The 67,478-nt window shown below is 45.3% G+C and overlaps 2 protein-coding genes and 1 non-coding gene across 6 annotated transcripts in view; 1 reads left to right on the forward strand and 2 right to left on the reverse strand.

Moving 5' to 3' along the window:
- The window catches only part of SERHL2 (serine hydrolase like 2), a 105,894-nt gene extending 95,134 nt beyond the window's left edge, over positions 1–10,760 (reverse strand). Inside the window, exons 1-3 of one of the 3 annotated variants that reach the window (XM_083156609.1) lie at positions 10,631–10,746; positions 9,473–9,612; positions 3,165–3,199 (exon numbers count right to left, since the gene is read on the reverse strand). In XM_083156609.1, coding sequence (XP_083012735.1) covers positions 3,165–3,183 — 19 coding nt within the window. In that variant the 5' untranslated portion in view covers positions 3,184–3,199; positions 9,473–9,612; positions 10,631–10,746. Of the gene's footprint in view, positions 1–3,164; positions 3,200–9,472; positions 9,613–10,630 lie in introns of all 3 variants that reach the window. The other 2 variants (XM_083156612.1, XM_083156608.1) reach the window with 2 other exon arrangements.
- A 12,432-nt stretch (positions 10,761–23,192) lies between these two features.
- On the reverse strand, positions 23,193–59,333 carry POLDIP3 (DNA polymerase delta interacting protein 3). 2 transcript variants are annotated; one of them, XM_083156614.1, is made up of 9 exons: positions 59,152–59,333; positions 44,872–45,253; positions 43,456–43,542; positions 39,956–40,075; positions 38,348–38,545; positions 36,876–36,953; positions 32,487–32,616; positions 29,747–29,813; positions 23,193–24,233 (listed from the first exon to the last, which is right to left on the reverse strand). In XM_083156614.1, the coding sequence occupies exons 1-9, from the start codon at positions 59,220–59,222 to the stop codon at positions 24,047–24,049; spliced, it is 1,320 nt and encodes a 439-aa protein (XP_083012740.1). In that variant the 5' UTR covers positions 59,223–59,333; the 3' UTR covers positions 23,193–24,046. The 2 variants fall into 2 exon arrangements, with proteins under 2 accessions (XP_083012740.1, XP_083012741.1); XM_083156615.1 differs by lacking the exons at positions 23,193–24,233; positions 29,747–29,813 and adding an exon at positions 30,487–30,527 and having other exon boundaries at positions 59,152–59,332.
- Positions 59,334–59,576: 243 nt separating this feature from the next.
- On the forward strand, positions 59,577–59,726 carry LOC146029987 (U12 minor spliceosomal RNA). The gene has a single exon (XR_014455506.1). It is a non-coding gene; the product is annotated as a U12 minor spliceosomal RNA (small nuclear RNA).
- The last annotated feature ends 7,752 nt before the right edge of the window (positions 59,727–67,478 follow it).

Genomic DNA, 67,478 nt, shown 5'->3' on the forward strand with positions numbered 1-67,478 from the left:
TTAAACTGATTTTTTTTCTTCTTAAAACACAGAAAAAGCAGTATGAATCCATTGCTGGGTATGCGGTCAATTGTAATAAGGTCGACAGTCAATAGGCTGACCAATATTGATCAACAGGCAAAAGGTTGACACATGAAAATGGTCAACATGGCGAAATGGTCAATACACGCATTAGGTCGACATGAAAAAGGTCAACATGAAAACAGTTGACATAAGTTTTTTTTTTTAACAAAAAAGGTGGTTTTTCATGCTTAACTATCCACGTGGACATAGAGAGAGAATTTAGTACTGTGCCCAAAGTATGGTGAGCGAAGCAAGCCATGCGAGGGGACGCAGCATACTTATACGTTATATGTCGACAGACACAAAAAAAAAAAACTCACGTCAACCTTTTCTCATGTTGACCTATTGCGTGCATTGACCTTTTGACATTGTCAACCTAATGCATGTCGACCTTTTTCATGTGTCAACATTTTGCCTGTCGACCAATAGTGGTTGCTCTATTGACTGTTGAACCTATGACCCATACTCCATTGCTGAATGCAACTTTTTTTTTTTAACTAATAAACTCTCAGATTGATTAAAACATTCTATCTACATATCTACTATTTATTTATGATATGGCTCTAATGAGGTGATAATATACTTATTATATTTTCACCAATTTTCATCACTTTTTGAATTACCTGTATGTAGATGTTATCGGAAGCTCATTAGAAAAATACCCCTTTTACACCGTCGCAAAAACCTGGGTTTTTCCCTTGTGGACCCGGGTCAGCGGCAGTGTAAACTTTACATGGGACTTCTACCCAGGTCCTGACCAGGGTAGAACATGGGCAGGACCTGGGTAGAGGGCAGTGTAAATGGGTACGCCGGGTCATCCGACCCGGCTCTCATTTAAAAATGGGGGAAGCCCAACCTCCAGACTGCAGGTTGGGTGGGGGGCACACACAGCCTCTGCTGCTGCAGCATCCATTCACCTCACAAACGGGGCAGCCCAGCAGTTTACCTTGGTGCTGGGCTTGCCCCCAGCGTGGAGGTCCAGGGCCCGGTGCAGCGATCCCGGAGCTTGGAGATGCGATGGGGGATGCAATGCTGCCTGATGTATCAGTATTGCATCGGGTCCCGGGGTTACCACCTTTCTGAGATGGCGGTAGCCTATTGTAGCCTATGGGGCAGTGCGGTCAGTGCTAATCGCCCATGCACAGACCCCCCCCGGCTGAGCGCATCGCAGGGACAGGCTCCTTTCAGACCCCCCCTGCATGTGCAAAGAAGTACATTCCAGCGATAGGATCACATATTACAATGCGATCCTGGGCTGCAATAATCCACCCAGATCGCATTGTATACGAGATCCTACCTAAATGGGCCCCTTAATCAGGGAAGTCCATCTCTCCTACTTTTTGAATACTTAAAAGCCCACTCAGATTGCTATGAGTTAGCCTCGACATCATCATCTGCAGGTGTCATTTTCTGAAAAGAATGATTGGACTGTAATGTGCCTGTAGTATAAGATTTAACTGTGATTGCAACAGTGTATTGATTTCCTATTAAGCATGCATTGGGTTGAACACTAAAGGTCGACAGGGCTTAGGTCGACAAATGAAATAGGTCGACATGGCTAAGGTTGACAGGGTTCACAATGGCCATTAGGTTGACAATGGCAAGGTCAACAGTTATAAACTCATATTGCTCATTTTAGCCCTTCTGAACAATGTCTCTCTTTATATAGCTCAGTGTGTATGTCCTGTCCGATGCGAATACCAATGAGTTGTTAATGACACCCTCTGTCACCTGTGCATGTACAGACCAGGCAGCGGATCGTTAACGAGGACCATGCCTCAGAATGCAGCATGACCCCTGCTCCCCCCCCCCCCCTGCCATCGCTCATCACCATAGCCAAGTGTGTTCGCATTTGTCAATGCCATGACCCTGTCGGGTCCCCGCTGCTGCCGATATCGCCCATTGTGTATGGGGCTTAAGCATGGATAAATTGTATCTGAAGCTTTACAAATAAGCCTGCCTTTTCTTACTATGTGCCCCCTATGTAGTCTATCATTTAACCAGTGATGTCTGTGTATTGCTAAACTTATGAAAAAGTTTTGATTATTCGGTACTCTTTACCTAGAAGGGCGCCCACGATTTTGATCGTGGGCATCGTTAGTAAAAAAAAAAACGCGTCGGTCGCATCGCATGCCACCAAAAAAATCGCATGCGATGCGACCGACGCGATGCCCGCGATTTTCCATAGGGAACAATGTTAAATGTCCCAATTGACCCGATTTTCCGTAGGAAACAATGTTAAATGGCCCACAGAGGCCAAATAGGCACCCTGAAGTGTGAAATGGCCCCCACAATTGTTAACGCCACCCCACGATCAACGTTAACCCGAAGCGTGGCGAGCGGCGGCGGTACGCGTCATACGACCTTTTCATACCCCCACTATCCACGTTGGCGTGGAGTTGAGAATAGAAAGTGTGGCGAGCGCAGCGAGCCACCGAGCCCGAAGCGCGGCGAGCGGACGCGGACAGCTGTGAAGCCCGCGAGGGGACGTGTATACCTGTGAAGGTGTCCGCGTCCGCTCGCCACGCTTCGGGTTCGGTGGCTCGCTGCGCTCGCCACACTTTCTATTCTCAACTCCACGCCGACATGGATAGTGGGGGTATGAAAAGGTCGTAGGACGAGTACCGCTGCGCTCGCCACACTTCGGGTTAACGTTGATCGTGGGGTGGCGTTAACAATTGTGGGGGCCATTTCACACTTCAGGGTGCCTATTTGGCCTCTGTGGGCCATTTAACATTGTTTCCTATGGAAAATCGGGTCAATTGAGACATTGAACAGGAAAATCGGGTCAATTGGGACATTTAACAATGTTCCCTATGGGAAATCGCGGGCATCGCGTCGGTCGCATCGCATGCGATTTTTTTACTGCATGCGATGCCCGCGATGGGCGCCCTTCTAGGTAAAGAGTACCGATTATTCAAATACTAAAGCATAATACTAGACAATAAAATGTAACAGTGGACAATAATTTCAACAAAGACAAGCGAATACACTTACTAAAGACATTTCTATTCTATTCTTATCATGAGCAATGTTGTAGAAATATAAATGCTATTAATTTCACATGATCACACAAAGCAAGATCAATGAGAGAGAATTACCTTTTAGCAGAGCTGACATGTCTTTGCCGTCCAAGCTGTGAGATGAAACAGCAGAAAGGAAGTAGAAGGAGTTAATAGTTAATCACGTTGAACTTGTCTGATCCTGGATCTGGACTATAACCTACACATTCAATGTGTCAAAATCTTTCACAATGCAATTTGCATATTTTCATAGTATATGTACTGTTAATTAAATATTCTTTACAATGACAGTTCATTAAGGATCAAATATATGCATTAATGTATTCAAATGAGCTTTACATCCACGCTCCAAACAAATAATATGCTAACTTTGTATGTAATAAACTTCAGTCTTATCTGCTAAATCCCCTGCAATAGTTTAATGGTATTTGATCTCTCCTCTTTTTTGTTGTTTTCAGAGAGCGAGAGAGGGGATAAATGGACATTAAAGGTGGCTACACTATGGCCCTTATTCTGGTTAACTCACTCTTGTGCGAATTTGCAAGGTGGACCTATGTTTTGCACATTTCTGCACATGTGCATACGCTGGAAGCGTGCAAACTCAGTGCTAAATCTGTGTACGCTCCCTGCCTTTTGAGTGGGGGGTGGAGAGGGGTGTGGGGTGCCGGGCAGGCCCATTAGAATATGTGAACTCCCAGCGTTTCATGGGTGTTCCCATGAAAATGCTGGGCGTAAACATGCTAATGTGTTCGTGACGCACATACGGGGGTGGACAGCTGACATATCCGGATGTCAGCTGTCCGCTCAATTCCCTGGATTTCTACACACATGTGTACGAGTGGTCTAGAATACGCACGCATATGCTTGCACCTTCAACATCATTCGATGGTCGGCGATCATCAAAAGATGGGGGAGGTTCCCAATGGCATGCGAATGGATGTTTATGTAAAACATCCATTCACATGCCGGGCGAACGGACCTGGCGTGCGAAGGTGGGGCAGGCATACCGCAATACGGAGGGCGGGTGCTGGATGACTTGCGAAATTGCGCCAGAGCGAGTCAACCAGAATAAGGGCCTGCGTGGATAAATTGCCAGCCAATAAATTTATTTTCCATTGACATACTGTAGGAAGGATTGGTACTCTTTACTTAGTTGGGCGCCCACGATCTCCATCGCGGGCGTCGTGGGTAAAGAAATCGCGGTGATCGCGGGCATCGCGGCCAGTACATTAACGGCCGCGACGCGATGCCCGCGATCATCGCGATTTCCCATAGGGTTCAATGTTAAATTTAGTGCTGCCCGCGATTTTACATTCAATGCTTCAATGGCCGCGATTTGGCCATAGGAATCAATGTTAAATGGGCTACAGAGCCCAAATAGGCACAATTAAAACTTAAATGTCCCCCCAAATTTGTTACGCCACCCCACGATCCACGCCAACCCGAAGCGTGGCGAGCGCAGCGAGCCCGCGAGGGGCGGCGGTACGCGTCCTCCGACCTTTTCATACCCCCACTATCCACGTCGGCGTGGAGTTGAGAATAGAATAGTGTGGCGAGCGCAGCGAGCCACCGAGCCCGAAGCGTGGCGAGCGCAGCGAGCCCCGCGAGGGGCCGCGGGTACCTTCACAGGTAAACGTGGCCCTACGCGGGCTTCACAGGTATCCACGTCCGCTCGCCACGCTTCGGGCTCGGTGGCTCGCCACACTATTCTATTCTCAACTCCACGCCGACGTGGATAGTGGGGGTATGAAAAGGTCGGAGGACGCGTCACGCCGCCGCTCGCCACGCTTCGGGTTGGCGTGGATCGTGGGGTGGCGTTACAAATTTGGGGGGACATTTAAGTGTTAATTGTGCCTATTTGGGCTCTGTAGCCCATTTAACATTGATTCCTATGGCCAAATCGCGGCCATTGAAGCATTGAATGTAAAATCGCGGGCAGCACTAAATTTAACATTGAACCCTATGGGAAATCGCGGTGATCGCGGGCATCGCGTCGCGGCCGTTAATGTACTGCCCGCGATGCCCGCGATCACCGCGATGGGCGCCCAACTAAGTAAAGAGTACCGAAGGATTTATCCAGTCAAAAGTATTGTTGCAAAGCCCACCCAACACAATACAAGAAAAGGTAAACAAGAAAATTACATCTGCAATCATTTCCCTTAAACTGCTCCTTCTAAACAAACATAACAGAAGCATTCCACTGCACATTGTCTTAACCCCTTCCCGACATTTGACGTACATTTACGTCATGGTCGGGAAGTACTTCCCGACACATGGCATAAATGTACGTCATGGATTTAAACTGTCACCGCGTCTATAGACGCGGTGACAGTTTGGAGATGTCTGCTGTCCCTGACAGCAGACATCCCCCCTCGCCGCCCGGGGGGGGGCAGGGATGCCCCCCCCGGTCGGCGATCGCTGTGATTGGCTGTTCAAATGTGAACAGCCAATCACAGCTATTTCTGTGTTACCGGCGGCTATGCCGCTCGGTAACACAGAAAACGGTGGTGATCGGTGCAGCACCGATCACCACCGATCCGCGGACACCCCCTCCCTCCCACCCGGCAGCACTATGTGCTTACCCGGCACCCGGCAGCCGCTCTCCTCCCTCTGTTATTTGTTATGCGCCGCAGCGCTGCCTCCCCCCTCCCTCCCCCCCGCCAGCAGCAGCAGCAGCACTAGGGACATTTCTAGTGGAAATCAAAAAAATAAAATGAAATGATATTATATATATATATATATATATATATATATATATATATATATATGTGTGTATGTGTGTATATACACACACACACACATATATATATATATATATATATGTGTGTGTGTATGTGTGTATATACACACACACATATATATATATATATATATATATATATATGTGTGTATATACACATATATATATATGTGTGTATATACATATATATATATATATATATATATATATATATACACAGATAGATATTCCCGACCGAAGACGTATATATACGTCATGGTCGGGAGGTACTTCCCGACCGAAGACGTATATATACGTCATGGTTTTAAACTGTCACCGCGTCCATAGACGCGGTGACAGTTTGGAGATGTCTGCTGTCCCTGAGCCCTGGTCGGCGATCGCTGCGATTGGCTGTTCAAATGTGAACAGCCAATTGCAGCGTTTTCTGTGTTACCGGCGGCTAAGCCGCTCGGTAACACAGTGATCGGTGGTGATCGGTGCTGTTAAGTACAGCACCGATCACCACCGATCGCCAGCCCCCCCCCCTCCCACCCGGCAGTCCCCCCTCCCACCCACCCGGCTGCCGCAGCGCCAGCACCCCTCCCACCCCCCCCACCAGCCGCAGCGCCAGACCCCCTCCAAAATCTGGTGAGCAAAATGGGGTCACATGTGGGGGGGTTCCACTGTATTGGTGCTTCCGGGGTCTTGCTAATGCGACATAGCACCCACCATTCATTCCACCACCAAATATCACTCCTTCCCTTCTGAGTCCTGCCATGCACCCAACTGGTATTTTTTGGTCACATGTGAGGCATTGCCATACTCGGGAGAAATTGGGGCACAGATTTTGGCGTGCTTTGTCTCCTTCATTCCTTGTGAAAATGAAAAACTTTGAGCCAGAACTGCATTTTTGTGTAAAAAAGTAAATTTTTTTACACAAAAATGCAGATCTGGCTCAAAATTTTTCATTTTCACAAGGAATGAAGGAGACAAAGCACCCCAAAATCTGTGCCCCAATTTCTCCCGAGTATGGCAATGCCTCACATGTGACCAAAAAATACCAGTTGGGTGCATGGCAGGACTCAGAAGGGAAGGAGTGATATTTGGATTTTGCAGCACAGATTCTGATTGAATGACCCCTGAAGCACCCATACAGTGGAACCCCCCCACAAGTGACCCCATTTTGCAAACTACACCCTTCAGGGAATTCATCTAGGGGTATAGTGTACATTTCAAACCCCCAGGGGTTTCACCAATTTTGATACAACTGAGCTGTGAAAATGAAAAATTATTTTTTTTCATTTGCACAGCCCAGTTGTATCAAAATTGGTGAAACCCCTGGGGGTTTGAAATGTACACTATACCCCTAGATGAATTCCCTGAAGGGTGTAGTTTGCAAAATGGGGTCACTTGTGGGGGAGGTTCCTAACTTTTAGCATCTTATGGTGCCTAGAAACCTACATGGTGCCTAAAAAATAATCTCATAAAAAGGAGGCTCCAAAATCAAGTAGGTGCTCCTTCTATTATGAAGCCTGTGGTTTGGTCACCGTGCACACTAGGGCCACATATAGGACATTTATGAAAACCAAAGAATTGGGGGAATCAATTTTTAGTCACATTTCTCTAGTAAAATGTACTGTGTTCCTTAGAAAAATGTATTAAAATTGAAAATCTGCAAAAAAAATGAAATTTTGAAATTTCACCTACACTTTGTTTTAATTCCTGTGAAACACCTAAAGGGTTAACAAACTTCCAAAATGCTGTTTTGAATACTGTGAGGGGTGCAGTTTTTGAAATGGCATCATTTATGGGGGTGTCTCACATACAAGTCCCTCAAAGTCACATCAGAACTGAACTGGTCCCTAAAAAAATCAGTGTTTGAAATTTTCTTGAAAATTTGAGAATTTGCTATTCATATTTTACGCCTCCTAGTGTCCAAAAAAATGAAAAGGAAGTTGAAATAATGATGGCAACATAAAGTATACATATGGTCTATGTTAGTTATTAACTATTTTGAGTGGTAAGATTATTTGTCTCAAAAGCAGAAAATTTAACATTTTGCAAATTGCTAAATTTTCCATTTTTTTCCGACATTTTGGTATTTTTCACAAAAAAACACAGACTGTATCGACCCAAATTTACCACTAATTTGAAGTACAATGTGTCACGAAAAAACATTCTCAAAATCACTGGGATAAGTAAAAGCAAAAAAAAGTTATCCCCACTTAAGTGATACATGTCAGATTTGAAAAAAAGGGCTCTGTCAGGAACGCAAAAACTGGCTCTGTCAGGAAGGGGTTAAGTCATGATGAATAAATTATTCTAAATTGTTCAACCATTTTATAGCTAATTGAGTAAATATCTATTTATCAAATATATCATGTTTTGTAAAGCCCCATACACACCAGACTTTTTTTTTTAAATGATATCACTCAGAAGAGATCTTCTGAGCGATATCTTTTTTTTTTTTTAAAGTCAAGTGTGTACACTCAATATTGTTAACGATGCACGCGATCACGCTATCGCTATGCCCCTACATACAGAGCGATGTAGGGGCATTTTCTAAGCAATCTAGTGAAATTACTTACAAAATAAATCGTTACGTGTGTATGCCCCATAACTGTTCACACATATTTTCCTCAGAATTTGCTATCTTGCCCATTTCTAAAAACAGTTTCTAAATTTTGATGAAGTAGCAATTGATAATAATTACATATGTTGGCACTGAAAAGGTCTAATTACATGTCCTTTGTTCACCGACATCGGCAGTAAATTCCACCCATTGTCAGATGCCCCATACACACTAGGCAACCCCGGCCCCCCACCGATAAGAGTTAATAATAGATAAATAAATAAATCATTAAGTGTATACACTGAACAATCTTGGTACACAATATCGCTCAGTGGCGTCACCGGGAAGCATTGAACAGTACCCTGGAACACCAGACAGGACAGGTTATATTCATAAATATCTGTCATTCTGTAGTTTGTAGTGTCTGGGTATGTAATAAAAAATGGAATGGTCTGGACCATACGAAGAGGCTGTCATCTCCCCTTCCCCATGTCTCTCACACACACACAACCCCGCCGGGACAACCCAACAGGCACCCCCAGACCAGACACTACAAGCTCCGGAATACAGAGTTTGATGATGTGGTGCAGCTTCCCGGGACTGCATCCGGTTTTTACATAGTCCTGAACATGCAGGTAATTTGGCTATCAACGCGCATTGTTAACAATGTTGAGTGTACACATTCAGATTCATCTGAAAGCCCTTTATTTATATTTTACTATGGGCTGGATGTACTAAAGGAAAAATGCAGTCAAACTCCCATTTTGGGGGGTTTTATCGCATTTTCAATGTACTAAGACCCGGCCGCCGCTTTTTCGTCTATGAGCTTATCGGAGGCCACCGCAACCTGCCGCCTCCACTGCAGATGCCGAGTTGGGATCATTTGGTCTACAGCATGTTGGTCGACATGGGTCTAGGTCAACATGGGTCTAGGTTGACACAAGCATTAGGTCGACAGTCACTCTCCCTGTCAACCCAATGCTTTTCGACCAACATGCTGTAGACCAAATGACCGTATCCCCAGATGCCAACCCCCCTCCCCCTGGAATACCTTCCTCCCGGAAGCCTGGACCCGAAATTTAAACTCCTCCTCACCCTAGCAACGCAGCCGGTGGTCCTTCTGGCTGCAGGGGGAGGAAGAGGCACCAGGAACAGCCTGCTTCTGCTTCCCGGCGTGTATTTTACTACATCCCGCCCTAGTGCAGTGGTTCACAAACTTTTTTCAATCACGGCACCTAAGCGAATAAAAATAATTTTCACAGCATCCCTAGGCAAATAGTTTGGCATGGATAAATTCTGAAGTAAACATAAAATGACATAAGTTGTGTTTATATGTTCTCCTTAGATTCAATTATGAGGCAATGTACAGGATATGCTTCTGTTTGTCCAGTTTGATTGGCTGCCAAAAGCACTGGTTTTGTCTGTTATATTGACCATAAATAATCTGTATTGGTCCTGAACCACCAACGCAGGTTGGGTGTGGATCATTAGGTCACCAGCATGTTGGTCGACAGTCATTAGGTGACGGTCGACATGGGTTAGGACAGGTCAACAGTCAAAAGGTCAACATGGGGTTTTTCACTTTATTGTCCCGAAACGTCGACATGGACACCGAAACTTAGCACCACGTCCGGCACACTATTTTATTCTCCCACCACGCCTTAGTGGATGGTAGGGCATGAGATACCGCCTGTTGGCACATATCGGCTCCCAAAAATTTTGAAAAACCCCATGTCGACCTTTTGACTGTCGACCAACATGCTGGTGAATCATTGACCATATCCCCCCAGGGCACCCCTGCAAATGTCCAGACGCACCCAAGGGTGCCACTGCAGTTTGGGAACCACTGCTCTAGTGTGTATAGGGCTAGAGTTTCTCCTGTCAGTAAAGATTCAGCACATCCAGCATTTCCTCATCAGTGTTCTTTATAGTATACTATTGCTGGCATGTAAAAGTTATTTCTGTATATTTAGTAGCATAGGAATGTGCCTCATAACAATGGGCACCATTATGTTGAACGAGAGAAAAGGCATTTGAGTTTCCTCACTGTAAAAAGTCACCTTTTCCATGGCCTGTCACATGTGAGAGTAATAGTACTATAAGGGAGCTATGTGTGTTAGTGAGCGATAGGCCTGAAAAGAATGTTATAGCTTGGGAATGTAACATATCTGCATAGCCCTGTATGCATGAATCCCACTGTGCTGCTGAATAATTACACGAACAGAGAAAAGTCATAAGCGCAGTCACACGTACCGGCTACACTTTACCCCGACTGCGTGACCTAACGTGCGGCGCTATAGAATATAGCTGCAGGTAACAACAGCACACACAGTACAAGAGCGGACGCGCGTCATCATACCCTTCTGACGTCCGTCATAGGGCGGTATGAAGTCACGCAGTGGGCGGGAAGAAGTCACGCACGGGGTGAGGTCGGGTGACGATCGTATCTGTATTGGTATGGTAACCGGTCACTCAGAATCAGATTGGTGTCATCATCGTACCAGTAGTGAGGAGAGATCTAACTGCCGGGCGGCATCACCGAGCGCAGGATAAACTAAATACATAGGTTTAGATAAAAGCTTTTTCTGTCTTCTCATGTCTTATTATTGGCATAGACAAAAGGCACCATGCAGTGAGTGATCCTACCGCACTTTACCACAGGGTAGATTGGGTACTTGTTGTGGCATTGCATACCACTAATTAAGGTATGCGATGGGACCCGATTTCAGCCTTTCCCCGGGATGAGTGTACAATTTTAATATCACGTCGCATCGCATGCCATTATAATGGCATGCGATGCGACGCGATTTCCATGTTAAATGCCCACCCAGACCCGATTTTTAATTGTATCCCCACCCTGATGGGTAATGACTATGTAAAATGCCCCCCAATTGTTAACGCCACCCCACTATAAATGCCAACCCGAAACATGGCGAGCGGCGGCGGTACACATCCTCCGACCTTTTCATACCCCCACTATCCACGTCGGCGTGGAGTTGATTTCATATAGTGTCATACCTCCCAACTTCGGCAGTTCAGCAGTCGGGACGCTGCTGCTGCGCGCCGGAGGTGCGGCGAAATTTTCGGGGGCGTGGCCTAATTTGTGCGTGGCCTATACTTGCGGCTCCCCCGCGAGGCCACGCCCCCATTTTGCCGCTATGGGGGCATGACCCAGAGGCTCTGTGAGCCTCTAGCCATGCCCCCAGCCCCCTGGCTGCGGGAATAGACGCTGTGCGCATGCGCACAGCGTTTATTCCCCGCTGCTTAGCAGCTGACGGGGGACTCCCAACAGCCCCCCCACACCGCGGGACACTGCCGCCCGCGGGTGGGACAGCGGGACAGGCCCTGACAATCGAGACTGTCCCGATAAAATCGGGACTGTTGGGAGGTATGTAGTGTGGCGAGCCTGAAGTGTGGCGAGCACAGTGAGCCCCTCGAGGGGACGTGCATTACTTAACTAGTATTACACGCTTCGGGATGGCGTTGATAGTGGGGTGGCGTTAACAATGGGGGGGGGCATTTTACATAGTCATTACCCATCAGGGTGGGTGTACAATCTAAAATTGGGTCTGGGGGGGCATTTAACATAGGAATCAGGCATCTGGGTGCCTGTACAATTAAAAATCGGGTACAATCGCGTCGCATCGCATGCGATGCAACGCGATTTTCTAGTTGTACAATGCCCTGCGATGGAAATCGGGGGCGCCATGATAATACACAAGTACCGTAGATTGCATACCTGTGTACAGTATGCCCTGACACTTCTAACAGAGACTACACAAATGAGCTTCCGCTACGATTCCTATAACGCTGAAATTGGCTTATGGACAATGTAGAATAGTTTTGTCATCGATGGAGGGGAAATTAGATGGTTTCCCTCGTCGATGTTAAGCATAAACAAGGATTTTTTTTCCCCCAAGGGGCCGGAACAAGAAGCATAGCTCTGTCTGACACCTGCGAAGTCCCACTCACATGTTTTGACCATTGATAGGGAAAAACTTTGATGGTCATACATTGTATAGTATGCCACTATTGATGGTCAGTTTATTGAATGGAGCCTGTGTGATTACCAGTTCCGGTTTTTACTTAACCCCCCATGTAATCTGTATTTGGTCCCAGGGGGCATTGTTGGACTGGGGTATAAAGGGCCCACGAGGGAAATGCACTCATAGGGGCCCACTGAAAGACAGGATCATTTGCTTTAAGGAATGTGGACTCTTTACTGAAGGTGTGTGGCCTCCTGACCAGAGAGGTGCGACTGCCCATGCCTTTCCTGTATCCCAGGGTCCTCTTCCTCTTCGGGCTACACATTCTCTTGAGACTTGTTTCGTATTCCCATTGTTTCCACTATGCTGCAGATATAGAGGAGGATGACTGCAGGCACCGCTATGAACACTGGTTGCACAAACAATGTGGCTGCAGCAGTTGGCTCCGGCCATGCACTGCTACCCTCTCTGCGGCTGCATACCGGCCAGGACTGAGACTGAGCATAATATACCATAATTATTACCAGTCCTGCTTGCTTCTCTCCCCAATGCTTCTAATAAATATGTGGGTGAGGTTATGCAGGGACTGTCTGGCAACTTTCAGTCTGGGGGGAAAATGGTACGAAGTGGCCCATGGATTTTCTACCAGCCCATCACGCATATCTCCCTTACTGTCCACTCCATAGTTGTCTCATATAGGGGGATATTCAATCTGTGCCAAAATTTCCTGACAGGCGAGTATTTGCGAACCCTGCACGCTGCAAAAATGCCACATACAGTAATGCCCATTACACATAATGCCACATAACGTAATGCCCATTACACAATGCCACACACCGAAATGCCCATTACACATAATGCCACATACCGTAATGCCCATTACACATAATGCCACACACCGTAATGCCCATTAAACATAATGCCACACACCGTAAAGACCTTTAACATAATGCCACACCCCATAATGCCACACACCGTAATGCCCATTACACACAATGACACAAATTTGAACAGATGAAACTGGACTAATACCTGATTCAATGTGAGTGATACTATATGCAAATTACAGTGTGTATAGAGTTAATATTTATAAAAATAGACATAAGTATGCATGCACTTTTTAGAAAGAACAAATGCCAAGTGGGGAGTTTTTAGGGGGATAAGTCTCTGGGACATAACCCACCATGCAATAATAGAGAGTGGCAGTGCACAGGGGAATTGTGTTACAGGGAGCTGGCATCCCGACTCTCTGTATTTATTAACAGTTTCTTATGTAGCGCACACATATTCCACAGCACTGTACAGAGAATATTTGAACATTCACATCAGTCCCTGCCCGTGGAGCTTACAATCTATATTCCCTACCACATGTACACGCACACACACACATTCTAGGGTTAATTTTGTTGGAAACCAATTGACCTATCAGTATATTTTGGGATTGTAGTGCACAAAACCCCTGATAGTACCTCAGTGTACAGTCAAGTACAGTGGACCGGCTCCTGGCGTGGGCCACGCTGTATGATAGGTCCCTCGTGTCGCTTCGCAGGGGTACCGCAGGTGTCTTCCTCACAGAGCTGCCACACAGCGACGGTCTGCTTGGACACGAGTCAAGCGCGGCCAGGTCCACCAGATGCGACGTCATGACGCTGCAGAGTTATGTCAGTGTCACGTGACCTCAGCCCACACTGCGCAGCCGCCCTAACTGAGCCCAGCACCCCAGCAGTGGCAGCTTGTCAATAATCAGATGCCGGCCCGGCCGCCTCCACCGCCGGGTCAGTCATTCGCACCGGATGCCACTGACTACCCGGTGGTGAGTTCCCGGGCCGGCGGCGTCATTGGCAGGTGGCATACGCAGGCCCTACCCCCTTTAAAAGTGGGAGGAGTCTTGAACCAATGGGCCACGGGGAATCTCCCGGTCCCTCGCCAGGCCAGTCTGAGCCTGCCAGGGGGTATGCAGTCAGAGCTACGGTGTCTAGGTCGACAGTCAAAAGGTCAACATATATTGGTAGATAGTTTAAAAAATGTACGAGTTTTTCATTACTTCTTTTTGTAAAAACTTGTTCATACTTTACCATCCACGTGGGTATAGAGTTAGATTATAATAGTGAGCGACCGTGCCCGAAGCATGGCAAGTGCAGCAAGCCATGTGAGGGGATGCTGTACGCGGTGTCCATGTCGACCTTTGTTGACATATACATCCCAAAAAACTCATGTCAAACTCATGTCAACTTTTAGCTGTCGACCATTTGACTGTAGACCTAGACATTGTATATCTAACATACAATATTCAGTCCCAGGGTAGGTATACGCATCATTCTACTGTCTGTTAAAAGTACATTTTCATAACTTATCAGAATCGACTTTATTGGCCATGTGTGCTTGCGCACACTAGGAATTTTCTGTGGATTTACAGTGCAGCATCAAGCAGGGATGGGAGGTGGGGAGAGGACATTGCATACATTACATTGAGGACATTACATGTGGGGAACACATGCCCGCCGAGCTGCCCAGCGCCTAGGCAGCCGTCAGCGGCGCCACTGGTCATTGCAGCAGTCGGTAGGTTACAGTATAAGCAGGGAGAGTACAGTTTGTAACACAGGGAACACATACCTGCCGAGCTGCACAGCACCTAGGCAGCCATCAGCGGCGCCACTGGTCGCTGCACCAGCCAGCCAGGTAACATTGGAGCAAAGACACGGGGTTACATACAGTAGCTGAGTGCACAGTTCCTTGGCAGCCATTTGCGGCGCCATCTTGTAGGCCTCAACAGGCCATCTTCCTGTAGGAGAAACCAGCGCGGGAGGTGGTGTGGGGGGGGGGGGCAAGAGAGAGTCACTGGGCCTGGGGGGAGACAGTGAGGCCTGGGGCTGTAGTTGGGCCCTCCCTGGGCTTTTGCTGAGTTCCACGCCTCTTACCTCCTCCTGCCTTGTGGTGGGGGGCACCTCCCGATGTGTGACATAGGTGGGTGCCGCAGTCTGGTGCCGATGGAGGAAGGGGAGGGCGAGCTGTGCGCCGGGTCCTATGCCGCGTTCTGAACCTCTGGAGCTGAGCACCGGGGGCTGTGGTGACACGAGCCCGATCCTATGCTGCATCCAGTGCCGGGCCGGGTCCCCCTCCTCCTCGCTACTACCAACTCCTCGTGCCATGGCAGTTGCGGGGGCCGCGGGGGGGTGGCGATGCTGTGACTGACTGTGCGCCGGGTCCCCCTCCTCCCCGTCTCCTCCGTGGCGGTGTCCTGTCCAGGCCAGGGGGTGGGGTGGCGATGCCGTAACCGACTGTGCGCTGGGTCCCCCTCCTCCCCGTCTCCTCAGTGCCGGGGCATTGCGGGTGCTGTGGCGGTGACCTGTCTGGGCCAGGTGGCTTCTCTGCTTTCTCCCCATTAAGCTCCCTCCGTCCAAGGGAACCCTTTCTCCGGGGGCCGGGGATGGAAGCTCCGGTGGACAGGAGCTCGCATGCATGCGACCATCCCCGGCCCCCACCGGAAGTGCAATCATTCATGGAGATTGGATAGAGAAGCATGATGTAGACTAGAACAGCGGCTTTCAACTTGTGGATCCCGACCTTCTCAGCATGGGGTCACAACTCCATGTTACTGACCATCAGGCTGATGACTTTTCTAATCTCAGTCAGTGATTCAAGTCTGAAAAATCTATCATAAGGACGCCGCCCTATCTATCATAAGGACGCCGCCCTATCAGAACAGAATTTGTATTTCACTTGTAAAAAGTTACAGTGCACATTTAAAAACAACCCTTTTGCATATACCAACATCCATGTATGATGTTACTTTCTGTACACAACTGTTCATTTATATATGCAGATGATCTACATTGTTCTCTACATACAAAAGGTTTATATTTTTCCATATATACAAAGCATTTTTTTTTCCTCATTTGCAATTGACCTATGTTTAATAGTGAAAGCATTATGACTCCATTTTTGTAGATGTATACACCTCACTGGTTTACATTTAGGTGCACAGGTCAATTAGCACACAAGAACCAACCGCTCCCCACCACACACACACAGTCTACATCTACAACATACAACAAAGGCAGCTTTAAAAAATAAGTTATAATAATCTGTTTAAGAACCCTTTAAAGCTATATTTATCTAGTATTCAAGGAATCCTAACCACACAAGTAAATATAGAAAATAAACAATAATTGTACCAGGGTCTTTGAAACTAATGCAGTTGAACCCAACGTTTCCATACTTTACGTGGTCTCCAATTGTAACACGTATTTGATTGACTGTCCCCCATGGCAGCAGAGGCAATTACATAGTTACATAGTAGTTAAAGACTTGCGTCTATCAAGTTAAACAAATACGGTCACCTGTGCCATGGTTTCATTTCCCTCTCTGAACTTTGAGTACTTGCAAACTCCCAGATACTACTTCTGATAGCCCATTCTTACTGCTAGCCAAATTCCTGGGTCAAGTATGTCAACCCGGTAATTTGCCTTTTAACAGTTTTTTTTTTCCCAGTGCGAGCGGGTCAACCCGGATTGAAATTCCCAGGTCTTCTACCCTGCTTTTCACCCGGGTTGGAGAACCGGGTATGCCAACCCGGGTTGACCCGTTCACACTGCAAAAAAAATGTATTAAAAAGGCAAATTACTAAGGTAGAACTGCTACTACCGGAAGATTGCCTAGCAGTGACAACGTGGGTTCGGCGCTGCAGTCCCTGGCATTTAAATGCTGTGTAAAAGAAGAATAAATTATGCCTTTTCAGCCACAAGCAAAGATGCTAAGAAGCAAGCTTACGGGGCGTGGCTTGGACAAGCTAGGAGAAGGCAGCAGCTTCCCTGAGCTCCCGTCATTTATCCTGCATAATATCTTTTTTCTTCATCCTGCTGACGGTTTTGCTACCTTTTTTTTGCCGATTGCTGGACACTGCACCCACTAATTGAATGCACCTGCTGGTGAGAGTACCTTTTATCTATTGATCCGGCTGAGATTCCAGCTGCGGCCTGCTAATATTGTGGGACCTGGAAGCCGGGACTCCCCGTGCTGAATCTCCCCTGCATCATACACAGCACCCTGCGGCGCCCTGCTCTTGGGTGACTGGTGGGAGGAGGTGGTGTGCGCTGGTGGCCTCTCCGGAGTGCAGCAAGCAGGAGGAGGAGTTTGCAGGTGCACACTAAATATAAATGCTGGACCTTTTAATATCTTTGCTATATTGCATTGGAGGTTATTAGCATAATGATGGCCATTATTATTGGCTTGTCCACCGCGTCCAGGTTACCTCAATAGGACAAGTCCTCTCCGGAGTATATAGCGGGGAAAGCAGGAAGCGGCCTCAGCTGAGACACGCTGCCGCAGTCCGCACGGAGGGAGCGGCGACATCTTGCCCCACTCACCTGCTCATTGGGTTGGGTAACTTGTTGTGGGACATCTTGGATCCTGTGGCTGTTAGCTGATACCGGGGGTGCCGGACAGCTCCCCGACAGTCGGGATTCCGACAGTAATTCCTCCAACGTCGGAATCCCGACTGCTCCCTCGTGGGGGTCCAAGACCCCCATAGAGGGAGAATAAAATAGGTGGCGAGCGCAGCTCGCCACCGTGCCCCCAAGGGGCTTCATTGCGCTCCCCACGCTGTGCAGTCGGGATTCCGATGTCTGACTAATGACTGTCGGAATCCCGACTGTCGGGCTACTATACCACACCCGATATCGGTGTGCTCTGGAGTTCCCTGTCAGTTTTGAAGACCCCTCAGTGTAGCTGTTTGGAGACCCCACAGTGTTCTACCATTGCCTGGACACTTAGTCAAGACACCGTTGACAGTGACCTGCTTCATGACAACCTGCTATCTTTTTACATTGCTTTAAGTGGATCTATGAGCTATTCATTATTTGGATGAATATGGAATCCTGTATTTCACAGATTCTGCGTGATATATATGCCTCTGCTGCTAGAATTCATCGCCAGTTGGATGATATAGAGGGGAGTTTCATGCTCCTTATATACACATGGAGGTTGCAATATAATTGCTGCGGAGGATTTTTCTATATTTAAAGGTCATCTGAATTCTCCTGCTTCAGACCTGAATACTACATTGGACATGTTTTCTCCTGATGACCTGTTTGAACTCGGGACTGCTAAGCGTACTCCTCCTGTGAATATTGGTGGTGACACAGTTTACCCTCAGTCTCTTCTCCTGCCCTCAACAATTATGTTTTGTTCCTGGACTTTGACAAATACGTGTTCCAGCTGCTCCTTTATTTGTACTCATGGGATTGGTAATCCTTACAGGAAGTTCACTTTGCTTCACCAGGGTACTAAAAACTGGCCAGATTAGAGCATCACTCTAGCTTGGAGTATAGATTCCTGCTCATTTATATAATTTTGATATTCTCTTTATTACTTATGTTTTACAGATGCATTGAGACCTTTGTTTTTTTTTTCGTTCTTATATTCTGGATTCATACTAATCCTGCTAAATGTGTCTCTCTTAGATAGTATTACACCAAATGTATGTTACTTAGTCGATGAGAAGCAGTGCTAGTATATCCTGATTTTGTATTGAGGGTTTACCTCCATTATTGCCACACATTCTTAAGTATTCACGGAATGCTTATTTTTCATTCTGTCGCTATACCCTGAATGGATTGGGCCCACTTTATTGTGTCACTTAAATGCAGGAAGACTGGTCCTATGCCTGGCTAAAATATCCTGTTCTTTTTTATTTTTAAGCCCCTGTCAGCTATCCTCTCAGTATCCTTTATTTGGGTAGGGGGGGAGGTGAGGGTGTTTAGTATAGTCAGTTGGGTGGGGATAAGTTGTTCGGGAACCAGGTATACCTAGGTTGGGGTTGTCATACAGGGTGGGGGGTTATGTGGAGGTTTGTTTTGGGGTCTTTGGGGATTTTATTTTAGTTAGTGCTAAGTAGGTTTATTTGGGGTCTTCTAGTATTAGGTTGGGCAATATATAGATTTATATATTTTTCTTTTTCCTCTCCTTTTATCATACTTTGGTATTGTTGTGTTGTGATGTATTAACGTAATTCTTCTATTTATGCTTTGCCACAATATGATTGGGTGTACCCACATACAAAAAATATATATATATATATATATATATAAGTCAGCAGGGACCGGCACTCCGAATACAGTAGAAATCACCTGGTTGCCTTCCCTCAGTACCAATGGCGCTGTATTGCAGGGGTTCGGGTAGGGCGGTACTCCAGGATTTTAGCACAAGAAGAGACCACACAAGGTCTATTTGTTTGGCAAACAAATAGACCTTGTGTGGTCTCTTCTTGTGCTAAAATCCTGGAGTGCCGCCCTACCCGAACCCCTATATATATATATATATAAAAAACAATTTATGCGCTTATATTTAAATGTCTGCGGGTATATGTTTCATATCTATCCTGTATACAGAGTGCAACACTTTGTTATATTATTACTCTTGCTTCATTGTACATTTCTCTTTTGTATACACCCACATATGGAAACACCTACAAATGTTGTTGCCTACCCTTCATCTGTGGTTATGTAAATGTTAAAACTTCAATAAAAATTACGTAATTTAAAAAAAAAAAAGAAGCAAGCTTACATTTGGCTCCAGTGAAACCACACAATGAAAACATGAAAGATCATTTCTACAAAACTAAAGTACATTTAATCAGCCCCATTATGTGATATATCTGATCTCACATTCTAGAACTATACTGTAGTGTGCAATCACATACACTAGATACCACTGTGCCAGCAAAAGTCAGACATAACTTTAAATCCATGGCTATTTCAATCACAGTGTTAACCAGAAAAGTGACCAAGGTTTCCTCTACTAATGCACACTACCGATAGTGAAGAATGGGGAGATTTGCAGTAACAAGACTCAATTCCATAATACGTTACATAGTATGAAGGGAAACATCCTTTAATGACAAGGGGTTAATATTTTTACTGCCTTAAACAATTAGACTTCATTTTATATTTAATGTATTTGTAATTTAAATGAGATAAGACTGTACAACTGTAAATCCTATTTTTAAATAAAATCAAACCACATCAATACTGCTAGTCTAATATGTTCATATAAACAGATAAGACAGAGCCATAATAATGAAAGTCTGCAAACCAGGAAATGAAAGCCCCATACACACTAGATGATATAGTAAAATATTGCTCAGAAAGGCTTCCTGAGCTATATCTTACTTTATGTTTTAGTGCAGTGGTAGCCAACCCTAGCCCTCGAGAGCTACCAACAGTTCACATTTTCCAGACAACCTAGCTGCTGCACAGCTGCTCTCATTAATCACTGACACATTTTAAAAGATCCACAGATGGAGCTAATTAGCTCACTTGTGATTCTGTGAGGAGACCTGCAAAACATGCACTGTTGGTAGCTCTCGAGGACTAGGGTTGGCTACCCCAGTTCTAGTGTGTGCACTTAATATAATTAACGATATGCGCTCCCGCGCAGTGTTAACTACACTGCTGTCTTCTTAACAGGCAGGTCAATTTGGCTATATAGCTAACGACCTTGAAGTTCAGCAGGTCTTGGCGATGACACTGATAGATATTGTTTAGTACACACAACATGGTCATCCCCGGACGATATTGTTAACTATATTGGCCACGGCAAACATCGCCTAGTGTGTATGGGGCTGCATTTAACCCCAAAACCACCATCTGACATACATTTACCAGTTGGTTACAGTTAAATTATAAAGACGTAACTTGTTTCATCTTCTGACTACAGGTATATAGGGTGAGGCAAAAAATCCCAGTTTTTAAAAAGTTTACAAAAAAAGGCATGGTATATTCTATTCAAGATTGTATTATATAATCTAAAAGTGTATAAAATACAGTTTATTTAAATTGATTTTGCATATATATGATATGATCCAGATGGTGGCCTTTGTTACTGAATATACGCTTGACTTCGATTTCTGAAGTTTTTTTCATCACAGGGTGGGTCATTTCCTGCATTTTCTTGATGAAGCTCCCTTTTATTTGTCTTAAAACATTAAAAGTAGAATTTCCAGTACTGGTTAGAACACAATCCTTAACCCCTTCATGGAATGCCGCTACACAGCCAACAGGGTCATCTGAAAGCCCTACAAACATCGACTAAGATCTGCACAAAAAAGTTAGTGGTGATCCAGACAAAGAAGAGGGGGGGGGGGGGGGGGGGGGAGTGTGTGTGTGTGTAGGAGACTGATATCTTCACTGGGTTATCGCTACTTTTATGTGCAAATACATATATGAGTAGAGTCCCATAGTGAATACTAAGCAGAAGATCTTAGTGTGGTGTTATACCAAGAATCTTGTTTTTCTAATAATCAACCAAGATCTGTTAATAAACTGAAGGCTGCTATGTCAATAAATGATATCTATTTAAAGGAAATAATTCTGTGCACTTTTAGATTATGTACTAAAATTTTGAATAGCACTTACCATGGCTTTTTGTCAATGTACAAAATATGGGAGATTATTTTTTTGCCTCAAGTTGTAGCACTTTATAATTACCTCTGGCTATTGCTGTTCAGCATTCCCAGGTTTCTATGACACACATAAGATTTCAATGCAGATGCATATACATGTAACATCTTCCCCACTTGGAAACCATTAACGCTGGTTTATGCATCTGGAATTCCGGGGCTTTTCTGGTGACATTCAGTCTGCAACAATGTACATACATACATAGTAAAAGACAGTATGTGACTTTAAATAAAGCTCTCCAAATACTGCCAGCGGGATACTGTAAGCAGTTTTAAAATACTTATGGTCACACTGATTAAAGAGGATCTCCACCTTTATTTTATTTAACACATACAAAAAAAATAATAATAATAATTTATGTATATGTATTATTTGCATATAGGAAGCACTCCAACTTTGCCTAGGACAGTTTGTAAACCAGTGCCCTCCGTTTAAACAACATGCGCACCACAGGATGTGAATGTGGACGGCGGCACACTGCTCAAATAATAGAATGCCAGAGCTGGCATACCAATCGGTGAGTATGCAGAGCTGACTAGCGTGTGGCCAGAAAGGGGGTAGGCACTAGTGGGAAACTGTTGTTTAGGCTGAGGGGAGAGCAAGGATAAGGTTAGGTACCTTTTGGAGACAAGCTGGAAGGACCATGGCTGGGTCTATTTGAACAACTTGATTCATTACCTCCAATTGAAGTATTTATTCTGGTAATGAGTGAACTTGATGTTTGGACTTACTATTTTTTCACTATGGGAAATTTTGAGAACTAATACGGTACTCCTTGGTAACAACCAATATCTGGCATTAGTGAGCCACACCCCTGAAGAAGTCTTTGGATGAAATGCATTGGATTTATTGGTTTACTCAGTCTGAATCATACCATTACTTGAATTAATGAACCAGTAATTGTGTAATTCTATGTAATCTAATAAGAATTATTATTCATGGACTATTTTTATGAACTTTAATAAATGTATCCATTTTTATATTGGCCTACACCTGTGGTTCCCAAACTGTGTGCGGTGGCTCCCTGGGGTGCCACGTGTTGGTGGTCCAGGACCAATTTAAATTATTGAACAAAACCACTATTTATGGAAAAACCAGTGCTGGTGGCTGCCAATCATAAAATATGTGTACAATCAGAATCAAATCCTGCCCTTTACTACATAAATGAACCAAAGAAACACATATAAACACAATCTACTTAATTTTTTTTTTTTTTTGTGGGCCTAGGGGTGCCGTAGAAAAATTCTGATTGGCCCAATAAAGGACCACCTTATCCGATAGATTTATATTTATACACACACACACACACACACACACAAACAAACACACAAAGTATATAGGTCTATAACATGAGACACTGCAGCCATGCACTTTGGTGAACAAATGAATTTATGCCACTGAATAATAGATCGCACACTATATCACAGTAAATGCAAACAGAAAGACGAACCTTAAGTTTTGTCAATGTATAGCAATTTATATAAACGGTATTGTGAATTTAATAACTCTTATATAAAAGCAATTTCTATTTTAGCCTTATTGGTCCTTTCATGGCAGGGGGTAGTGAGACACATTGTACTACTCTGCATCCCACCAAAACATCATTTCACCCTGTTCCAGGAAACACTAATTAATGATGGAGAGAACACATAGCAGGGTCGTCAATCACATTACCAATAAAATGAACATGGATATCCTCTTTAAAGAATATAAACCGCATCAACATCAAACTTATAATTGGTTAAAAAAAAATGGTCTTTTCAAATACATTAAAGAACCCCATCTTGGTGGTTTATCCAGTTGCTCTTAAATCCTTTATGGGAGATCGACTTCATTACTTTGGAGAACACAAAAACTTTCCTTTAGTAGAAACAGATAAGAGATAACCTTTAAACAAGGTAAACCAGTTCATGTATATTTAGATGTCCATGACAGTAAAAGTAACCTTTTTTTTAAGAATACTCAGGCTAGGGGAAAGAACTAAAAATGTGGCTACAGTAGTTACCATGGAGTATGAGCTACACTATTATTCAGTGAAGAGGTTTGATTGTCCAATACCTACCACCTACTTCCTTTCAACATGAATTACACTGCTGGTCAGCAGCACTAAACAAAATCTCAGGGAAACAAAATAGTCATTGCGTCTTAGTCTCTGGGTCCATCACTGAACTGGTCAAAGAGAATTTCCAAAATCTCTTTTACTGACACCTAAATCAATGTAGGTCTCAGAGCTTTATCTTGAAAGCAGTTGGCTGGACTACTGCTGATGACCCTGATGATTTGAAGAGTGCTTTTAGGATAGTGTCTGGATCAACTTCAGCTGGTGGGTTGGGAGTAGCATTGGAGGATGAGGTGTTATTTCTTCTTATTTCCCCTTCTTTCTTAGCTGTTACTGGTGTGTCACTTAATCGCCTAAAAAAAAGAAAGAATAAAAAAATCATCCTAAATAAATTAACTCTAAACGTTTACATTAAACAAACAAGCTTCGAAAAGTGATAAAGTGGAAAGTGATAAACAACCAGCTCCTACCTGCCTGGCCAGTCGGTTTGAAAAATTACAGTTAGGAGATGATTGGCTGGTTGTTTATCATTCACCTTATCACTTTTTGCAGCATCTGGCCCATTAATACAAGATAATGGTGCTCTATAGGCATTGCTGGTACAGGCTAGGGACCATGTACCAGACCCCAATGAAAAGTAACCACATGCTTCAGGGCTGCTGAAATGGATGACAATATATATCAGTTAAGATGTACAGATACATCAACGTAGGTTTTAGATCAACAAAAAAAGTAAAATATAAAAAATAGGTACTCTTTACCTAGAACGGCGCCCGCGATCAGAATCGCGGGCGTCGGGGGTAAAAAATCGCGGTGATCGCGGGTACATCAAAATCGGGTACCCGCGATCACCGCGATTTTCCCATAGGGAACAATGTTAAAAAGCCTAATTGACCGCGATTTTGCATTCAATGCCTCAATGCCCGCGATTTTCCCATAGGAATCAATGTTAAATGGGCTACAGAGCCCAAATAGCCCCAATTAACCCTTAAATGTCCCCCCAATTTTTGTACGCCACCCCACGATCCACGCCAACCCGAAGCGTGGCGAGCGCAGCGAGCCCGCGAGGGGCGGCGGTACGCGTCCTCCGACCTTTTCATGCCCTACTATCCACGTCGGCGTGGAGTTGAGAATAGAATAGTGCAGCGAGCCACCGAGCCCGAAGCGTGGCGAGCGCAGCGAGCCCCGCGAGGGGACGCGGATACCTTCACAGGTAAACGCGTCCCTTCGCGGGCTTCACAGGTGTCCGCGTCGCCACGGACACCTGTGAAGTCCGCGAGGGGACGCGTATAACTGTGAAGGTATCCGCGTCCCCTCGCGGGGCTCGCCACGCTTCGGGCTCGGTGGCTCGCCACACTATTCTATTCTCAACTCCACGCCGACGTGGATAGTAGGGCATGAAAAGGTCGGAGGACGCGTACCGCCGCCCCTCGCGGGCTCGCTGCGCTCGCCACGCTTCGGGTTGGCGTGGATCGTGGGGTGGCGTACAAAAATTGGGGGGACATTTAAGGGTTAATTGTGCCTATTTGGGCTCTGTAGCCCATTTAACATTGATTCCTATGGGAAAATCGCGGGCATTGAGGCATTGAATGCAAAATCGCGGTCAATTAGGCTTTTTAACATTGTTCCCTATGGGAAAATCGCGGTGATCGCGGGCATCGCGTCGCAGCCGTTTATGTACTGCCCGCGATGTCGCGATCACCGCGATGGGCGCCGTTCTAGGTAAAGAGTACCAAAAAATAAAAAAAAAGCCCTCATGCAGAGCTATATACGTGAATTAAATATTCCACTATGTCCAAAACTGGATACAGAACAGAGAGAAATACATAATGTTGTGAAATGCGAGTGTTCATTAATGATCCATGAATCAATTATGCAAACGCATACCCTGAGGATGCAATGGGATCTGTGACGAAATGTTCACCTTGGTGCCTTCTGATACTTAGGATAGAACTGGAACAAACAAGCAGCGGCACTCAAAGGATTTTTCTTAGAACTGTATTGGGTCACAACAACCAAAAAACCAGCATGGTTCTCACCCACACCTTGACAAATGGGCGTGACAGCCCCGAAACTTTGTTTTTTTTGGTTGTTGTGACCCAATACAGTTCTAAGAAAAATCCTTTGAGTGCCGCTGCTTGTTTGTTACAGTTCTATCTATTTTTTTTTTTTCATTTTTAGTTCCATTATACTCATCTTTATCCCCACTATTTGCTATAATCTCTTTCATAAACTTCCCTTCTCAATTCATATCTTCTCCAAACTGACATTGGTTTGATATATACTCCATTAAAAATAGGAACCCTTCAGTCCACCAATATCATCCCCCCCATCCAATCACTGGATGCGGATCAGAAACCATCTCCTCCCTGATATGGATGACTGACACACCACTCGCCCAACCATGAATCGGGTCCTCCCCCACAAGGATGAAAATAATCCAGTGACATATGCACCAATTGTAAACCTAGAAAAACTGCCAACCCGGCTGAAAGGCGTTGGGACACCTACTTCACCAACCAGTCACCAGCAGAACCAAACCCCCCCTCCCTTTCCACCAGAAGTCTCCTCTCGGCAGGGAGTTGAGCGCATAGCAACTACACAGCGCTGTCCACGGTTTGCCGAACTCTAGCGAGAACGGCATCCCGGAAGTCTCGTGCATCGCAGTGCTGTGGAGCCGGACAGATCCGCTGGTCAGAGCGGACACCTATAGCAGCCAGCACTGACCAACACCAAGACCCCCTGCTGAAACACCACTAGCAGGGATCACAAGGTTAAGCAGCAGTCAGCTGGACGCTGCTTTCTGCTAGACTGTTACAACTTCATCTGGACAATTTTTTTTCCCCAAAAACTTTGAGACATTGCGTACATATATTATACATAACATGTCAATTATTGTACGATATACAATAAAATTATTCCAACATAATACAAATTTGTTTGATATTTTATGTCCAACTTTCTTAGCATAACATTTTTGACATGGACTCCGTGACATTAGAACACTGGTTGACAGTGTGCACGTATGTACAGATTATTTCAGCAGCCAGCAGAGACTCTTTTGCTTGCTTAACACCCATAACACAGCGCTGAGGTCACCTATAGTGGACATAGGTCCCAGGTGAGGGACCTATGGTCCAGAGGGGTCCCTTAAGCCTCACTAGGGGCCACAAAGTGATACCTTGCTGGCCTATTCCAGGACTTCACTTTGTTAATTTTAGTAATAAACACATAATTTACAGCCTTTGTCTCTTTCGCTCTTTCCCGCACCAATCAGCATAATTAATCAAGCCATCAAGGTGAGTGCTTTGTAATTTTCCTTATATTGCACTACTTACAGGGTTCTTGGACCGACCCTATACATAGCAGCTCCCTATCTATATCAATAGGTTCATACCCCAAACTTGAATAATTAGAGCGCTATTGCCTACTCGTCATTGAGTTTTGGTTCTGATATATTGCCGTATTAACTCAGGTTGTGATGTAATGGTAAAGTGTTAACATAGGTCCTTGCTAGGTTGATGTCGGGAAAGACTAGGGACCCGGTCCATTGTAAACGGGTATGCTGGGTCAATGCGACCTGGGACCTATTTACAGCATAGGATCTGGCACTAGGGGATTATTTCATATCCTAGTGCCAGCACTGCATACTTGTTTAGTGAAATCACTGACTCGGCAATAAGCTGGGTGAAGTCAACAGTCTGAAATGGATCTCAGCCAGGTCGCATCCACATTGGAGCCATGTAAAAAAAATCCTGGGTGGAACTAGGAATGTAAATTTAAAAAGGGTATAAGGCGGCTTTAATGTCAGGAATTCACATTAATTGAGCCACAAAGGCTTTGTTAAGTTTTATTGTCCAGCATCCATACCAAACCTGTCTCGCAGTTGCTGTACAATATCACCCACAAGGTGATAAATTGTCCCACCAAACTTTTAAACCACCCTTTGAACACTAGGGCATTGTCATGCTGAAACAGGACAGGGCCTTTCATAAACTGTCAATGTATGCTGTAGCATTAATACTTCCCTTATGGAAATCTATGGGGTACAAGTCTAACTATTAAAATAGCCTCAGACCTATTTTTCTTCTCTGCCAAACTTCACAGTAGACATTCGGTCATCCTCAAACTCCAGATTTTCCCATCCCACTGAATGACATTCGCCAGAGGACAGTGTGTAACTGCTCTGGATTATATTGCTGGCAAACTTTACACAACTCCAGCCGAGGCATGATGCATGGTGATTGGAGGCCTATGTACAGCATCTCCACCTTTGAAACCTACACATGAAGTTCCATTAAAGTTCTTTGCTAACAGACAGTTTGGAACTCTGTAGGGAGTGTTGCAATCCATGGAAAATTAAAGAAAAGAAACCTGACACTTTCGCCTTCAGTCCTTTTGAGTGAGCTTCTGTAGCCTCCTGCTTTACATCTGAGCAGTTATTCCTAGACTTTTCCACTTCACAATTATCAAACATACAGTTGACATGGACAGTTCCAGCAGTACAGAAACATACAAATTGTTTTGTTGGAAAAGGTAGCATTTTATGGTATTGCTATGCTGAAAATCATTAAGCTCTTCATTATGACCCATTCTACTGCAAAAGTTTGACTATAGGATTACACTGCAAGTAGTGCAGATGAAACAGCCAAGCAATGATAAGAAGGCATCTACAATACATTTGTCCATTTAAGATGAAATTGAAATGGGGACAAGGTTCAGCATGGTTAAAAATCCTTGTACCCAATTTTAGATTACTGCATGTAATTACCGCACACAGTATATACTTTTAAGTGTTTGAGGGGTTTTCATCTTTAAAAACCCTGCGGCGTGAGTTAAAAAACAAAAACAAACATACTCGCGCGTCCGGTGGTCTGTGTGGCTCCTAGTGATCTCCCCTTCATCTTTGCACTAGAGAGGGGGCTGCTGGGAGATGTAATTATCCCAGCTTCTGTCACACTTTACACTCACTACTGCTGCAGAAGACCCGACCTTAGACATTGGAGGTAAAGACAACGCTTTGGCAGCTTAGTAATTACAGTCAAATTAAGCTATTTAGAAGCTTCCACGTGCTTAATTCATCCTCAGGAAGCGGTTGCCCGAGCAAGTCCAGGTGATTTTTCCTAAGTAACAATTTTAGGAAAAAGCTGGCTTGCTCTGGAGATTTGTGAAAAAATAATGATTTATATAGAAATCACCACTTCTCATTTTCATTCCACTAAATAGCAAAACTCTGCAGCTGTGGGGAAAAACAATTGCCGCTCACAACTGAATCCCCCCCCTATGTGCATATGCCCATCTTCTCAAGAGTGGAAATAATTTGCCTATCGCAACAAATGAGCTTCTAGCTATCATTTATCCAATACATTTTTAATAAAATGGGCAGAAGCCGAATGGTTGCTCTGGGCAACTAGTCCACTTGTTAGAAGGTTTGATGAATATTTACCTAATGCTCAGTATACAGGGTCAGACAAAATGTCTGACAGACAGATATTTTTATCTGATAAGCTGCCACCCTTTGGATATCATGGACATACACTTTGGGATATCTCCGTGCATGGTCCTCCTCCTCCGGGTTACATACCTGGGGAGGAGACATTTCCCCATTCCTCCACTGCTAAGGAACAGCGAAAATATTTGGTTGGTCACAGAAGTGCATACTTTGTCGGATGCACCTAACTTGCAACTTAATAACGTCGAATGGACATGCTGGAAGATGCTGTTTGTCACACTGATATTTTTAAGCCGGCTGTTCTCATCGGTACTATTATCTTGGTGATGTACCAAGATCAGGCATACCGCCCAGATTATTACCATGTATGTCTCGAATTACCTTTATAACCACAACAAAAATCACAATACTTACAACAGAATAGGCTGGTCTGATGTAATGACACTGCCATTCAAATGAAGATTACATTTCATTGGCTGTCCTGAAAACAAAAGAAGTAGAATCAGGTAAGAGTATTTCACTATATAGAGGAAAATTCATTCTCAGTCATATGTGGTTGCACACATGGTCAAAAATTACAGCAGAACAGGATGCTCATTTTTCAATAAGTGAAACTGGGAATGGGATGTGCAACAGTAAGGAGCATTCTGACAGTACATAACCCACCTTCATTTCTTTTTTTTTTTAAAGTCCAATTTTCAGACTTTTATGCTTATACTTCTATCTCTGTAGTAATATATAACAGTAGAAAGAATGGTCAGTACCCCTATATGCGCACTCGAGGCAAAGAAAAGGTTACCCAACCTTTAAGAGAGCTAAAGAAAAAACTGCATTCTTCATGTGTCACACACCGCACTCGCAACCTAAACATAAAATATAAGTTAACTTGAGAACAGATCCTTTTCTTGCCCCATGTTTGACCCATGTACATTGAATAGAACTCGTTAAAAAAAAAAACACGCTATACATATGGTGTTGCTATGAAACCTGTAAGTGGGGTAAACCCCATCTTTGTTATTTCACACTATTTGGTGTTCCTTGATGGATGCGGGTACCCCGGTGTTAAAGATACCTTGATGTGAGGAAAGATCACCACAACCAGGTGAGTTTGGTACGCTACTATTTACCTTTATATGAGGAATCTACTCCACTTGGGTGTATGTATGGCTCTATAGAAATCTCCTTGAATCACTTTCTGAAATTGAATACTTTTATCTACCATTTCTGAAATGAACATATTACACTGTATATGGTACTTTTTTTTTATATATATTCAAACACAGAGGAGAAAGGTGACCAATAACCCACGAGCTATTCGGTGTAAGAATAACATCTTTTAACACGTTCACTTATACTTCGTGTTTAGGTTTGCTAGCGTGGCAAGTGACAGGTGAATAACAAACCGTAGTTTGCCAGTTCTTGGCTTTTATTGAAGTACAGAACGTTCGGGCTTGTGGACAAATACAAATTTTTTTAAAATGTTTTTTTGCTGTGCAATTCTGTGGATCCCACAAATTTAGGTTATTAAATTAAATTTTAAGCCAGAAACTTGCCATGTAGGAGAATAAGTATTGATCATAAAACTGGGTTAAATCAATGTTTTTTTCCACTTGCTTTTCTGTTAAGTATGACAGGGTGATATGCAATGGTTTGTGCCAGCGGACACAAGTAACTGTGCAGCCGTTATTTAGCACATCCTGCCAAAATAAACTGGGTTTAAATCAATGTAAAGTATTAGGCATGCTGTGTTGAAGCATTATTGACTTTACACAGACTTCTGATTGCCAGGAGGGTGTGAACAGAAATGAAGGGCAGAAACAATTGAATAAATCCAGTCAGTAGCGGGCACCCAAAAAACTATTGCATACAAACCTGTGGGGCCCATTCATCCTACTTAATGCTGCTTTCCCACTGCAGACCCGTTTTAAGTTACAGGTAATCTTAAACTGTATTTAGCATTCCCACTGCAGTAGATTACAGTTTTAAATGCCATTTAAGTACCATTCCCATTGCAGGTAAAACGTTTTAGCTCTTCAAAACGTTTTTACAGCACAAATGAGTGCCTGTGACTTTAATGGGCTTTTCAGGGTTGTGGGGAGTGTCACAACCAATCGCTTGAATTGTAGCCTGTTTACATTAAGAATACCGTTTAAGATGCATTCCCATTGCCTCTTAAACGGTAGATTACCGTTTAAAACACTGCTTTGAAAACGGGTTGAAATACCGTTTAACTTTAAACGGTATTTCAACTCTGGCGCTTTCCCACTGCAGCCTTAAACGGTATTTTGCCCTCAAAAATCGGCAATATACCGTTTTAAGGCTGCAGTGGGAAAGGGGCATAAAAGTAGGTGTTATTAAAACAATGCTTATTGATAATTATTAAAAGATCACAAGATATGAAAACACACCAAAGGTAAGGTAACAAAGTATATAAATTAAAACATATACTTTGTCTCTAAAAGAAATAAAAACAGGTTGCAAAAATGGTATTGCAACAATATGGTCTGGTTTGAAGTACAGTCTTCATTCTAGAATGTTGCACCTGCCACAACCCGTGCAGTTCCTCTTCCTTGCCTGTCCGTGTCTGTTCTGGTGCTACACTCTTGCCTGTAGCTCGCTCTTCAACAGGCTAAGGCCCTTATTCTAGTTCACTCTTAAGCTGCCCATACACGTCCCGATCCCGGCGTGCGTTCTGGGCTAAAATAGCATAGCATGCGATGCGATAAAAAGCAAGTACAAAAAGTATGTGCAGCACATACTTTTTGTACTGTGCGATGAGATGCCGCGGGAGTGCGCATCTCAAAGCACACATCGCGGCGCCGGAACCGGGGCGTGTATGGGCAGCTTTAGAGGCAAATTCCTTCACAAATGAACAGAACCATGTGCACTGCAGGTGGGGCAGATATAACATGTGCAGATAAAGTTAGATTTGGGTGGGGTTTTTCTTCAAAGTGAGATCTATATTGCAGTGTAGAAAAAAAGCAGTTAATTTTGGAACAAGGATTGACAAACTTCATTATGAAGTGGAATAAGATAAGCTTCCTAATTATTATTTCTGTATGCACGTGAGAGGGTCAAGGCGCAGAAGTGTTGGGGGTCATTACTCTTTTTCTCCATTCTTAACAATTAAGCATATCAATTATTCTCAACTTACCATCTAAATATCTGTTGTTGTATTTTTTGTAGGCACCAACTGCATCTTCCTTTCTGACAAACACAACTTCCGCAACACCTGGGCTTAGTAAGCGGGCGCGCTTCAGGGCTCCACATACACAGAATAACTCCTAGAACCATTAAGAGAACAAATCATTCTTTGAGCTTGTAAAAAAAAAAAAAAAAAACCAACAACTATATAAATGGCCTTCACATGTCTTTTAACCCCTTCCCGACATTTGACCTACATTTACGTCATGGTCGGGATGTACTTCCCGACACATGGCATAAATGTACGTCATGACTTGTAACTGTCACCGCGTCTAGAGACGCGGTGACAGAGGGACGATGTCTGCTGTCCCTGACAGCAGACATCTTCCCTCATTGCCCAGGGGGGCAGCGATGCCCCCCGTCATGGGCGATCGCTGCGATTGGCTGTTCAAACGTGAACAGCCAAAAGCAGCGTTTACTGTGTTATGTGTAAAATTTAGACTCTGCTGCCCCCTAGCGTCCCAAAAAAAATAAAAGAAAGTTGAAATAATGATGTAATAATAAAGTTTAGATATGGTCTTTGTTAGTTATTAACTATTTTGAGTGGTATGATTATTTGTCTCACAAGCAGAAAATGTAACATTTTGCAAAATGTTCATTTTTTTTACGACATTTTGGTATTTTTCACAAAAAAAAAAAAAAAACTGTATCGACCAAAATTTATCACTAACTTAAAGTACAATGTGTCACGGGAAAACAATCTCAAAATCACTGGGATAAGTAAAAGCAAAAAAAAGTTATCCCCACTTAAGTGATACCTGTCAGATTTGAAAAAAAGGCCTCTGTCAGGAAGGCAAAAACATGCTGCGTCGGTAAGGGGTTAAAGCGGTAGGAATAACAGCAGGAACAAAGCAATTCAAAGCAATGATTTTATAAAAGGGAATCACAACCATAGAAGTATCAAATCTGCTTTAGTATCATATTTGTCATGTAAATACTATTAGCAATACTGTTCAGAAAATGTTGGAAAAAAAAACATTTAAATATAAATAGAATTTTAAAAAGTGTGTATCTGTAAAGGACAACCATTCAATTGGGCACAAGTAGGACCCGATTTCCCCGGGAATGCTTCCATCCGATTTGGCACTTTATGCGCAATTTATCGCATGTAAAAGGACTTTTGGTGAGTCAAATTAAATCAGACGCGATATATTGCATCCGCAATGTGCACTGAGGCAGCATATGTGATTTAACATATGTGCAGCATGTCTGACCTTTGACCGGTATTATTATTATTTGCAATTTACCCCACATTTCACACCACTGATCCTATTACACTATTAAGGTTTTTATTTTATGGGTACGGATATTGCACAACCGCAATGACGTAATATATGTCAAATGAGACAAATGCCAGACAGACAAGGGTATTTACAGATTCATAAATCCTTTGTATGCATCATTTATATATTTATTTCACTCTAAAAAGTGCAAACACACTGAGCAATTTTCACCCATCTAAGGAATCTCCCAGGGGTAGGTGGCTTTCTATAGCAGGATGCTAGGAAAAGCCATCCACCCTGTTGGATATCTGCTGATAATAACAGCAGGTGAGTGGCGGTCGGTAATTATGCGGAAGTGCTGTACACACAGGGCGGCTTTTGAGCTGAAGTTTGTATGGGCCTTTAATGACACTATAAGGCAAATGTCCTATGTGTACCGTTTTAGTTTTCCTGACTGACCTAACAAATCAGTAATGAAAAAGCTGCCACCCAAACTAGAAGCCTACTTTCAAACTCACATACACTCTATACAAACTATTGCTAATGCCCTAATATTTAGTATTGTGTCTAATACTTAGAGCTGTAAGCTTGATCCAATACTTATTCGACACACTCATACAATTCAATGAAAGAATTAAGGATAGCAATATCAATATTACACAGATGGAAAGGAAATATAATATATTAGTTTCTAAAGGCCCCCATACACTAGCCGATTTTGGTCAGATTTCAGCCAGATCAGTCGGATCTGGCCGAAATCGGACCAAAATCGGCTAGTTTTGATGTCCCCTCAGATCCGATGCGCGGTCCCGTGCGCATCGGATCTGCGTCGGGTGGTCGGACCTGCTGCACGTCCGACCACCCGACTTGGGACCTAGTGGGGCGGCGCGGCGGTAGAGGGAGCAGGGGGGGCTGGGGATGCTGCGGGGGACACAGGCGGCATAGAGCCGGGCAGGGGGAGCCGGCGGGAGCTGTCAGTAGTACGGAATAAAAAAAAAAAAGCCCATACAATGAATGGGCGGCCTGTGATTGGCTGAGCGCTCTCTCAGCCAGTCAGCAATTGGCTGAGAGAGCGCTCAGCCAATCACAGGCTGTCCATTCATACAGAGCAGCAGCAGGGACGGGCAGCGCAGTGGCGGCTATTATATTTTTAAAATACTTGTCAAATGACCGGCCGCTCTCTGATTGGCTGAGAGCTCTCCGGCCAATCAGAGAGCGGCCGGTCATTTGACAAATATTTTAAAAATCTAATAGCCGCCACTACGCGTCCCGTCCCTGCTGCTGCTATGTGTAAGTACACTGCCCGGCCAGGTCAGCAGCGCTCACCACACCCGCCGCCCGCCCCCACCACCGCTGGCCGCCGCTGCCCGCCCCCACTACTCCTCACCGCCCTGCAGCTCCCCGGGTTTTTTTTTTACATGTAAAAAATGGCACATCAAGTGCCAAATTGTATGTGAGCCTCCCGGGGAGCTGCCGGGCGGCTCGCAGGTAAATTGGGTCCGACTTGTCCCTAGGACAAGTCGGCCTAATGTATGGGGGCCTTAAGATATATACCTTAAAGCAGTGGTTCCCAACCCTGGTCCTCAAGTACCCACAACAGTACACGTTTTCAAGGTCACCTGGCAGGTGCACAGATTATTCAGGCACATTTTAAAAGATCCACAGGTGGAGCTCATTATTTCACTGATTCTGTGTGGAGACCTGCAAAACGTGCACTGTTGGGGGTACTTGAGGACCAGAGTTGGGAACCACTGCCATAAAGCATAGCTTTGATAGTTACTTTTGAGCATAGGTTGTATGTTATGTAAATAATGAAAGAGACAGAGGATGCATGAGTTGCAAGGTGGAGTGTGGAAAGGGGCAGTACTCAGGGCAGCCGAGAGGTATAACGGGCCCCGGTAAAATTTTGGAGGGTGTAAAACAAAGTCTAAAGTCAAGGGTGGAATGTTGGTATTCCACACCCCCCCTCAGCAGCAGCACACACGTACAGCATGTGCTGTAAGCAGGCTTAGCATGAGCTCTCAGTGAGTCGCTCATGCTGAACATGCGGTCAGCACTTCACACATGCGGTATTACTAGCTAGGAACAGTAATATTAGATAGAGATAGATGGATAGATAGAATGTAAAAAACATCTGGCATATAATCCTATTTTGGTACATCCCTAATTTGGTACAATGTTTCCAAAAAATTTGATTAACTTTACAAAAGACTCTATGGGCACATTTACTATGCAGCAGTTTTTCTAAGCGAACAATTGACAGCAGATCTGGCCGAGGGATTTAAAACCATGATTTCAAATGCACAAGCAGGAATCAGATAACAGATCGGTGCCTTATAAACTAGTAAATATACCCCTATATTTAATTTACAAAGGATCTGTAACTCATCATTAGAGAAGGCAACTTCTGTTTGACACCAGATCCATCATTAAGGCCCCAATCCACTAGTGCAAGGGTGGGTAACCTCTGGTCTGCGGGGTGTAAACGGCCCCCGTAGGCAGTTTCAGTGGCCCGCCCGGCTGCTTGCTCGGAAGACAGGGAAGGGGGAGGTGGAGAAGCAGGCGAGAGCAAGTAATTGCTGGAGGCATTCTGCAGCAGCAGCAGCCATCACTCTTCATTCAGCGGTAGCCGGAGCGTGGGATGGGGGAAGCAGGGGACTTTACATGGCCTTCGAAGGATTTTATCGGCCCTTGCCAGAAAAAAAAGGTTCCTCACCCCTGTACTAGTGGGAGGTATCGCTTGTGATACCCTGCAAACTCCCCTGGTGGCTCGTCACACATGATACATCATATGCAGTTCTAAGGGCTGCGATAGATATTCATGGCAGCCCAGGAGAAGGACCTGCAATATGACACTTTTCATGCAACCTGTCACAACAATGGGGGCCTTGAGATTGGTCTTGCTAAACAAACACTCCAGCATGAAAAAGGCATACAAATGTTTGTAGTAGCAAAAAATAAAAAATTATCTATCTATCTATCTTTTTTTGGGGGGTAGCAGAAGGCACTTTGCCTGCGTAGCATTTGTGGTATTCTAATATTTAGAGGGCTAATGTATCGGCAGTAATTATTACAAACAATTTTATTGTATATAAGTGTAGCGTAGTTGTACTTACTACTATATCTTCCTCTGTGACCCTTGGGTGCAAATTATTTACCGTCATTTTCGTTCCTTCTAGGGGGCTGAAAACAGACTTTAAAACAAAATTATTGTTAAAAAGGAATCATCCATAAACCGTACATTTTGCAAAGCATTCAATTAATAACTAAAGAAACTATTCATTAATAGATCCTCATGTGTGGGCATACCAAGCCTTTCCAGTTTGCTGTGGCAAAGTAATGTTATAGGTTAGCGGGAACTTTTCACAAATATTGAATTGCTGTAGGCTGGTATAAAGTGTTTTAGAAGATATATGTACATCACAAAAAAATGTTAAATTTTTTTTTTTTTACATGAAATGTAGAGAGTCAAATAATTGAAGTATGTAAACTATTTTAGTGTGGCAACATCAGATCATTACTTGTCTCCTATTTAGAATTTAAATTACTAAAATGATTAAGGTTTTGTACACATTAGAACGACAGGTAATCTACCCAATGTTCGGGACAAATTAGTTCCATCCCGGATTAGTTCCATCCATTCGAATTTGCCAAAAAAACAGTGCAATGTTAAGAACTGAACAATCTCTCTTTCCAGCCTTTATTACACTGCACCACCTTACACAGTTATATTCCAACTGGCCTTGCAGAATGGCCAACTAGAAGATTAAGGGGGGTATTCAATGTCAGGGGAACGGCTGTCGAGCAAGCTCGACAGCCGTGCCCCTGTCCCGTTCTCGCTTGGCTCGACTGGAGCTTGGCAGTCGGGATTCAATGTCCCGGCCGCCGAGCGGCGAGAAGGGGGCGTGGCCGCGAGTTGATGACGGAAGCCTATTTCCGGCTTTTCTCGGCAGAACGAGCCCGACAGCTTGTGATGTACGGCTCGTTCTGCGGTGAAACCCTGTTCAATGCTGTCGGGGAAGACAGCATTGAATAGGGCCCCGCAGCCATCTCCCCCGTCGGAAGATGGCCGGCGGGAGCAAGACTGTGTTTGAATACCCCCCATAGTGTACGAACAGAGACCGTGCGCAGGCCTAAACACTGCACGATAATCAATTTGTCATACTGATTTGCCCAGAAATGACAAATTGTATAAGTGTGTACCCAGGGTATGTCAGTATATTTCTCAAATCACATCTAGGAAGTGACAGAGGATAGATGGACTGAAAACAAAGGATATGGCATATTCTGTATAAAATGCTACTAGTTATCCTTGCTATAGCATAAAGAGAGGCAATATTATGTAAGACCTAGGCTATAATAACAGAACAATGAACCATTGATATGATTATGCTATCTATGTGATTAGAATTAAGTTTATGTATCAAACTATTGCTTGTAGCTTCAGACTGCAAAAACGTATTATGAATAATAATTCTGGCACATTTCACTGCACATAATAGCTTATTTCAGGATTATAAATGTAGGAAATTTGTGCAAAATATCATTTGGACCACTGATTTTGGACACAAGCACAGTTCATTCTCACCTCTGTTGGAGGTGGTACGGCTGGTAGGGCCTCCTTTGTAACAAGAGTACGTGACATATTGGTCAGGGTTTTATTCCTTAGTAAAGGTACTGTTGGGGCAGGCGGTGTAGCACTGGGAGCGGTGTACGTATCATTCTGTACCACTTTAGTGAAAGGTAATGGTTGGCCAAGTGAAAATGGGTTGCCCAATGTTCCTGGCTATAGGGAAAAACAAAGCAAAAAAAAGTTACATTCAGAAAGTATACCTACATTGTGGCACAAAACTTTTGTGGCATAGAAACCCATGCAGGAATGGGACATTGGTAAAAATGTACACATTTGCATAAAGGAATTTGATTTGAATTACTAGAACCAGGCTTCTCAGGTCTCAACCACCATAAAGCACTCACCTATAAAGCAAATGTCTGACAATCTTGGCTAAAAAAAATCTGGCATAAGACAATGAGACTCCCTTGTTATGAAAATCCAGGCTGCAAGTCACACTAAAAAAAAAAAAAAAAAAAAAGGATTTTCGATTCCTCTACCACCTCCCCTTATTCAAATGTAGCGCTAAAGGGCTATTTTCTAAGCGACCTGACTTCATTTGACAAAATCGCTTAGAAATTAAACACACACTGATGTGTGTGTATCCCATAGCGATGCATGGCCCCGCACATCACTATTGCCAGGAGATATAGAACCAGCCTGCTTGATACATTTAGTCAGATCACTTAACAAGAGACTGCACATCTCAGGTGTTTTGTGTAGTGGGCTATAGATCAGCAATCTGCGTGAATCTCCCATTCTTAAATTACTTGCTTAACTTCAATCTCCCATACTGGTGCACCTTGCTGGCACTTTGAGCCATCTATACAAAACAAAGGAGATGTGCAGTCTCTTGCTAAGTAATCTGACTAGATTTATCCAGCAGGCTGATTATACATCTCCTGGTGATAGCGACACTCAGGGGCCACGCATTGCTATGGGCCCCACACACACACACACACACACACACACACACACACACACAGAGAGCAATGTGTGTTTAATTTCAAAACAATCTAGTCAAATTAAGTCAGATCGCTTAGAGAATACTCCTTTATTGCTACATGTGCACGACCTATTAGGGAGATTTGGAGGGCCAGATATTCAAAGTTTGAGTGACCCACTCAAATATAGTAAAAGGGTACCGTTGCTGCAGGCCAATGAAGGCAAAGGGATTTTTTGGTACTTATATGTTAGTTGGGAGCCCACTATAGTTAGTACGCTCATACCTCCACTATCCATGTCGGCGTGGAGTTGATTTTATATAGTGTGGCGAGCGCAGAAGAGCCCGAAGCGTGGCGAGCGTAGCGAGCCCCGTGAAGGGACGCGGAAATCTAACCAAATAGCTTAGTGGGCGCCCAACATATAAGTACCGATTTTTTTTCTACATCTTCTTTATTAGGATATTTGTGCATAATTCTATGTATAAACTATGTACTAGCTGTAGTTTGTGCAAAATTTTATGTCAAGTCACCTTGATAAATAGGCCCCTAAATTACAAAAAATTCTACTGCTTCCTCAGACAAAAATCCTCAAAATATGGACTGAGGGTTGAGAACCACTATACTAAAGCGTACAACTTACTCTTTTCTGTAAAGTATTTGCAGCTGTGATTTTCATCTGTTTGGAAGGGATGGGAGCAAGTTCCATCTCATCCTCATCATCATCATCATCATCATCATAGTCATCATCATGAGATGAGACCTAAAAGACAAATCTATGAGTAAATGCACAGACAAAGCATGGGAAAATGCATATTACAATCCAACAAATTAAAAAAAAAAAAAAAAAATCACAATGAAAAAAACAAAAAACACCAGTACGGAGATTTAGAAAACACCACAATTCATGTTTCTTGGCCTCAGCCAGGATTTAATAGGTTATGCATTAAAAAGTTCAATGGTAAAGCATTACTTTGCACTAAAGTTATTTCAACAGGACTGAATCAAAGACGAACAAGTGTTACTATTGCACTTTCCCAGTCATCTTGCCAGCGCAGTAGATAAACTCTGGGAAAAGCAGTGTCTGCTCATATCGAAGCCTTTTTTAGTAGTAGTACGTTTATTTATAAGGCGCCGCAAAGTGTCCGCAGCGCCGTACATAGCAAACAAAAAAAACAAATTTACAAGGTAACGTACAGGGTGTGTTGAAAAATACAGTATAAATAGGGGTATAGCTGGTAGAACTAAAATCAGCATCAGTTCAGAAGTAGGTGTCAAAATTGTCGAGGAGACTGAAGATGAAGTAGAGGAAGGGAAGAACAGGACAGGAGCACAGGTGAGGTAATGAGGTAGGGTGAGTACGTGAGGAAGGAGGACCCTACTCATAAGAGTTAACATACTAAAAATAGGTGGGTGGACGAACGAAAAACAATAGGATAAGTAGGAACGGAGGGGAACGGAGGCAGGATAGGAGGATCAAAAGAGTTTAGGAGGAGAGATAGGCTAGTCGAAAAAAGTGGGTTTTGAGGGAGCGCTTGAAGGAGGTAAGGGAATCAGAAAGCCTGATGGGTGGCGGGAGGTTGTTCCAGTGCAGGGGGCAGCGCGAGAGAAGTCTTGGGAGTGGGAGGAGGTGATTAGGTGAGAGGTCAGTCGGGGGTCAGCGATGGAGCGAAGAGGACGGGAGGGAGTGTGGATAGAGATCAGTGAAGAGAGGTAAGGAGCAGTGGAGGAGGAGAGAGCCTTGTAGGTGGTGGTGAGGTGTTTAAAGAAAACTCGGAAAGGAATGGGGAGCCAGTGAAGAGATAGACAGAGGGGGGAGGTGGAGGTAGAGCGGTGGGAGAGGAAGATGAGCCTAGCAGCAGCGTTAAGAATGGATTGGAAAGGTGCGAGGCGGGTGAGAGGTAGCCCAGAGAGAAGGATGTTGCAGTAGTCAAGGCGGGAGATGACGACAAGAGAGTGAATGAGAATTTTGGTCGCATCAGTGGAGAGGAATGGTCTAATGCGTGAGATGTTGCGTAGGTGAAAGCGGCAAGACTGTAAGAGAGCACGAATGTGGGGGATGAAAGAGAGGGAGGAGTCAATGATGACACTGAGGCAGCGTGTTTGGTCGGTGGAGGTGATCTCGGTTTCACCAATGCTGATGGAGATAGTAAGAGAAGAGGGGATGTTCGGGGGATGGAAGATTAGAAGTTTAGTTTTAGCCATGTTTAGTTTCAGGAAGCGTTGGGTCATCCAGGCTGAGATGGCCGTGAGGCATTCGGAGACCTTGGACAGGAGTGATGGGGATAAGTCGGGGAAGGAGAGATAGAATAGGGTATCATCAGCATAAAGGTGGTAATGGAAGCCATAGGAGCTGAAGAGGGTGCCCAGAGAGGTGGTGTAGAGGGAGAAGAGGGCCAAGGACTGACCCTTGGGGAACACCGACTGGCTGCGGGGTAGTAGGAGAGGAGGAGCTCGGAGTGGAGACAGAGAAGGAGAGGTATGAGGTGAACCAGGAGAAGACTTCTTTTTACACAGTAAAGTTGTTTTACTTCAATTTTGTGCCAGAGTTGGTCAAGGTCTCATTTTTTTTCTCACTAAAATTAACTTTAAAAAAAAAAAAAAGGAAAATTGTTCATACTGTTGCTAATAAATCCCTAAAGTTTTATTTTGGAATAATCTGCTAGAAGAGGTTTTACTATGGACTTTATTAAAATAATAAAAATTAGATTACCATGGTGTGCTTATTACTTTAATTTAGCTCATTCAACAAACACTTTGATTTGTATGATGTACAATTACACCATGGGCCTTATTCAGATCTGAGCTCAGTAAAAAAAAAATTGGAAAATAGGTGTGCACTGCAGGTGGGTCAGATGTAACCTGTGCAAAGAGAGTTACATTTGAGTGGGGTGTGCTGAAACTGAAATCTAAATTGCAGTGTAAAAATAATGCAGCCAGTATTTACCCTGCACAGAAACAAAATAACTCACACAAATCTAACTCTCTCTATACAGGTTACATTTGCTCCACCTGCAGTGCACAGATTTGGACTGAGCTCAGATCTGAATAAGGCCCAATATGTGAATACAAAAAATGTTGCAGTTAAGCTCCGTACACACGGGGGATATATCGCTCGTGATGAGCGATATATCGCTCAGTGTCCCGTTTGCATCAGCGACCAGAGATGGTCGCTGATGAAAAAGAAACTGCCGGGGTGGCACCGCAGTGGAAATCAGCTGGTCGCAGGAGCATGTTCCTGCGACCAGCGATCACTACGGGGGAGATAACGGGAGCGCACACCCGGCGATATATCGCCGGTGCACACGCCCATCGCGAGCAATATGGTCGCTCAGCGACCATATTTCCCGTGATATTAGACAAAATCGCCCCCGTGTGTACACAGCTTTAGAGCAGTAAAATTCTGGAACTCATTGCCGTTGGGGGTGGATACATTTTGGCCACTAAGGTAATTCTATAGATATGACTTACTCAAGTCAGTAGTTACAATTCAGATAGGTTGAACTTAATAGACTAGCGTATTTTTTCAGCCTTGATTACTATGTTACTATGTAGGACTCCCAATCCTGCATTTGAACATACTAATCATATTACCTCTCAACCTCCGTTTCTCCAGTGAAAACATTCAGCCTGGTTAACCTTTCTTTGTATTCTAGTGATTCAAGACCTTTTACTAGCTTAGTAGCCCTTCTCTGTACCTGTTCCAATTAATGTATGTCCTTTTTAAGGTGCGGTGCCCAGACCTGAACACCATATTCCAAGTGTGGTCTTACCAATGCCTTGTAAAGAGGCGCTATCACATTGGCATCCCTTGAATGCATTCCCATGCCCGCTTTGCTTTTGCTGCTGCAAGACTCCTTGCCCTGCATGTTTTTCACATATGCATGTGAAAGCTTAAACCTGCTCTAAAGGATTTGGAGATGGCAAAGAGGCAGTGGGTGACAGGGAAAGCAGTGTGAAAGGCATAGGCTGACAGGGAGGAAGACAGTGACAGCGAGACACATCCTTCAGTGGGTGCTCCACTGCCCCCCAATCCCTTAAAAAGTAAGTGTGTGTGTGTGTGTGTGTGTGTGTGTCACTATATTTTTTAAAAATTACAATGTTACATATGTTGTAAGTCAAACAGTAGAAAAATAGAATTACCTGTTTTACGGGCTGGTGGTTGACCACATTTATTCGCATTCCCTTGACAGAGTTATTCAGACCTGAAATGGTCTTGTGTTGTGGAATCTGAAAAAGAATCGGGAGTGAAAAACTATTTTTTTTTGCTATTTTTCAAGTTCTGTTTCAATTAGATCCCACAGCTCAGAGTAGCAAATGAGTCAGTAGCGAAGGTAGGTTAGTTTACGTAGTTAAGGTTAGATAGGTTTTTAAAGACTTGAATGTTGAGTGAGATGCTAACAAGGTGCGGCGAGTTACCGCGGAATAGGATAGGTGAAGTCTTGAAGGTGGGAGCGAGAAGTGGTTACCAGAGGTGAGGAGAAGCTCCAAGGCAGATCTATGGTGAGAGGTACAGTACATTGAGATGATATTTAAAATATATTGGAGGAGGGATGCGTTGTTGGGGCTTTGTAGTTAAGAGATTAAACTGAATCAGGTAGCCATTAAAAGGATTTGCATATTGGTGCAGCAAAACATGAAACAGCAACAAAGGAGGATTAGTTAACTGCTGCACTTAAGATGGCTTGGAGTAAGGGGAATGCCAACTAGGAGGACGGTGCTGTAATCAGAGCAGGAAATAATGAGACACTGGATAATAGTTTGGACAGAATCGAGGATATGGAAAGAAGGAATTCATGCAATAGTTATAAGGTGGATCAACATGACTGGGGAAGTATGTGAGAAATAAAGCACAGGATAGAGTCAAGTCTAACCTCAAGGCAGGTAAAATACCAGTTATTCAAAATCTGCGGGATTTCTTGTTTACAGGGGGGCTTCAATTGTTTTCCCTCCCCATGGCTCCCAATAGATGGCAGCTGATAGACCAATTTAATTGCCACTCTGACCGAGTGTGAATAGTCGCGAGGGGACACATTTCACCTTGCAGCCTCCTGCTTTGGCAAGCTGTAATGAGCAAAGAATTCAGCGTTTGTGCACCCAAACACCACTTTCCATGCCATGCCCATTGGTCTGCTTGGGCATGAAAAAAAAAAAAAAAAAGAATGGAATACCTCCCTGCAATCTACTGTCACTTTAGACAGGCGATCAGGCATGATAAAAAAAACAATTGCTGAGTATGCAAAAAGACAGTGAATGTGTGAATACCATATAGTGTAGGGTCACACTATAGTGCGGCATGAAATAATGACACAGTAATGTGCAATGCATCCAGTGCTATTATAGAATCTTGGGGATGCCAGTACTTTTGAGGGAATGTTTGTATGCGAGATGTGTTAGTTGGTTAGATTAGTAAAAGAACTATAGATTTTTATTGATTTCTGCAAAATACAACTAAACATAAATATATAGTCAATTGGAGCACATGTAGTGGGAAAATGACGTTTTAGTTTAGGTAAATGCAAGCAAATCTTTGAAGTCTGATGATGCCGCATCACTTACCTGGATGGTTTTTGTGAGGTTTATTGCCGATGAACCTTGTGCCATAGGTGATTTAGCAGCTAATGTTGGAGCACTCCTCTTTAAACTTATCTTTTCACGAGCGTCCATCACTTTGATAGGCTTGTCTCCTGCCATGATCTGTTGCTTTCTCGAATTCAGCATTTCACGGGCGTCCTGCACTTTACCCCTTATGCGGAAGCGAGCATCTTTGGCCACCAACTTTTCCCGGGCATCTTTTATCCCTAGTTTTTGGCGTGCATCAGTCACACCAATTTTCTGACGAGCATCAAATGTTCTCTGAAAACTGGTGGCAAGTGGACGATTGTTCACAGATGGTTGGAGTCTGGATCTCACGTTTCCTATACCTCCCCTGTTACTGACCCTGGGTAGGAAGAGAAACAATTATCTTTACTTGGAACTTCGACTGATTCACATAACAAGCTAGTATGCGTATGGGGTAGCTAGTGGAGCGGGTGTATTAGGATTAGGCACTTACAAAGGGGTTAGGGATAGGCTGCAGGGGTTGTTAGGTTTAAGCAAAAGTGGATAAAGTTAAGGTCCATACACACTGGGCAATTTTGCATACACACTGAGTGGCTTTCCCTCCGCCCATCGCTGTCAGCGGAGGGCGGACTGCTTTGCATAGTGCAGCGCTGTGCAAACTCATCCACAAAGATGCTCATCTGCTGGTATTACCAGCAGATGAGCGGCTTTCCCGGCGACAATGTAGGAATGCGCATTACAGCTCATCGCTGGGCCATACATGTGAAGTTTGAGCGTCTTTCAGCTCAAAATCGCCCAGTGTGGATGGGCCTTTAGGGTCAGGATGTTATGACACTGGGGAACAGTCAATCTGTTGCCAGGATTTAAGCATACATTTTGTGCTCCTGATCATGAATATACCATGCTTATTTTTCAATTAACTCTAGTTGTTCAGATATGCATACATCTTTAATATTTATGAAAAATTAACCCTTTGAGTGCCAAGTGAGTTTGACAAAATATGTGTGAACATTGCCAAGCAACCATTTTTATTCCTCATAATGACCTGTAATGTTTATTTTGTTTACACATTTTTATTAAAATTTGTATAACAAATATGAGCAACGCAGTCATTTTTATCAGATATTTTAGCATCTCGTAGAGATGTTGGCACTCAAAGGCTTAAATTAAACAATGTTAAAAATAGTTTAAAAGATTTTTTATCTCTTCATTCTGATAAAATTTGATCCATAGAAATGTTATAAAAAAAACAAATGATATCAGTGTTGGGAAGCTATGAGAACAGTTTTTTGTAGGATTTTGTTTTGTATTCTTGTTGAGGGCAGTCCCTTTGCAGACTCCAACAGTAATCGGACATCATGTGATGATCCCACCTTTCTTGATAACTTTTTTTTTTTAATTGAGTCTTTTTTTTTTTTAATTGAGTCTTTATTTATATCAACATAAACAACAATCACATATGTATAAAAATTCAGCAAGTATAAAAAAATAGGATTTTGGGTACCTACCGGTAAATCCTTTTCTCGTAGTCCATATGGGATACTGGGCTTCACTACTATGGGGATTGAGACCTCCGCAGGAGAGACAGGCACATAAAAGAACTTTCAGTGTGGGTGCACTGGCTCCTCCCCTCAATCTCCCTCCACTAGTCAGTTAATGCAAAAACTGTGCCGAAGGAGAGCATGTGAGGAGTATGTGATAATGTATTGTGGTGAGATTCATCCAGCACACCCAAACGAACAAAAAACATATAAAAGAGGTGAATCTTAACAACTTAAGAGGACACCTGTAACTAGAACAAATCTATAGTCATATTTATCCTATAGAAAACAAGGCAATAAGCCTAACAATAAAGTAGGTCTGACAGCAGAAAAAGCCGCACTGAGGCGGGCTCCCAGTATCCCATATGGACTACGAGAAAAGGATTTACCGGTAGGTACCCAAAATCCTATTTTCTCTACCGTCCAATGGGATACTGGGCTTCACTACTATGGGGAGGTCCCAAAGCTACCAGAACGGGTGGGAACGTGCGGATTCTGCTGTAGAACCGCATTCCCGAACTGGGAATCCTCCCTGGCCAGGGTGTCAAACTTGTAGAACTTCACAAATGTGTGTTGCCCTGACCAAGTTGCGGCCCTGCATAGCTGCATTGCCGACACCCCTCGAGCAGCCGCCCAAGAGGTACCTACAGACCTGGTTGAATGAGCCTTTACTGAAAAAGGAAGCGACAAACCAGCTGATGCATAAGCCTGCTGGATAGTACATCTTATCCACCTGGCAATGGTACGCGTTGAAGCAGGTAAACCCTTCTTCTGCGCATCATAAAGCACAAACAGGCTGTCCGTCTTACGGATCCTAGCTGTGCGCTTGACATACCCCTTAAGGGTGAGGACCACATCCAAGGTATCTGGTATATCTGGGTGTGTCGCGCTAGAAGGAACCACAATAGGTTGGTTTAGGTGGAACCCTGACACCACCTTTGGAAGGAATTGTGGTCTAGTCCTGAGTTCCGCCCTATCGTTGTGGAACACAAGGTAAGGGCTCCGACAAGATAAGGCCCCGAGTTCGGACACCCTCCTGGCCGAAGCTAGAGCCAGCAGAACAACAGTCTTCCAAGTGAGGTGTCGCAGCTCAGACTCTTCCAGTGGAACAAACCGGGCTGATTTTAAGAAAGTAAGAACTACTTCCAAATCCCATGGTGCAGTGGGAGGCACAAAGGGGGGCTGAATCCTCAGCACCCCCTGTAAGAAGGTTTGCACTTCCGGCAAGGCCGCAATCTTTTTCTGAAAAAACACAGATAGTGCGGAGATTTGGACCTTTAAGGAACCCAATCTGAGTCCCTTATCCAGGCCAGCCTGAAGGAAACGTAGCAGACTGTTTAATCGAAAACTGGCCGGAGGCAAGTCATTCTTCTCACACCAGGCAATATATCTGCGCCATATTACATGATAATGAGCAGCCGTCACCGGCTTCCTGGCTTTTATCATTGTAGTGACGACAGAGGGATGGAGACCCTTGTGGACTAAGATCTGCCGCTCAACCTCCAGGCCGTTAAACGTAGCCGCTGTAAGTCCTGGAAGACGAACGGGCCCTGGAGGAGCAGGTCTTCTCTTAGGGGCAGACGCCACGGGTCTTCCACTAGCATGGCCTGAATGTCCCCGTACCAGGCCCTTCTTGGCCAGTCTGGTGCCACCAGTATGGCCTCCGTCCCCTGATGCCGGAGCCGCTTTAGCACCCGAGCCAACAATGGGAGAGGTGGGAAGAGGTACACCAATTGGAAATCCCAGGTCCAGGTGAGAGCGTCCACCGCTATCGCCCCTGGGTCTCTGGTCCGTGCACAGTACATTGCTACCTTGTGGTTCAATCGTGAATCCATCAGGTCGATCTGAGGGAGCCCCCACAGATCCACTATGGCATTGAACACTTGAGTGTGAAGGCCCCACTCTCCCGGGTGAAGATCGTGACGACTCAGGAAGTCCGCCTCCCAATTGTCGACCCCCGGGATAAAAATGGCAGACAGGGCCTGGACATTCTGTTCCGCCCAGGACAGAATTTTTGACGCTTCTCTCATGCAAGGCATGCTCTTGGTACCACCCTGCCGATTTATATAGGCCACAGTGGTGGCATTGTCCGACTGGACCTGGATCGCCTTTCCCTGTAACAAAGGAGCTGCCTGTAACAGGGCATAGTAGACCGCCCTCAACTCCAGCTTGTTGATATGAAGGCCTGACTCCAGTGGAGACCATCGACCCTGTAGGCGGACTCCCTGTGTCACAGCTCCCCAGCCCCTCAGGCTGGCGTCCGTGGTTACCAGAATCCAGTCCTGGATCTGGAACCGTCTGCCTGCCAACAAATTGGATGAATCTAGCCACCACTGTAGCGAGATCCTGGTTCTTGTTGCAAGGCCAATCCTTCTGCGCATCTGCAGGGGGGAGCCGGACCATTTTGTCAGAATATCCAATTGAAAAGTCCTGGAATGGAAGCGGCCAAATTGTATTGCTTCGAATGAAGCCACCATCTTGCCTAGAAGCCGGAGGCAAAGATGGATCTGTACCAGAGGTGACTGTAGGACCTCCCTGACCAGCTGTTGTATTGCAGTTACCTTTTCCATCGGCAGAAAAACTCTTTGTTCTGATGTATCCAGGATCATGCCCAAGAAAACCATCCTCTGGGTTGGAACCAGCGATGATTTGGGCATGTTTAGGATCCACCCGTGGTCTCTTAGAACCTGTATGGACAGATTGAGAGCACTGCTTAAAGCCTCCGCCGACCCTGCTTTTATTAGCAGGTCGTCCAGGTATGGCACTACATTCACCCTTCGGAGCCTGAGTAGTGACATCATTTCCGCCATTACCTTTGTGAAAACCCGCGGGGCTGTCGACAGGCCGAAAGGTAACGCCCGGAATTGGTAATGGTCGTTCCCCAAGGCAAACCTGAGATAGATTTGGTGTGGGGGCCAGATAGGAATGTGTAGATAGGCGTCTTTGACGTCTATAGAGGCCAGGAACTCCCCTCTTTCTAGGCTGGCGATCACAGAGCGCAAGGACTCCATCCTGAACTTGAACACGCGCAGGAAGGGGTTCAGTGACTTTAGATTCAGGATGGGTCTTACTGAGCCGTCTGGCTTCGGTACCAGGAATAAGTTGGAATAATATCCCTGGCCCTGCTCCGTGTCTGGCACCGGTACAATTACCTGAGACTGAAGCAGCCTGGAAATGGCCCCCTGAAGGAGCACCTGATCTTCCTGGGATGCTGGAAGTGCCGACCTGAAGTATCGTCTGGGAGGGGGTTTGTCGAATTCCAGCCTGTAACCTAGAGAAATGAGACCTCTGGCCCAGGAATCCAGACCCGAGGCGTCCCACACATGGCTGAAATGCAACAATCGCGCTCCCACCGCGAGAGAGTCTCGTGGCGGGAAAACCCCGTCATGCTGCAGGCTTAGAGGAAGTCGCGGCATTTGGACGGTCCTGGGTGTTGGAGGTGTTAGGCTTCCTAAACTTGCCTCTTGTGCCCCTGCTGGCATTGGAGGCGCCCCTAGCCTTGGGGCGAAATCTGTTCCCACGAAAGGACTGCTGGGAAGCACCTGTGAAGGTACGCTTTGCAACCGTGGGGGCTGATGGAAGGAAGGTAGATTTTCCTGCCGTGGCTTTGGAAATCCAACCGTCTAATTCACTGCCAAACAGCCATTCTCCTGTAAAGGGAATACCCTCCACACTCTTCTTTGAGTCTACATCTGCAGACCACTGCCGCAGCCACAAGGCCCGTCTGGCTGAAACCGCCATGGCTGAATTGCGCGCGTTTATTGCGCCCAATTCCTTTTGTGCCTCGCACAGGATTTTTGCGGTATCCTGAATGTGACGCAGGCTGTCCCCTATCTGGGCCACAGTCATGTCACCCAACAACCCTTCCTGAATCTGGGTTGACCAGGTATGAATAGCCTTGGCCATCCAGCAGCTGGCTAAAACTGGACGCTGGGATGCCCCACTTGCCGTATATATGGACTTGAGGGTAGCTTCCAGCCTTCTGTCCGCCCCGTCCTTAAGGGTGGATACCCCTGGGACTGGTAACAACACCTTCTTAGAGAGGCGGGAAACAGAGGAGTCCACTACCGGTGGCTCCTCCCATTTCTTTCTGCCCAAAGGTTCAAAAGGATATGCATTAGTGAACCTTTTTGAAAGAGTAAACCTCTTATCAGGGTTTTGCCATGCAGCCCTGAAAGCAGTTTCTAACTCTGCCTGCTCAGGGAAGTACACTGGCTGTTTCTTCTGAGTCATGAAGAAAGGATCTCCTTCTGTGGATGCCTCTACTGGGAGATCTAAAACATCCCTAATGGCCCTGATAAGGGGCTCGGGACCATGCACTGCCGTCTCAGGAGCTGGTTCCTGCAGACCCTGCTCCTCACCCTCCTCCAATATGTCCTCATCGTCCTGTGTCAGGATCCATAGCAGTAGCCTGCCTCTTTTGAGGCTGTGCGGGCGGAGGAGGTACATTTTGGGTATGGAGAATATCCACCCTGGCAGCTAACATGGACAATTCCCTCTGAACCCTCTGCGTTTGCTGAGTGTTAGTGGAAAGCTGTGAAGCCACAGAATCCAACAAGGTCTTTATGTTGGAGGCCCACGCAGGCTCCTGCTCGTCTGCCTGCGACTGCCCCGCAAGCTGTGGGGGAACCCCACTGATCTGTGTGTCAGCACTACTGGGCTGTGGTGACATACAAGCCTCACAAGTAACCTGGGACTGTGACTTGGGCACAAACTTGATGCTACACACCATACAAGTGAACTTTTTCACCATGATGAGATAGTACTACAATGTCTGTAGTAACAAACACAACCCCCACGCAGTCACACACGTGCACACACTGCTGGATGGGTTTCCTCTGAGTGAAAACAGACTATGTGCTTGCTTTATGCTGTGTCTGTAACTAAACAGTGGGGAAAAAACAGAGCAATTGGGGAGCCAAGTGCACCCTTAACCTGAACTCACAGATCTGGGTGAGCTGGTAACGCTAAACACAGTGATATAAACAACACAGTGTCTGACTAAGCTAGATAGCGCAGCAGCGCTAAATCGCTATAAAAAACCTGCTGTCTCTGCCGTGCTGCAAGTACCCGGATCCACCACGCCAGTGAGGAGCCCTGTAATGGAGTCTGGCAGCGTGTGAAGAAGCAGGAAGTGACAGCGCGCGCCCAGCAGAGCTTGGTCCCGCTCTGAGTGAAGCCCCGCCCCCTTACACGGAGCTGGCGCTTACATATAATTATACTGACATTATTAAAGGTGTAAAATATATATCATACATTATACCCTGAGGCGTGTCCCTGGTGGTCCAGCGGCAGCACCCCTATGCCAGTTATCAGACGCGGTGTTCACGCGGTCCCTGCTGGAGAGCCGCCATTACTAGCCGTCGTCTTGCCGCACCAGAAATGGCTGCGGGGACCCCTTGTGGGACCCCCAGCCTGTACTCACCACCGATGTCTTCAGACCTGTCAGGGGTGCGCGGCGGCTAGGGGACTTGCTCGCTACAGCGCAATGCTGTGCGGTGACAAGTCCCACGCAGGACTGGATTGTCCTGTAGCAGGGTCAGCTCTGCACCTGAAGAGGTCGGGGACTGACCCTTCCCCTGACACCCACGAAGCAGGACAGCTGTGTGGTCACCACAGCGCCCCAAAATAACAAACTTGAAAATAAATGTGGAAAAAACTCTGGAGCATCCAGAAGCACTGCCTCTCCTGAGGCACATTTTTCAAAACTGACTAGTGGAGGGAGATTGAGGGGAGGAGCCAGTGCACCCACACTGAAAGTTCTTTTATGTGCCTGTCTCTCCTGCGGAGGTCTCAATCCCCATAGTAGTGAAGCCCAGTATCCCATTGGACGGTAGAGAAATATCATGTTTTACCATATTTGATAACTTGCTTTGATTAAAGTGTCATCTGGTGTCATTTCAGGACTTCAATTAGGACCCCTGTTGGATACTAACCTACCTAATCACTGGACAATTATTGCGTGATCTGACTGTTCAAGCCAGCAGCAGCCAGAGCATAATATCCTGTGGATTTGGACTCTTGCCATTGAAGAGTCCATCTACTGGACCAGTGCAGGTTATACATCACACAGTGACTATCCCTTTTATGGTTCTGAGGGTTTTTATGACTATTAAAATAATTTACCGATTCCCTTGTCCTTTTAACCATTCTATGGGCAGTATTCAATATAAAATATCGCCGTGTGCAGCGAATCCTGTTTAGGATTCGCTGCACACTAGCTGTGTTCCGGAGGGCTGGCTGCCACTCGCTCTCCCTGTATTCAATGGAGGGGCGAGTTGCCCCTCGCGGCGAATCTTAACCCCTGCAGCGGACGAGCGTCCACGGCAGGGAGCCGTGTGACGGTGGCAGGCAGGGAGATTGAAGTCTCCCTGCCTGCCCCAGAACTTTTGTGGAGGGGAAGAGGGCTCCCCGGGACCCAGGCAGCACAAGCTGCCCCCACCCCAGAGCAAGCAGGGGACTGGGTATAGTCACTGCTCCCGATCATGCATATGTAATGATCAGGTGCAGTGAATATATGAATATCTAATGAGCGGCTCCCGGCCCCCTGCTGGCTGCTCTGGGTAAAAAAAAAAAAAAAATTTTATTCAAATATATATTCATGTGCTATAATATAAGCACATGAATAAAAATAGCATGCCCCTTCACAGAATAAAATTCCTGATTTTTTTTTACACCAAAATTAAAACAAACAACCTTTTATTTTAATAGTTCACATTCCACTTCTCCATGAAAAGATGGAGAATTGCTACATGGAGAGACACGGCGAAAATCACTCAGAAAGACAGTGAAAAGTGCACGTTGAATAGGGTTGCTCGCTTTTTCAGAGCAAAAGTCTCTGTCCAACGCGAGAAAAGCACAAACTCGCCATAAAACATGGCAAATTTTTCTCATTGAATACTACCCTATGAGCGCGGATTTTTTGTTCTTACTTGAATATCCTGGTGGAACCTTTTCCTCTGTTCCTTGCTTGAATCTCCTAGATTGGTCAGGAAGTTATTTAAATGGCTGTGCAAATAGGGTGCCGGATGCGATCCCGACTGTCAAAACGCAGACAGCCCCCCGCTATTTTCCTCGTGGGGGGCTAATGACTGTTGGGATCCCGACTGTCGGAACCCCATACCACACCCGTGCAAATAATATATTTCAATACTCATGTTGGCACCTACTTTTTGAAAATTGTTTCAATAAACCAAGTTTTGATATGGAGAAGTGGCAGTATGATGATTTTTCTCTCTCTCGATTAAGGGCTCATGAATGATGCTGGGTTCTCCTACACAGTTAGAACTTCACTTGGAGGCCATACTGTTTTCTTCCAGTGCTTTTGTTTTGCACAAATATCCCATAAGCAAATGTGACAAGGTAATTTAGTATATCCACTTTGCTGCCCAAGATGAAACTACCATTTTTAAATCGACACAAACAGATCACTGATGCGGTGAATAAGCAATTTCACATTGATATTTTAAGACTATTCTTTGGCAGCAACTATATTCAACACATGTGAATAGCGCTGGGAGGAAGCTCCCTGCACTATTCTAATCAGCGCGCTGATAAGTTGGAGAATGCCGGTACTCGTGGGTGTTTAGTCTCAAGTACCAGCATTTTCCAACTTAAGTGCCTCGTGGCGTTGCTGGTTGCGCGGCCCTAGTTTTGTGGGATTTCCACTCGCATGCCAGGATGGGTGCAAGCAGAAATACACTAGTCGGCGATAATAGCACTCTGATTAGAATAGCGCCTAGAGCTCCCTCCTGATGCTATTCACATCATTTTGATTAGAATCAACCCCTTTAAGTTTTGTTGAATGAATACTTTTCCCATTGTACGTAATACGCATTTTAAGCCCCTTTTAGAACTATCCAAAAAGAGCCGCCAGTCTTTTGCTCAATATTCTGGTAAGCTCTACAGAACTTTGGGAATATGGTTGCAAAACACAAGATTGTTATCTTGCCTAAAAAGTAGCAGTATGGCTTCATCTCTATTTCGATCCAACGTTATAGTAACATCGGGAAGTCTGGATGGTAAGAGCTCAGCTCCTTTTTTCAACAAATTCAAGTCACAAATTAAAATCTTTTAGTTATTTTTGAGAACATTTTTTGGGAGTACTGGAACTTTCTTCAAACTCACATTCATCTATGTTGTCACTTACACTGGATGAAATGAACATTTCCACATCATCACATTCAACTTCCTACAAAGAACTGAAGGATGATACAGGTAAATCTTCGCTATCTGCGATTGGTTGTTTTGCAGAATTCATACTTGGGCATTCCCATTTGAGTTTGTTAAATTGATTCATACCCTTCACATTTACAACACATACATAGAAATCACTTTGTGAAGCACCCAATTGCCTTGCTGGCTTATATGTTTTCCAAAATAAGCATAATATGCTTGTTTATGAATAGTTCTACTTTTCTTTCTTTTACACTATTTGCCACAATTATTTTTAAAACAACAAAAAAAACCATCAAGTCCACTGTCTCCAAGAAGAACTCCTTTTTATGGTAAAAAGGTTTGGTTTCACACATTCAGTGCTAACTCCCAACAAAAGCCAAGAATGTACTTAATAAAACAAGCCCAACCTGTGAGTAATTGGTTATAGTAGGAAATAGAACTGAACAAAAGAACAGGAGGTGTGCTAACTGTCACTTGTTCCTCTCCCGCGCTCCTGCTGAAAGGAGGCGTGGCTGGGGTCTGATGATGTCCCAGCAGTGCACTGCCATGCCTTCTCCCAGCGTTAGTGCAGACATATGATGGCGTTGCGTGTCAAATGTGACTACCAGCTACATTATCACAAATAAATAATTATTGTAATTACTGAAAGAAACTAAGTCAATACTGTTAAGTGGTCTAGACTAGAAAGATACTTCAAATGGGTAAAATAAATAAATTTCAGAATTTCTTCATTAAATACTAAAGCCACTTTAGGTATAGCTAAGATCAAATGTGAAAATGGGACCTGTGAGTACTCGCACACATCTTAAATCTTTGGAAAGAAAATATTGATATATTTTTGTTCTCCTGGATGCTGGGATCATTCTTTTGACTGCCAGCATATCATATGTATCCCACTGTATGGCCAGCTCTGATTTCTATAAGCTAAAAAAAAGGTTTAATGGTGCCCACTTGCGTAGTCAATTTTGCAAGGCAAAAGTATGTGCATGCAGGTATTTTTAAACTAGATCACCTGAACCCTGTACTTAACTATTGTAGTGTATCCAAAATCTCATGTGGTGCATATTGCACAGTGTGTGCAGTCCAAATCGCACCTAGCACATATATCACTGCGTGTGGGCACCATTAGGCCCACGCATTTTAAAATATTATAGTTCAGCAAAACTATCAATCCCATGCAAATGAACTTTAAGCCGTGTAGACATGGGGCAATTCATCTAAATCGATTATGACTACATAGTCAAAATCGCTTACAATGTGTACCTGAACCACTCCGTCTGTACAAAGTGGGCGTTAGCGAGGCCAGATCAAATAGACACTACAGGCAAGAATATTCGGTACTTGTTTCCTAGCACGGCCACAATCGGGAGTAATCGTGTACCTTAACTTAAGGTACACGATTAACGCGATGGACCAGATTTCCTTTGAAATCAGGTCCATTTTGCCGACAAAGGCAAAATTGGGTCCATCGCGTGCATTAACATGGCACGCAACGCGACAGACGCGATGGACCCGTTTTTGCCATAGGGTTCAATGTTAAAATATTTTTAACATTGTAATCGTGTCGGTCTTGTGCCATTATAATGGCAGAAGATGCGATGGACGCGATTAAGCACATTTTACATAGCTAACAATGGGAAATGGGCCAATATGGCCCATTTCTCATTGTATATGCCCCCGTCATGCCTATAAATTAATGCCCCCCCCCCCCCCATTGTGAGCAGCACCTAGTGTTCCCGCTAGGCTGTTTTAGCGGGGCGCTGCGCCCTGCCCCATTTTTACAGGGCAAAATACGCCCTGCCCTGCTAGCAGCACCCTGCTAAAACAGCGTGGTGCCTGCCCATGCTGTGTGCACGGGGAAGCGCAGCGCCGCCTTAGACGGCGATTCCCAGCGCTTCCCCGGCAGCACGGTAACTTCGGCGGTGCCGGCCCCGCCTCCTTTAGTGATGGCGACGGCCGGGCCCGCCCCTTTTCGTGACATCGCTGACCGGGACCGCCCACAATTGTGACGTCGGTGGGCCCGGTCTGCCCCCCTTGCGCTGCGGCGCCCTCATTTCTAGAGGGAACACTAGGCACCCCACGATTGACGCCAACCTGAAGCGTGGCGAGCATAGCGAGCCCGCGAGGGGTGGCGGTACGTGTCCTCCAACCTTTTCATACCCCTACTATCCATATTCCGGCGTGGAGTTGAGAATATAAAGTGTGGCGAGCGCAGCGAGCCCCGTGAGGGGACGCGTATACCTGTGAAGTAATGCATGTCCGCTCGCCACGCTTCAGGCTCGGTGGCTCTCCACACTTTATATTCTCAACTCCACGCCGTCGTGGATAGTAGGGGTATGAAAAGGTCGGAGGATGCGTACCGCCGCCGCTCGCCACGCTTCGGGTTGGCGTCAATCGTGGGGTACCGTTCACAATGGGGCCATTTGGGGTCTGGGGACAATTTCACATTGAATCCAATGTAAAATAGGGTCCCAGGGACCCTATTCACATTTGATTCAATGTAAAAATCGGGTCCATCACGTCGGTCGCATGCGATGCGACCGACGCGATTTTTCCGACCCGCGGTGTGGCCGTTCTAGGAAACAAGTACCGAATATTCTTGCTAGACACTGCAGTGTCTATTGAGATGTACGCATGGCCTGCTGCTGACTGATCTCCACTAGCGACTGGGAGATTTTGACTTATACCACTTTCAGACAGCCGTGGCCGAATAACCCAGCATTTGAAGTGACGGGTTATTTGGTTGTGTGCGGTCAGACCCCCTTCATACAGGAGAGCAATTCTCTGGGTCTAAAATTTAGACCAGGTAATTTGCTCAATTACAAAAATACCACAAAAGTTGGAACATTTTCTACTTGCATGGACACCCTGCCTACAGATTATACACTACTACACCAATCGCATCCATAGGACCAAGGTAGTAGACACCCTGCCAACAGTTTTGACTAGATTTTTGAATTATTTTGACAGTTTTTGTACACAGGAAGATAAAAGGACATACTACTGTATAGAAGTTTCACACACCATGATACATAAAATTAATTAGAGTGTGCACATTATACAGTACTTCAGTGGTAGAGAGACATATACCTATTTAAGTGCAAGTATCCTAGAACACTCTATAACCGGCATGTACAACCTGCGGGCCCTCCAGCTGTTGTGAAACTACACATCCCAGCATGCATTGCCATAGTTTTAGCATCCCCTAATATCAAAACTGTGGCAAGGCCTTCTGGGATGTGTAGTTTCACAACAGCTGGAGGGCCGCAGGTTGGACATGCCTGCTCAATAACATCTACTGTGATGCTCTAAATAATGCCTAATGTACTTGGAAATATGAATACATGTATTATGAAGAGTTTTTATTGGCAAAAAATGAACCCATAAATCTAAAAGGCACCCCCCCATACACTAGGGCAATTCACCTACAATTTGGGCTTTTTTTCATGCAATTGCGGCTTTCAATCAAATGAAAAGCATCCAATTTGCATGAGAATGACAGCAGGTCCGATGTAATGTGTGCCCTTCACACCGGAGCCTGCGAGTCGCACCGGCTGCAAAAGCAATCTGTTGGATTGCTTCCGAGCCGGGCAGTCTTGGTTGGAATCGCATATGATCCTGCCACCCTGGAAGGTCCCAGGCAGCTCAAGTGGTGATAGCAAGCATCTTTGCCAAGGGGAGAATACACCCTAGTGTAGCCGCATCTTAATTTAGAAAGCAATTATGTTGGTGTTTGTGCCTGTGCAACCATGCCATTTACAAGAATCGCGTATTGCAAAGTAAAAAGACATCTACAATAATTGGGGAAATTCCCTTATTTGACAGTGAATGGGTTGTGTTGTCTGCAAAATCCAACATGTTGACAATCCTCGCTTTGTAGAGTACCCAAAAATTATTGAAATCAGGCACTAAAAAAAAAACCCTCATGTAGGATTTTGTCTAGAGCCCAAGAAATAGCCTAACGAATCAGTATTTGGAAACTGCAGGGTAAATTTACAGTCAGCATTAAGAGTACATTTAATCTTCACTTGAGGTAACTATATCTCCTTAATAAAAATTACATAAATAATACATAAAATGTCCTCATGCAAAACAGAAGCATATACAAGCAACTTAAAACTACAGTATTGACTGAATTAATGAAAACAGCAGAAAGGGCTAACACACAGCACAGGGCATGGTTACACAAAAAACACCTTCAGGGCTGCAGAACAAAAAATGTTGCACTGTAGGTGCATTAGAACCACAACCACCAGCATGACCTCGCAACAACGTGCATGATAGCACAGTACATGTAATGCACAGAGATGAACCATATTGACAGCTCTATAATGGACTCCATCGCTGCTTTAAAGCCCAAACAGCAAGTGCATATTTTATAGGCCCAACCATCAGTACCACAGTAGCAGGCAGCACACAAACGCTTAACGCCGACCAATAAGAATACAGCGGCCCGGACCGCGACGCCAATCGTAAGTGACCGAGGCGGCTTTACGAAACGATGTAATTTGCACCTATGGAGAGATAACAGAATAATGCAACAGTAATCTTCCGTTACCTGCTGTACATCCCGGTGCCCGCGGACATTCCCCGTTTCCTGATGAGTTCATCCAGCGACACGTCGGCCATATTCCTCCAACCACACAGACCCACACCACCACAGCCGCCACAGCAACTGGAAGAAAGTGGGCGGGAGCACGCCAGCAGGTTACGTCATCACGTCCCGTTGGACGTGATGTCCCGTATGTTTGCTACCATCATGCACTTCTTCAGAATATATCATTTACATATATTTGTGAACTGGTTTATTACTACGCATTTTGCGCTGTATTTATAACTAACGTAGAGAAATTGAACAAGGTTACGGAGTAAATGTTAAGACACACACCAATATATCCCGTTCATGATCATTAATCACAAATCGCCTTTATATGTTTAAGACTGGTCGACAGGGTGATAGCAATCGTGTGGCAATCAGAGGTTATGCCTTAAACTAATGAGTAAGGAAAATAACGAGCCGGGGTAACGCCTGGTTCCTCACTACTCATGTGAGAAGAATTTTTGCACGGGTATAGGTCGCCCCGTGGAGGATCTGCCTACTTTGCGGGACCTTCAGGTGCTGCGATCTTCCCGATCCCTTTATTGGTATAACAACAGAAAATAATCTTGCACTGTTACTAATATTTAAGCACAAGTCAGTGCAGTCAGAGTAATAATGGGCCGCCGCTGCTTGGCTTTATTGATTTTTAATAATTTTTCCTGCACTGCCAAGTTTTTAAGTACATCTCAGTGCACTGCAGTCAGTAAAATAATTTGAAATAAAAATATTTATATCACTTGCGCACGCTCAGACGGCACCAGCATGGGGGCGATTCTATCTTTAAACCATGAAATGTTTACTGTTTTATGGCAGTCGGCAGAAACAATTCTGCAACCAGCCATCGATAGTCATAAACTATGAGATGGATAACCATCGATAGTTTTAGCTATCAATGGCTATACATTATCTTTGACTGAATGGCCCGTGGGCCAATCAGAATGTGGGGGCTGGGGTACTGGTTGTCAAGGGGTGGAGCTATGCTCCGTGCCCCGACACATTGAAAAAAAAAACAAAAAAAAAACTTATTGGTTCTCCTTTGCCATTAATGCAGGGAAATCATTTGGTTCTACCACATCGATGGCAAAAGTATTCAACATTGGCAATAAGCCATCAATGATTTCAAATCATCGATGGTTGATGGCCATCCCTAATTACCCCTAGACGCCGAAAGCCCACCATCAAATGATGGCTGAGCATCCAACATCAAATCTCTCGATGCAATGGTTATTTATATAGAACACACATATTCCGCAGCCCTTTACAGAGACTGTTTGAACATTCACAGCTGCACAGCGGATTACTGACACCATAACAGCTATGCTGGTTTTATATGTGCATCCAGTATCAGCCGTTAATGGAGTGGGTTTTAAACTGTTAATTGAGGTGCTATGACCCCGCTACCAAATATCATCTAGAATGCTAGAGTGTGAGAATAAAGGTCAGTACACACTAATTGTAGTCAGGGATGTCAACATCATGCCTCTCTGCATCATACCGCCCTCTAGTGGCCAGCACCCCAAGGCAAATGCCTAAAGCTGCCTAATGGTGGCGCTGGGCATGCAGCTCTTACAACTGAGCCAGAAGCAGCGGGCACACCAGTGCGGGGAGCAGAGGCAGCAACTGTTTGTTCGACATGCTGGAAGGTCAACAGGTGTCTAGGTTGACATGGCAGAATGTCGACATGAGTCTAGGTCGACAGGGGACAAGGTCGACTGCTGTCTAGTTTGACACATGCATTAGGTCGCCATGGGTTAGGTCGACTTGGGGTTTTTCACAGTTTTTTGAACTGACGTGCCAACAGGCGGTATTTCATGCCCTACCATCCACCAGGGTGTGGTGGGAGAATAAAAAACACAGTGCCCAAAGCATGGCAAGCGCAGCGAGCCATTTGAGGGGATGCGGTGCACTTAAAACAGTGTCCATGTCAATGGTGTCGACATTCGGAAAAAAAAAACAGTGAAAAACCCCACGTCGACCTAGACTCATGTCAACCATCTGCCATGTTGACCTAGACTCATGTCAACCTTCTGCCATGTTGACCTAGACACCTGTCGACCTTCCAGCATGCCGACCCAACAGTGTCGACCTAAGAACTGTTGACCAAATGATCCCAACACCTGCACAGTATGCACTTGGTTTAAAAAAAGTCTCCTCTCTGCTCTTTACTTCCTGCCTGTGCCTGGTGGCATCACAAGGGAGATAGCCTATCACTCTCTGTGACCTGCTCATGACTTGTAAATACCGTGTCAGAGCCATTCACACTACAAATGGATTGGCTCTTTAACAGGTAGGACCCTGCTTTTAACCCGTTTTGAATTACAGGTATTCTAAAAATCATACCGCCCAACCGCCTCGGCCACCGAATCGCCCACCCAGTGCTCCCGGACACCCGCCCGCCCACCCAGTGCTCTCAGCCACCCGCCCAGCGCTCCCTGCCACCAAGCCCTCCCACCCACCACTCCCTGCCACCCCGCCTTATGAGACTTCCTACCCACCCATTCCGCAACCCAGCTCCCGGCTGCACCAGGGACCAGGCTACCGGCCGCCCGCTCAGCAACCTGGCTCCACAAATGTAAGCAAATATGCGGGCGGCCAGGGTGTTTTTTATTATTAGGGAAGCCAATCCCGGGATCCCGGGAATCCCGGGACTGAGCATTTTTCAATCCCGAATCCCGGGATTGAAAAAATGCCCCGGGATTGGCATCCCTACTCCCTAGCTCCTACCTTTCTTTCTGCCTGCATCACATCCACCTACCCATCTTCCCTACAGTGTCACATCAACCTACCCATCTGCCCACCTGTGTCACATCCATCTACACCTGCAGAGAAGCATATGCAGCATGCCGTTTTAACACTGTGCAGCAAATAGGCTGCGGCCACGCATAGCGGGTCCCATTCAGCAGGACCTGCTGCGCTGCAAGGAGTAGTGCTTTTCCAGACGCTATTTCCTCATGTAGTTCCTCCTTTCACACGGCTGACAGGATCCGCACCCTTGCACCCTTGCTGTGGCTGTGGAAGGTGAGGAAGAATAAATCAACGCTCAGGCTTCCTGATGGCAAGTGAGTTGGGAGAAAAAGTGGAGAAGGGGGGTAAACTTATATTACATGTTTATGTGGAATGGTAATACTAAGGAAAATAGATATAAAGTGTGCGTGCGTGTGCATGTGCGTGTGTGTTGGGGGCAGCAGTTACTACTGCATACAAATCAATGGATTCGGTCGGGATCCCTGCGTTCAAAATCCCGACGCCGAAATCCCGACAAGGTGGGGACGTGGATCGCCCCCCCTTGCGGGCTCGCTGCGCTCGCCACGCAGCGGGCCCGGTGCCTCGCTACGCTCGGCACACTAATTTATTCTCCCTCCGAGGATGTCGTGAACACCCACGGGGGGAGAAAGTGTCGGGATTTTGAACGCCGGGATTTAAACTGCATCCCAAATCAATACATATACTGTATAATAGCGCCTTCAGCCAGAGCAGGACATGATGATGGGGCTGGAGATTAACAGGTTGGATGAGGCTGGAGAGACGCAGGCGGGAATGAAGCTGGAGGGACGCACGAGTGGATTAGGTTGGCAGTGAGTCAAGATCTGTGTGGGTCACTCACTGTGACTTTGCCACAGTGAGGAATGACTATTTAGCTAATCTCTCTTACATCTTTCTTCCGCTTTCACTCATATATTCTCATATTCCTTAAAATCTGGCCTTTTTCTGTCTCTTTTCCACACACGGCGGTATCCTATTACCCATGAGGATATGGTCACTAGGTCTACAAACATTGAGTCGACAACATTAGGTCAACATGCATTAAGGTTGACATGACTGAAGGACATGGGTTAGGTCAACAATATCATTAGGTTGACACAAGCATTAGGTCAACATGGAGAAGGTTGACAGTCAAAAGGTCAACATGGGGTTTAAAAAAAATAATAATAATTTGACCAACATGTGCCGACAGGTGGTTTTTCATGTCCTAACATCTACTAGGGCATGGTGGGAGAATAATATAGTGTGCTAAGCACACCGTACTCTAAGCATGGCTTGTGCAGCAGGCCATGCGAGGGGACGCAGCGCTACATTTCAGTGTCCATGTTGACTGTGTCGAAATTTGGAACAATTAAAAAAAAAAAAAACCCATGTCGATCTTTTGATTGTCAACCTTCCCCATGTCGACTTAACTCATGACCTTGCTGAATGTCGACCTAATGCTGTCTACCCAATGAGCCATACCCTACCCATGATTGCGGATTGCAGGTAATAGGCTTGCCGGCGGGGGATATATAGTACATATACTGTTTGCTATCTATCTACACACAGTACATACATTCACTGCCTCTCCAATATGTACAGTATAAAAACACTACCTTTTACATGTACACAGCAAGTTCATACACCCACACATACACTGACTTTCACATACATAGGGCTGGCGATTCTATCTTCTATCTATATTCTCACGCGCGCCCCGTGGCTACAGAGCTGGCTCCGCCGCCGCCACCCCCCCCCCACTAACCCTGCCCGTCTCCCTGAAGAGGAGATGGGCAGGATGCCGCCGCCCTGAAACTGGGATGCACGCGCGTCCCAGTCAGATGGAGTGCCTCTGCGCCAGCAATCACCAGCAGCAAAGGCATGCTGGCGATCCCCGGCCAAGGATCAGAGGCGCTCCATCTGTACATACACTGACTTTCATATACACTATCCCTCCATACACATATACATCCCACATTGACACCACTAGCACCTACCGGAGCAGTGACTCCAGGCAGCCACTACTCCTACACCAGCTTATACCTAAAAAAGTACATCTTACTGCTGCACATCTCCCTGCTTATGGTGATACTAACCCTCATAGCAGCTGGGTGGGTGGAATTTAAGGGTGCACACTGGTCCCCACTGTGCTGCCGCTATCGCCTTGTATATGCTTCCAGTAGTGCTGCTGCCAGCATGGGTGTAGAATCCAGTGCTGCCTCTGGCTGGCCTGGCGCTGCTGCTACCACTAGGATAGGGGTGTGGTGCAGGATCAAGTTTGAGTGCAGCTTGCCATTGCTGCCAGCTGGGAGCACCTGTCGCCACTGGTTTTCCCCCTTCATCTCAGGAGCCCACGCTAGTTAGGAAAGCAATAAAAATTACAGCATACTAAAGTGGGTTGGGATGCTAGATGGGGAAAGTAGGGATGGCCATCGTTGCCAAAAAGCAACAATGCCATTGATAGTGCTAAACTATGCAATGGATGACCATCGATATTTTTAGCTATTTAGCACGGGGGTGGGGCTTCGCGGGTGTCAGGGGGGCATTGTGCTGTCTGCCCCGATGGGCACAGGGCAGACAGCACAATGCAGGACCTACCGATGGGCAAAAGGTGCACAGCACAATGCAGGACCTACCAAAGGGCAAAGGCAGACAGCACAATGCAGGGCCTACTGATGGGGAATAGACAAACAGCACAATGCAGGATTTACAGATGGGGAAAAGGTGCACAGCACAATGCAGGACCTACTGATGGGAAAAGGGAAGGCAGCACATTGCAGGATTTACCTATGGCGAAAGGACGGACAGCACAATGCAGGACCTACTGATGGGAAAAGGGCAGACAGCACAATGCAGGACCTACTTATGGGGAAAGGGCAGACAGCACAATGCAGGATAGGGAAAGGTTGGACAGCACAATGCAGGATCTACTGATGGGGAAAGGGCAGACAGCACAATGCAGGACCTACTGATGGGGAAAGGGCAGACAGCACATTGCAGGACCTACAGATGGGGAAAGGGCAGACAGCACAATGCAGGACCTACTGATGGGAAAAGGGCAGACAGCACAATGCAAGACCTCCTGATGGGGAAAGGGCAGACAGCACAATGCAGGACCTATTGATGGGGAAAGGGCAGACAGCACAATGCAAGACCTCCTGATGGGGAAAGGGCAGACAGCACAATGCAGGACCTACAGTTGGGGAAAGGGCAGACAGCACAATGCAGGACCTACAGTTGGGGAAAGGGCAGACAGCACAATGCAGGACCTACAGTTGGGGAAAGGGCAGACAGCACAATGCAGGACCTACAGTTGGGGAAAGGGCAGACAGCACAATGCAGGACCTACAGATGGGGAAAGGGCAGACAGCACAATGCAGGACCTACAGATGGGGAAAGGGCAGACAGCACAATGCAGGACCTACAGATGGGGAAAGGGCAGACAGCACAATGCAGGACCTACAGATGGGGAATGGGAACACAGCACAATGCAGGACCTACTGATGGAGAAAGGGCAGACAGCACAATGCAGGACCTACTGATGGGGAAAGGGCAGCCAGCACAATGCAGGACCTACAGATGGGGAAAGGGCAGACAGCACAATGCAGGACCTACTGATGGGAAAAGGGCAGACAGCACAATGCAGGACCTATTGATGGGTAAAGACTGTACAGCACAATATAGGACCTACTGATGGAGAAAGGGCAGACAGCACAATGCAGGACCTACTGATGGGGAAAGGGCAGACAGCACAATGCAGGACCTCCTGATGGGGAAAGGGCAGACAGCACAATGCAGGACCTATTGATGGGTAAAGACTGTACAGCACAATATAGGACCTACTGATGGAGAAAGGGCAGACAGCACAATGCAGGACCTACTGATGGGGAAAGGGCAGACAGCACAATGCAGGACCTACAGATGGGGAAAGGGCAGACAGCACAATGCAGGACCTACTGATGGGAAAAGGGCAGACAGCACAATGCAAGACCTCCTGATGGGGAAAGGGCAGACAGCACAATGCAGGACCTATTGATGGGTAAAGACTGTACAGCACAATATAGGACCTACTGATGGGGAAAGGGCAGACAGCACAATGCAGGACCTACAGATGGGGAAAGGGCAGACAGCACAATGCAGGACCTACAGTTGGGGAAAGGGCAGACAGCACAATGCAGGACCTACAGTTGGGGAAAGGGCAGACAGCACAATGCAGGACCTACAGATGGGGAAAGGGCAGACCGCACAATGCAGGACCTACAGATGGGGAAAGGGCAGACAGCACAATGCAGGACCTACAGATGGGGAAAGGGCAGACAGCACAATGCAGGACCTACAGATGGGGAAAGGGCAGACAGCACAATGCAGGACCTACAGATGGGGAATGGGAACACAGCACAATGCAGGACCTACTGATGGAGAAAGGGCAGACAGCACAATGCAGGACCTACTGATCGGAAAAGGGCAGACAGCACAATGCAAGACCTCCTGATGGGAAAAGGGCAGACAGCACAATGCAGGACCTATTGATGGGTAAAGGCTGTACAGCACAATATAGGACCTACTGATGGGGAAAGGGCAGACAGCACAATGCAGGACCTACCGATGGACAAAGGGCAGACACAGCACAATGCAAAACCTATCAATGGGCAAACGGCAGACATCACAATGCAGGACTTAGTGATAGGGAAAGGTTAGACAGCACAATGCAGGATCTACTGATGGGGAAAGGGCAGACAGCACAATGCAGGACCTACAGATGGGGAAAGGGCAGACAGCACAATGCAGGACCTACTGATGGAGAAAGGGCAGACAGCACAATGCAGGACCTACTGATGTGGAAAGGGCAGACAGCACAATGCAGGACCTACTGATGGGGAAAGGGCAGACAGCACAATGCAGGATTTACTGATGGGGAAAGGACACACAACACAATGCATGACCTACTAAGGATCGCTTCAAATTATTTATGGTGAATATAATAGGCAAAACCAGTGTTGATGAATTCCAACCATAAAATATGTGCACAACCAGAAGTGATTCCTCATATAACTAAACCTCAGGATGAGGTAAACACAATTTTAACATTTTCTATATTTTTTTTACTTTTAGCTTAGGGGTGCCATGAAAAAAATATTCTATTAGTCAAGGGTGCCATGGTTCAAAAAAGATTAGAAGAGTAGTTCCCAATGTTATGGGGTGAGTGGGTACTTCAGTTTGCAATTGTAAAATCCAACTGCTTTCTAAACATTTAATATATAGAGATTCCTGTGCAAAGAGAGTAAGGACAAATTAATACTGCTTGGTGAGCTGCTGATCAAACAGTTTGCCCAGCCTTAGTAGAGTCAGATGCTAGATTGTAAGCTTGCAGCAGGGCCCTCTAACCCCCAAGTCTGTCTGTTACCCAGTTTGTTTTATCACTGTCTACTATTGTAAAGCGCAACGGAATCTGCTGCACTATATAAGAAACTGTAAATAAATAATACAGCGCTTAAGCCTGAATGTATGTAAGTATGCACAAAAATTGGTTACAGGTTAAG

The sequence above is a fragment of the Crinia signifera genome, chromosome 8, assembly GCF_055691185.1.
Source record: "Crinia signifera chromosome 8, ASM5569118v1, whole genome shotgun sequence".
Classification (NCBI taxonomy): Eukaryota; Metazoa; Chordata; class Amphibia; order Anura; family Myobatrachidae; genus Crinia; species Crinia signifera.

Excerpts from the sequence above, each read along its gene's own strand:
- POLDIP3 (XM_083156614.1), bottom strand. The coding sequence starts at position 59,222 with ATGGCCGACGTGTCGCTGGATGAACTCATCAGGAAACGGGGAATGTCC. Across the intron at positions 38,546-39,955 it reads CAAATACTTTACAGAAAAGA|CCAGGAACATTGGGCAACCC; the intron begins GTAAGTTGTACG and ends TTTTCCCTATAG. Across the intron at positions 29,814-32,486 it reads CAACAACAGATATTTAGATG|GACAGCCAATGAAATGTAAT; the intron begins GTAAGTTGAGAA and ends TTTTGTTTTCAG.